The 61543-nt window shown below is 43.7% G+C and overlaps 3 protein-coding genes across 3 annotated transcripts; 1 reads left to right on the top strand and 2 right to left on the bottom strand.

Moving 5' to 3' along the window:
- Window positions 1-6258: 6258 nt before the first annotated feature.
- On the bottom strand, window positions 6259-7635 carry LOC139463676 (uncharacterized). The gene has a single exon (XM_071244933.1). It carries the CDS (start codon window positions 7633-7635, stop codon window positions 6259-6261), a length of 1377 nt encoding a protein of 458 aa, XP_071101034.1.
- An 11881-nt stretch (window positions 7636-19516) lies between these two features.
- On the bottom strand, window positions 19517-46200 carry LOC139463549 (putative ankyrin repeat protein RF_0381). The gene is made up of 22 exons (XM_071244822.1): window positions 45901-46200; window positions 44493-44582; window positions 43496-43594; window positions 42560-42658; window positions 40924-40992; window positions 40452-40538; window positions 39784-39867; window positions 39310-39399; window positions 38417-38539; window positions 37641-37736; window positions 37302-37412; window positions 36075-36143; window positions 32580-32669; window positions 31931-32011; window positions 31688-31801; window positions 30653-30754; window positions 30149-30250; window positions 27278-27349; window positions 26549-26590; window positions 22303-22410; window positions 21742-21858; window positions 19517-21050 (listed from the first exon to the last, which is right to left on the bottom strand). Exons 1-22 carry the CDS (start codon window positions 45928-45930, stop codon window positions 20793-20795), a joined length of 2133 nt encoding a protein of 710 aa, XP_071100923.1. The 5' UTR covers window positions 45931-46200; the 3' UTR covers window positions 19517-20792.
- A 3618-nt stretch (window positions 46201-49818) lies between these two features.
- LOC139463723 (uncharacterized) lies at window positions 49819-52504 on the top strand. The gene is made up of 3 exons (XM_071244974.1): window positions 49819-49836; window positions 50223-50384; window positions 52337-52504. The coding sequence occupies exons 1-3, from the start codon at window positions 49819-49821 to the stop codon at window positions 52502-52504; spliced, it is 348 nt and encodes a 115-aa protein (XP_071101075.1).
- The last annotated feature ends 9039 nt before the right edge of the window (window positions 52505-61543 follow it).

Here is a 61543-nt window from a genome sequence, read left to right on the forward strand (position 1 = left end):
TGGTAAGCCCCATACATAAATGAATGCAAAGCCACACACACACACACACACACACACACACACACACACACACACACACACACACACACACACACACACACACACACACACACACACACACACACACTCACTCACTCACTCACTCACTCACTCACACTCACACAAACACACATGTTTATGTAGCGATGCTTCGTAAACCCGGGGCTTTGTTAATCCCCGCGATATATGATAATGGAAATTTGAACATACACTTAGCAAACTCAATACACATATACCTACAGCACTTGAAAACCTTCCTCATATATTGCAGTAGCGGATTTAAGCAAACCGTTTTGTAAAGAGTGTTCGAGGAAAGTCGATGAGTAGGCTCTAAAAACAATAATGATTTGATCCGGCGCTAGTATCATGATTACATACTTTTAACATGTCCATTAAAGATCGATATCAGTTTGTATTTTTTGTTGAACAGTGTCTGTTTTAATAAGAGCAGAGTGAATTGTATTGTGATCCTTTCCGTGCATCGTGTGTTTATGAGCAAGCCGCCCCAGAATCAGAATGGGGAATAATACGCTGATCGGTGTACACATGCTTTGATGCACAATACTCATTGGTTTTAACACGGCTGGGAAATATTTACTGAACGAAGATCAAAGAAGCGCAGGAGATTAACTGGGTGTTCCATAGATGTTCTTTAAGCATGAACATATTTGATGTATCATTTGGAAATGTCACAGTAGCTGAATAAACAAGCTGTCAACACCCAACGCCTAATATTGTGTTGCTGTAATGTCGGATGTCGACTAAATCCGACTCTCGTCTTTGGACGGAAGACAGAGTCTGTTCTCTGGAGTAGGCTGGAGTAGGCTGGCCGACTTACAGTCATAGTCCCCACAGCTTCCTTTGAAGTGTAAATTAGAAAGAGATAACATTGATTTTTCAGAGCTGGCAGTGAAACAGAGGGTGTAAGAGTCTATGAGTTGGCGTAGCTACTTTTATTACTGACGCTGGATGAGATAACGATATGCAGGTGCATGGCAGAACAGGGCTGGCTTTTTCTTTCCGTCTATTTCCGTGTTTTCTCGTCTCTTTCCGACTTCAAGCGCTCACTTTGTCTTCCCCCTTCTGTCGTCACAGCAGGTAGGGTGGGTCAGTGGGCCTCGGTGCCGCTGTGTAGAGTGCCTTGAAAGGTGGTGTTGGCTTCGAATCCCGACTATGATGTCTGGTAATTTGGGTTTCCCTCCCCCATTAAGCTCATACGACGTGGTGGAATCTTCTCACTCACGAATCGCTAACAGAACGAAATGTAAAGAGAGACAGACTAACTTAGAGAGTTTCTTTGTCTCTTTAGTCTACGTGGTATGTCGGAGTGAATGCCAACAGGCGTACAAATGATTGTCGGAATGTCCACGTGAATGAGAGGTTATTGTAAGAGACAATAACTTCTGCTTGTATGTCAAACAGCGCCGCCTACAATCTTAAAAAACAGTCAAACATTCCATCTGATCATTATCCTTTCCCTACGTCTGCCAGCGTCCCCTAAAAAAACTCTTCACCCTCCTCTACCTCTACCTCCCCTTCCGACAAAGGCATCCACTTCTCGCCATCCCCTGCGGTCCCAATCCTCACCCTTGCTGCACCCCACCTACATCCCCTCCTCAAGCCCACATCACTGCAGCCCCTCCCCTACCCAGGTCACTACTCCTACCCACCCACATCACTACTCCTACCCACCTACATCACTACTCTTACCCACCTACATCACTGCCCCTACCCACCCACATCACTGCCCCTACCCACCCACATCACTGCTCTTACCCACACACATCACTACTCCTACCCACCCACATCACTACTCTTACCCACCTACATCACTGCCCCTACCCACCCACATCACTACTCTTACCCACCTACATCACTGCCCCTACCCACACACATCATTACTCTTACCCACCTACATCACTGCTCCTACCCACCCACATCACTGCTCTTACCCACCCACATCACTTCCCCTACCCACCCACATCACTGCTCTTACCCACACACATCACTACTCCTACCCACCTACATCACTGCTCCTACCCACCCACATCACTACTCCTACCCACCCACATCACTGCTCTTACCCACCCACATCACTGCTCCTATCCATCCACATCACTGCTCCTACCCACCCACATCACTACTCCTACCCACCCACATCACTGCTCTTACCCACATACATCACTGCTCTTACCCACCTACATCTCTGCTCTTACCCACACACATCACTGCTCCTACCCACCCACATCACTGCTCTTACCCACACACATCACTGCTCTTACACACCTACATCACTGCTCTTACCCACACACATCACTGCTCTTACCCACACACATCACTGCTCTTACCCACACACATCACTGCTCCTACCCACCCACATCACTGCTCCTACCCACCCACATCACTGCTCTTACCCACCCACATCACTGCTCTTACCCACCTACATCTCTGCTCCTACCCACACACATCACTGCTCTACCCACCTACATCACTGCTCCTACCCACCTACATCACTGCTCCTACTCACCTACATCATTACTCCTACCCACCTACATCACTGCTCTTACCCACCTACATCTCTGCTCCTACCCACACACATCACTGCTCCTACCCACATACATCACTGCTCCTACCCACCCACATCACTGCTCCTACCCACATACATCACTGCTCCTACCCACATACATCACTGCTCCTACCCACCCACATCACTGCTCCTACCCACATACATCACTGCTCCTACCCACACACATCACTGCTCCTACCCACATACATCACTGCTCCTACCCACACACATCACTGCTCCTACCCACCCACATCACTGCTCCTACCCACCTACGTCACTGCTCCTACCCACACACGTCACTGCTCCTACCCACTTACGTCACTGCTCCTACCCACCTACATCACTGCACTTACCCACCTACATCACTGCTCCTATCCATCCACATCACTGCTCCTACCCACCCACATCACTGCTCCTACCCACCTACATCACTGCTCCTACCCACCTACATCACTGCTCCTACCCACCCACATCACTGCTCCTACCCACCTACATCACTGCTCCTACCCACCCACATCACTGCTCTTACCCACACACATCACTGCTCTTACACACCTACATCACTGCTCTTACCCACACACATCACTGCTCTTACCCACACACATCACTGCTCTTACCCACACACATCACTGCTCCTACCCACCCACATCACTGCACTTACCCACCAACATCACTGCACCTATCCATCCACATCACTGCTCCTACCCACCCACATCACTGCTCCTACCCACCTACATCACTGCTCCTACCCACCTACATCACTGCTCCTACCCACCCACATCACTGCTCCTACCTACCCACATCACTGCACTTACCCACCAACATCACTGCACCTACCTACCCACATCACTGAACTTACCCACATACATCACTGAGCTTACCCACACACATCACTGCTCCTATCCATCCACATCACTGCTCCTATCCATCCACATCACTGCTCCTACCCACATACATCACTGAGCTTACCCACCCACATCACTGCTCCTATCCATCCACATCACTGCTCCTACCCACCCACATCACTGCTCCTACCCACATACATCACTGAGCTTACCCATCCACATCACTGCTCCTATCCATCCACATCACTGCTCCTACCCACCCACATCACTGCTCCTACCCACATACATCACTGAGCTTACCCACCCACATCACTGCTCCTATCCATCCACATCACTGCTCCTACCCACACACATCACTGCTCCTACCCACATACATCACTGAGCTTACCCACCCACATCACTGCTCCTATCCATCCACATCACTGCTCCTACCCACACGCATCACTGAGCTTACCCACATACATCACTGAGCTTACCCACCCACATCACTGCTCCTACCCATCCACATCATTGCACCTACCCACCCACATCACTGCTCTTACCCACCAACATCACTGCTCCGACCCACACACATCACTGCTCCTACCCACCCACATCACTGCACTTACCCACACACATCACTGCTCCTACACACCTACATCACTGCTCCTACCCACCTACATCACTGCTCCTACCCACCCACATCACTGCTCTTACCCACACACATCACTGCTCCTACCCACCCACATCACTGCTCCTACCCACCCACATCACTGCTCCTACCCACACACATCACTGCTCCTACCCACACACGTCACTGCTCCTACCCACCTACATCACTGCTCCTACCCACCCACATCACTGCTCCTACCCACACACATCACTGCTCCTACCCACACACATCACTGCTCCTACCCACCCACATCACTGCTCCTACCCACCAACATCACTGCTCCTACCCACCCACATCACTGCTCTTACCCACGCACATCACTGCTCCTACCCACCCACATCACTGCTCCTACCCACATACATCACTGCTCCTACCCACACACATCACTGCTCCTATCCATCCACATCACTGCTCCTACCCACCTATATCACTGCTCTTACCCACACACATCACTGCTCTTACCCGCATACATCACTGCTCCTACCCACCCACATCACTGCTCCTACCCACCCACATCACTGCTCCTACCCACCCACATCACTGCTCCTACCCACACACATCACTGCTCCTATCCATCCACATCACTGCTCCTACCCACCCACATCACTGCTCCTACCCACACACATCACTGCTCCTACCCACCCACGTCACTGCTCCTACCCACCCACATCACTGCTCCTACCCACACACATCACTGCTCCTATCCACCCACATCACTGCTCCTACCCACCCACATCACTGCTCTTACCCACGCACATCACTGCTCCTACCCACCCACATCACTGCTCCTACCCACATACATCACTGCTCCTACCCACACACATCACTGCTCCTATCCATCCACATCACTGCTCCTACCCACCCACATCACTGCTCCTATCCACCCACATCACTGCTCCTATCCACCCACATCACTGCTCTTACCCACGCACATCACTGCTCCTACCCACCCACATCACTGCTCCTACCCACATACATCACTGCTCCTACCCACACACATCACTGCTCCTATCCATCCACATCACTGCTCCTACCCACCTATATCACTGCTCTTACCCACACACATCACTGCTCTTACCCGCATACATCACTGCTCCTACCCACCCACATCACTGCTCCTACCCACACACATCACTGCTCCTACCCACCCACGTCACTGCTCCTACCCACCCACATCACTGCTCCTACCCACACACATCACTGCTCCTATCCACCCACATCACTGCTCCTACCCACCCACATCACTGCTCTTACCCACGCACATCACTGCTCCTACCCACCCACATAACTGCTCCTACCCACATACATCACTGCTCCTACCCACACACATCACTGCTCCTATCCATCCACATCACTGCTCCTACCCACCCACATCACTGCTCCTATCCACCCACATCACTGCTCCTATCCACCCACATCACTGCTCTTACCCACGCACATCACTGCTCCTACCCACCCACATCACTGCTCCTACCCACATACATCACTGCTCCTACCCACACACATCACTGCTCCTATCCATCCACATCACTGCTCCTACCCACCTATATCACTGCTCTTACCCACACACATCACTGCTCTTACCCGCATACATCACTGCTCCTACCCACCCACATCACTGCTCCTACCCACACACATCACTGCTCCTACCCACCCACGTCACTGCTCCTACCCACCCACATCACTGCTCCTACCCACACACATCACTGCTCCTATCCACCCACATCACTGCTCCTACCCACCCACATCACTGCTCTTACCCACCCACATCACTGCTCTTACCCACCTACATCACTGCACTTACCCACCCACATCACTACTCCTACCCACCCACATCACTGCTCCTACCACACCCACATCACTGCTCCTACCCACACACATCACTACTCCTACCCACACACATCATTGCTCTATCCACACAGATCACTGCTCTTACCCACCCACATACCCTCTTGCTTGCATCCCCTCCCCTCTTGTTTCCCCTCCCTTTTTGCATCCCCTTCTCTCATCTTTTCCCCTTCTCGCATACCCCCCCTCTCGTATCCCTTCCCCCTCTTGCATCCCTTCCCCCTCTTGCATCCCCTCCGCCTCTTGCATCCCCCTTTTGCCCCCTTCTTACATCCCCTCCCCCTCTCGCATGCCCTCCCCTTCACGCATCACCTCCCCTCTTGTATCCCCTCCCCTCTTGTATCCCCTCCCCTCTTGTATCCCCTCCCTTCTTGCATCCCTCCCTTCTTGCATCCCTCCCTTCTTGTATCCCCTCCCCTCTTGTATCCCCTCCCCTCTTGTATCCCCTCCCCTCTTGTATCCCCTCCCTTCTTGTATCCCCTCCCCTCTTGTATCCCCTCCCCTCTTGTATCCCCTCCCCTCTTGTATCCCCTCCCCTCTTGCATCCCCTCCCTTCTTGCATCCCTCCCCTCTTGTATCCCCTCTCTTTTTGTATCCCCTCCCCTCTTGCATCCCCTCCCTTCTTGCATCCCTCCCTTCTTGCATCCCTCCCCTCTTGTATCCCCTCCCCTCTTGCATCCCTCCCTTCTTGTATCCCCTCCCCTCTTGTATCCCCTCCCCTCTTGTATCCCCTCCCCTCTTGTATCCCCTCCCTTCTTGCATCCCCTCCCTTCTTGCATCCCTCCCTTCTTGTATCCCCTCCCCTCTTGTATCCCCTCCCCTCTTGCATCCCTCCCTTCTTGTATCCCCTCCCCTTTTGTATCCCCTCCCTTCTTGCATCCCCTCCCTTCTTGTATCCCCTCCCCTCTTGTATCCCCTCCCTTCTTGCATCCCCTCCCTTCTTGTATCCCCTCCCCTCTTGTATCCCCTCCCCTCTTGTATCCCCTCCCCTCTTGTATCCCCTCCCCTCTTGTATCCCCTCCCTTCTTGCATCCCCTCCCTTCTTGCATCCCTCCCCTCTTGTATCCCCTCCCCTCTTGCATCCCTCCCTTCTTGTATCCCCTCCCCTCTTGCATCCCTCCCTTCTTGCATCCCCTCCCTTCTTGTATCCCCTCCCTTCTTGTATCCCCTCCCTTCTTGCATCCCCTCCCTTCTTGCATCCCTCCCCTCTTGTATCCCCTCCCCTCTTGCATCCCTCCCTTCTTGTATCCCCTCCCCTCTTGCATCCCTCCCTTCTTGCATCCCCTCCCTTCTTGCATCCCCTCCCCGTCTTGTATCCCCTCCCTTCTTGTATCCCCTCCCTTCTTGCATCCCCTCCCCGTCTTGTATCCCCTCTTCTTGTACCCCCTCCCCGTCTTGTATCCCCTCCCTTCTTGCATCCCCTCCCTTCTTGCATCCCCTCCCCTCTTGTATCCCCTCCCCGTTTTGTATCCCCTCCCCGTCTTGCATCCCCTCCTTTCTTGCATCCCCTCCCTTCTTGCATCCCCTCCCCGTCTTGTATCCCCTCCCTTCTTGCATCCCCTCCCCGTCTTGTATCCCCTCCCGTCTTGTATCCCCTCCCGTCTTGTATCCCCTCCCTTCTTGTATCCCCTCCCCTTTTCGCATCCCCTCCCCTCTTGCATACTCTTGGGCCCTCTTGCACCCATCCCCTCTTCCACCCCCTCCCCTCTTACATCTCCTCCCCTCTTACACCCCCTCCCCACATGCATCCCCTACCCTCTTGGGCCCTCTTACGCCCCATTTCCTCTTCCACCACCACCACCCTACTTCCACCCCCTCTCCTCTTGTCTCCCCTCCCTCTGCATCCTCTCTCGTATCCCATTTCATTCCCTTTCCTAACGGTTATCGCAAGATGCCGTGGAAGCCAGTCGGAAAGGAAATGGCTTCCCTCAGATGACCAAGAAGATAAGTGAGACCTGCAGATCGCGTGTATTAACTTGATAACAGGAGACGGGGTCATTAATCTCCGCTATCGGTCACACTACATAGCAGATTAGCGTACTTGTCAGTCAGGTGCAGCATCAATGCAGGCGTTATTGGTCCCAGTGGCATGGCGTTGTGGACACTGGGAACGGTGCTGCAACCCCAGGGGAAGCGCCGCTGAAAGAGGGGGGCACGGGGAAATAAACAGTTACAAGGTATTGCCGTGTATATCCAGTTATGGGTCTGGCATTAGTTCACTAGCAGCCTTGTGTGTGATCTTAAAGATAGAACGTTGCGGCAAATAGTCTTCATTCATTCATGTGTTCGTTAATTAATTCGTTCACGTCTTTGAAATAGTCATAGGAAGGTTTGGGATTTGAAGAAATTGTCATGAGACATGATGGTTAACGATGATGATGATGATGTAATTCTCATCTTTCTGAGGAGTTGTTACTGATAGAAATCAGCGATTAGACATGACAGCGGGAATGGGGTTTTCAATTTTTTTTTTTTTGTAATCCATTTATCTCTTACTGTTCACTGTTCAGGTTTCCTTTGAAGCGTCAGATACATTGATAAGACACATGCACAATATAATGAAAGATACCCATTACACCGTAGCGTTTCCGTACTTAATCGTTTGTTTTTCTAAGACATGGCTTCATCTCAACAAAGAATAAGATGCATGAAACCTTAAATATTTTTTATATACGAATTTGGAAAATGTTTCAAATCGCAACATCAACCGAGAACAGACATCTGTGTTCACAAAAGCGTTTTTTTTGTTTAAGTTTCTGCACATTTTGACTTCACAGGGTCGCTATTGGGTTGCAAACCAAGTTCTGGTGCGTTCATGTTGAAGACGAATGTTGAAATGGCTTTGAGTACGGCAACAATTCCCATGAGAGCATATTGATCAGATTTAACAAATATACCCAGAAACCACCGCGTTGTTGCTAAACTCACCAGATGAACCGAAAGGTCACGTGATGTATTTACGCAATCGCTCCATCAGTGACATTTAGCACGTGCAGCGGGGTTACGCACCCGGATGAAGAGGGCGCTGTGGTTTAAACTGTTTGTGAGGCGGAAGTGGTGTGATAAAAACATGGAATTCCGCCGTGTGTTCCCCTCCTGCAGTGGCCATGTATTAACGTGTATATGTTAACCCTGTTTGTGTAACCCCTGCACACTCCAATACACCCCGACTCCCAAACCAACAATGCTATCAATGCAGCCCTCCCCTTCTCTCCATCCCCTTTCTACCCACCCCCTTGCTACCAATACACCCCTCCCCTTCTCCCTTCTCTCCATCCCCATTTCCCCCACCCCTTGCTACTAATACACCCCTCCCCTTCTCCCTTCTCTCCATCCCCATTTCTACCCACCCCCTTGCTACCAATACACCCATCCCTTTCTCCCTTCTCTCCATCCCCTTTCTACCCACCCCTTTGCTACCAATACACCCCTCCCTTTCTCCCTTCTCTCCATCCCCATTTCCCCCACACCTTGCTACCAATACACCCCCCCCCCTTCTCCCTTCTCTCCAACCCCATTTCTACCCACCCCCTTGCTACCAATACACACCTCCCTTTCTCCCTTCTCTCTATCCCCATTTCTACCCACCCCCTTGCTACCAATACACCCCTCCCTTTCTCCCTTCTCTCTATCCCCATTTCTACCAACCCCCTTGCTGCCAATACACCCCCCCCCCTTCTCCCTTCTCTCCAACCCCATTTCTACCCACCCCATGCTACCAATACATCCCTCCCTTTCTCCCTTCTCTCCATCCCCATTTCTACCCACCCCCTTGCTACCAATACACCCCTCCCTTTCTCCCTTCTCTCCATCCCCATTTCTACCCACCCCCTTGCTACCAATACACCCCTCCCTTTCTCCCTTCTGTGCATCCCCAATTCTACCCACCCCCTTGTTACCAATACACCCCTCCCTTTCTCCCTTCTCTCTATCCCCATTTCTACCAACCCCCTTGCTACCAATACACCCCTCCCTTTCTCCCTTCTCTCTATCCCCATTTCTACCAACCCCCTTGCTACCAATACACCCCTCCCTTTCTCCCTTCTCTGTATCCCCATTTCTATCCACCCCCTTGCTACCAATACACCCCTCCCTTTCTCCCTTCTCTCCAACCCCATTTCTACCCACCCCCTTGCTACCAATACACCCCTCCCTTTCTCCCTTCTCTCCATCCCCATTTCTACCCACCCCCTTGCTACCAATACACCCCCCCCCTTCTCCCTTCTCTCCAACCCCATTTCTACCCACCCCCATGCTACCAATACATCCCTCCCTTTCTCCCTTCTCTCCATCCCAAATTTCTACCCACCCCCTTGCTACCAATACACCCCTCCCTTTCTCCCTTCTCTCCATCCCCATTTCTACCCACCCCCTTGCTACCAATACACCCCTCCCTTTCTCCCTTCTCTCCATACACCCCTCCCCTTCTCCCTTCTCTCCATTCCCCTTTCTCCCCATCCCCCTTTCTCTCCATCCCCAGGCTATCAATACGTGCAAATTTATGAGCGTTGTTTCGAATTATAGTTCGCCCTGATTTTGTTTCAAGGTTCGACAAAAGCCTACCCGTGTTCATGTGTTTCAGCAATATGCTAAACGTCTAAGACCCGCATCATTTCGGGCTTTCCACCCTATCAAGCTGACAATCCATGCTATGTAAGTTAAATGCTGTTCAAGGCGATAATATACTAAACTTACTCACACCTATCCGCTATTGTAATAGATAGAATACGGTATATAATGAGACTGTTATCTCATTCATGCTTGACTACATGATGACCCGGTTGTACCGATGACGTGTTTGAGAACGACGGCAGATGTAGTTGGACACCAAACACTGTATCAGGCACCAGACGCTGTACCAGACATCAAACAGACATCAATAACGAGCAAGCATGATAATGAGGCTTCAATCGTAGGATTTTTGTTCGGAGGTGCACAGATGTTTTATGACGCATGGAGAGAATTGTTTGAAGGAAAAGATGAGACCTTTCCAGAATATCACCTTCACACATCCCCGAGTGCACGTTGTGACGTTAGCGCACTGCACAGACGCGCGGCATATCTTCCTTAAACACATGGAGGGGGCCTGGCGCGGTTCCCACTCCCCCGCACGACCACCATCACCCCACCAGCCTCACACCATATGAGACGGACCTCGTGGTCGTAACATGCGCCGTATATGACAATCGTCCTTGTGTGACTTAAAGGTCCCCTGTAGTTTGAAGGAGTGAGAAGGCAAATGAGAACATGGCCCGTCATCCCACAGGTGCGAGGTTATCCGCTTGTATTGCCAAATATTTGGGTTTGATCCCCTATAGAAAGACAACCTGTGAAGCCCTTACATAAAACTACATACCTGCGATCCCTAGCTCTCGGAAATGAGTTTCGCCCGTCAAAACCTTGGTTCGAATCCCGGGTTCGATTCCCGACATGGGTACAATGTGTGAAGCCCATTTCTGGTGTCCCCCGCCGTGATATTGCTGGAATATTGCTAAAAGCGGCGTAAAACCATACTCACTCACTCACTTTTACACCTTTAAATACCCAAGCTTACAAATATTGTTTTCCTATGAAGTTACCGAATGTTGTTTCGCTAATTACGCCTACACCATCTCCCTCATTTTTTCCAAAATGTCATGGCTGTCAAAGAACATGGGGATGTGCACATGTAGCTGTTTATGTTGTGCGCACGAAACAGTTGTCGCTGTGCAACCAAGCAGCTGTTCTGGTACCCCGCCCCTCCCTGTCTTCCTGGAGATGATGTTTCCTGACACGATCTTCAAAAACAGGCTGTGGGAGTTTTTATTGTCTAATTGGTAGTCAGTACTGGCGATGACTTCGTCACACAACAATGTGTATAACAGATTGATGTAGCGTATGACCTTGGGGGGTTCTCGGATCTCACAACCTGCTGTTGTCATGGCACGGGGTGAGTGAGTGAAATGGGTTTGTGCGGCACATATATATACTGCAAGCTAAAATCGATCTGCGACAGACCAGCCAATGGCGGACGATGTCAGCGCCATCCAGGCTATCGGATACGATGCCACCATGACGGTCACTATGTCGAGGAGACATTTCCAAGGCTACACCAAGACGGTCACTATATAAGGGAGATATTCCCAAGGCTACACCATGACGGTCACTATATAAGGGAGATATTCCCAAGGCTACACCATAACTGTCACTATGTCGCGAAGATATTTCAATGGCTACACCATAACTGTCACTATGTCGCGGAGATATGTCCAAGGCTACACCATGACGGTCACTATATAAGGGAGATATTTCCAAGGCTACACCATAACTGCCACTATGTTGCGGAGATATTTCTAAGGCTACACCATAACTGTCACTATGTCGCGGAGATATTTCGGGATACATCATAACAGTCGCTATAAAGATATTTCCAAGCCTACACTACAGAGTTCACTATGTAGCTGAGATATTGCTGCATCTTCCCGAGGCAAAGGAGTTAACTGACTGTAAAAGTCCAGTTTCCACCCTTGCCGAACGAAGCTGAAATTTCTGGTTTCGATCGTTGCGCCACCAGTGGCTATTACGAGTTATGTCCCGTCCATGTCACTCCTATTGACCAATCAGATTCCACCTCTCATATCAATTTCGTTTGCCTCAAATAAATTGGCGCTGCCCAGTGAAGACAATAAACCTCAGCTGAGATGTTGCCGATGTTACCACAGTGGTCACTATATAGCTGAGATATTGCCGATGCTACCACAGTGGTCACTATAGAGCTGAGATATTGCCGATGTTACCACAGTGGTCACTATAGAGCTGAGATATTGCCGATGCTATCACAGTGGTCACTACATAGCTGAGATATTGCCGATGATACCACAGTGGTCACTATATACCTGAAATATTGCCGATGCTATCACAGTGGTCACTATATAGCTGAGATATTGCCGATGCTATCACAGTGGTCACTATAGAGCTGAGATATTGCCGATGTTACCACAGTGGTCACTATAGAGCTGAGATATTGCCGATGCTATCACAGTGGTCACTATAGAGCTGAGATATTGCCGATGTTACCACAGTGGTCACTATAGAGCTGAGATATTGCCGATGCTATCACAGTGGTCACTATAGAGCTGAGATATTGCCGATGCTATCACAGTGGTCACTATATAGCTGAGATATTGCCGATGTTACCACAGTGGTCACTATAGAGCTGAGATATTGCCGATGCTATCACAGTGGTCACTACATAGCTGAGATATTGCCGATGATACCACAGTGGTCACTATATACCTGAAATATTGCCGATGCTATCACAGTGGTCACTACATAGCTGAGATATTGCCGATGCTATCACAGTGGTCACTATAGAGCTGAGATATTGCCGATGTTACCACAGTGGTCACTATAGAGCTGAGATATTGCCGATGCTATCACAGTGGTCACTACATAGCTGAGATATTGCCGATGTTACCACAGTGGTCACTATAGAGCTGAGATATTGCCGATGTTACCACTGTGGTCACTATAGAGCTGAGATATTGCTGATGCTACCACAGTGGTCACTATAGAGCTGAGATATTGCCGATGTTACCACAGTGGTCACTATATAGTTGAGATATTGCCGATGTTACCACAGTGGTCACTATAGAGCTGAGATATTGCCGATGTTACCACAGTGGTCACTATAGAGCTGAGATATTGCCGATGTTACCACAGTGGTCACTATAGAGCTGAGATATTGCTGATGCTACCACAGTGGTCACTATAGAGCTGATATATTGCCGATGTTACCACAGTGGTCACTATATAGTTGAGATATTGCCGATGTTACCACAGTGGTCACTATATACCTGAGATATTGCCGATGCTATCACAGTGGTCACTATATACCTGAGATATTGCCGATGCTACCACAGTGGTCACTATATAGCTGAGATATTGCTGATGCTACCACTGTAGTCACTATATAGTTGAGATATTCTGACGCTACACCAAAGCGGTGACGCAGTTGGGATATGATGACATACATTAACCTAGTCATCAAGTCTGGACACCCGATCCCGTTAACTAGATTGGGTTTCGGAGGACCAATTCTAACCCGGATCTTTAGTACATCACGTGCCCGGCAATCTCGCGTGATATTATTCCTTGGTGTCAGCACTTGTGACTGATCGTGTTCTTCCGGAACATGTCGGCCTTTCTCTCGGGTTACGAAACAGGGCGAGTCGTTCGGAATGATTAGCCAGGTGAATAATCGGTAAACAACGTGAGAGGAAATACTTGTGTAAGCATGTGCAGTGCACGTCTTCTACGTCACCCGCATGGCAGTTTACCGTATGCACCTGTTTGTAACCCGCCGAGGTGAAGTGACTAATTTGACAGTTCTAAACCTGGAAAATGTAAAACTAAAATGTCTAGCGGGTGATAAATGTTTACAAACGCCGTTAATTCCATTATGCCACAGAAGGGATCGGATGACACGTGGAACAGAAGACAAATGAAACAGAATGCGAGAGGTCCGGTTTATCCGCCCACCACGTGTCTGCTCGTCGGGCTTACGTGGAAGAGTGAGTGAGTGAGTTTGGTTTAACGGCGCTTTGAACAGCGTGGCGGTTTAATGTGGTAGGAACCTCCGAAGTGATGCAGGTCTTAGATGTTTAGCACTTCGGTGAAACCTGCGAGCATGAGTGGGTGCTAACAAACCAAAGATCACAATCAAGATGAATCTGGGAGTCGAACCAACGATCATAGGATGGGATGCAACTCGTCACGGTGAACCGCCGCGCCTCAGACGACTGGGCCACCCACGCCCACGGGATACAGCATAGATGGTCCGAGAGCTGTGCCTGCTGTGACACGGGGGGCGACGTTGCGGTGTTGATGGAGTAGCTTCTATGCAACATCAACGGCAACAAAGGCGGGTGTTCGGCACGGTGTGAGGGATAGTCTCATCACTGTCAAGTGAGATAAACAGTTTGTCGCATCCAGAGCAAATTGGCCAGGGGGACATAAACTAGACATCCCAGTCAACAGCAGGCGTGAACGTCTTCCATCTTGACGAGCAGGGTCTTTTTAAATTCTTGGTTTACGAAACAACGGATCCACCATTTTACAAATGTAGAATGAAATTAAAGTTAAAGAAGTTTCGTTTCTTCCCTTGTTAGCACATTTGTCATCTAAAAAACCAAGAGGATCGATATCGTCAGTCCTCAACACTTTGATTTGTCAGTCAAAGAAACTCGCCAAGCGACTCGCTTCTTTCATTTTTCAAAGTTTGAACTCTACCGACAATACATTTAAGAGATTTCGGAGCTCAAGTTTTTATTATTTCGACCATTGATCTCCTGTTTTGGAGAAAAAAATATAATGAAAGAAGTCATGAAGAGCCGATAGTTCATGTCTTCCGAGAACGTTACTGTCTTTGCTACTACAAAAAAGGGATGAGAGACGGTGCCGTTGTGGGTCCCCTCCCATTATGCCTACGTCATATTGTGTCTACATTTTGTTGTGTCTACATTTTCTTGTGTCTACATTTCAATGTGCCAACAACAGTTACTCTGTGTTTCTACATATCATTTAGTCTGTCACTCAGACCCTGAAACAATATATCCAATACAGGCCATTCAAGTCTACAATGTTTGGCAAGTCTAGATTACTGAGATATCATGAAGAAAGTCTCTGGGCTCCTTTTGATTATATTATGTAACTATTATTTAGCAACTTTTTTCTGTAAACTATGTTCATTTCAGAAACTGGATGTTAGTCTAACATATCATTGTGCCCGAACCTTAACGCGGGCCCTGTGGTACTATGAGCACAGCAACGTGTATTACCTTGTGTAACAGAGGACGTTTCCTAACTATCGTTATTGCCGATATACATGCAATGACAGTGGCGTGACGCGTTTAGAGACAGTACAGCAAACGTCCATGTTTATTATTGATATATCATTCAGTTTAGCATGTGGCAGTGCGGACCTCACAGTAGACGGAAACGTTTTGAAAGCAGTTGAGTCATTCAAGTTTTTATCAGTTTATATTGTACAGCCTCCATGTCAAATTGGAATCGTTTATTCAAGAATTGGTAAGAACAGGTCTTCCCTCGTGTCTGTAGCTTGGTGTGTCCACCACGAGTAGACCGCCACGTGTTGTTAAAGGGCTGTGTAGGCGCAAAGTGAGGACGCCGGTTGTACACGACTCTGTCTATACGGAGACGGATTATTCGGGGGTTGAGATATGTGAATCTTCTGTAAATTAATTAAAAGGTATTTGCGTGTGCGCGCGCGCGTGTGTGTGGCTTTCTCTAGACGAGAGAGAGAGAGAGAGAGAGAGAGAGAGAGAGAGAGAGAGTGCGTGTGTGTGTGTGTGTGTGTGTGAGAGAGAGAGAGAGAGAGAGAGAGAGAGAGAGAGAGAGAGAGAGAGAGAGAGAGAGAGAGAGAGAGAGAGAGAGAGAGAGCGTGTGTGTGTGTTTGGAGGGGATAGGGTCAGTTCAAGGTTACTGATGTCGCAGTTGATCATGATGGACACGTAGACCCCAACATTCCACGTTCATGTCACCGAGCTTAGCAGCACTCGTCTGGTAATGGCAAATTAACACCCAAATGAGCTCGTTTTTCACAACCCTTTCACACTTATCTCATCCTGGGGTCATTCGGTTGGTCAGAAACGATAATCTTGGATTATCTCTCCAAGACACAGGTGTTAATGAGGCTGGGCACGCTTGTCAAATTCCCGCGCATTCCCCTCTGCCAGGAGACGCCACTATTTGATGATTTGAAGACGAATTGAAGTATTTCAGTTGCCGTGCACTCCATGACTCGACTATACAAGAGGGTTTACGCGTAGGATTAACTTCTGATATAAATCTTATATCGCAAAATTATCAGGCAATAAATAGTGGAAAAAATACCGAGTGTGAAATTAGCAAATCTTGAATCAACAAGACAGCGCCAGTCCCTTGAAGCGACGTGTGACAGTGCTATATCCTCGTGTAAGAAAGGCTGAACATTTGAATTACAATGTTTGAACAAATTATTTGTATTTATAAACCTAGCACTTAGATAACGTACCGTGTCAACATCAGATTATTTTTTGGGGGTCATGTCCTGTATATTAAGGATTTATCCTTCCAACTGGAGCGTAATTCGGTCCGTGAGTGTTGAACGTTGAATATTTTGTTTGTTGATTAACGCTGAGCTCAGCAATATTTCAGCTATATTACGGCGGTCTGTGAATAATCTCGACTAGACAGACCAGTCATTGATATTATGAGCGACGACCCATGCAAGTCGTTGGGATACGATGACACGAGGTATCAACCAAGTCACCGAACTTGACCACCCGATAGATTAAGTCGCATTTACGACCCCCAGACTGGGAACCTTCATGTACCGGCAATCCCCACTGGGCCAGGGAGTCTGTCATCCGATGATATCCACCCCAGATCCATTCGTGACCAACTCGTGTTATTCCGGGACAAGCTTTCTGCAGGTTACGGAAAGGGGCGAGTGGTGATGAATGCCCCGGATAGGCCCAAACAGCCTTTCAGAATAAACGTTCATTCGCCACCACTCGCCCCTTTCCTTAACCTGCAAGAAGACTCGTCCCCCTATCGATGAATGCTATGTGCGAAAACACGACAAACCAAACAGAATGAGCGTATGCCTTGAAGTACTTCGGACAAAGAATCCATCAGGAATAATTTTCGATTTTACTTCTGTCTTCCATTTAAAAATATACCCTAGATACACTTAAAGGTGTTCAGTCATACTGTATAAATAGTCCCGAATGTTTTATATAGCATCTGGACGATATATGACATGGGGGGAAAATACGTGAATCATTAAGAAAACAGTTGACAATTCTTTTAACTATGCCCGTTTGCGCTTAGATGGAAACTAGTCGCAAAAATGGCCAGGAGAGGGACACGTTTCGCTAGTCGGTTTGTTCCAGAATAACACGAGTTGGTCACGAATGAGTAAACGTTATTCCAACATTTGACCTCATGATTCTTCAGTATCCATGGCAGCGACGCTTCCATGTACATACTTTGTACTTTAATACGGAGTTAACAAATACATGCTATAAAAGTAAGTCTCTGGTTATATCTTAACAAGTTTTTGTTTTGCCTTATCTGGAACAATCATTTCCAAAAGGGCATGAGATTAGGTAGTTCCCGTCAGTCCATGCTTGTTAAGAGTCGACTGAATGTGAACGGGTTGTCATTGGGATTACGTTATCGTACCCCAGGGGTTCGTGTCTCGTGCTATCAGCCACGCCCTGGTTAATACCCCAGACCATTTATATACAGGTCGCCATGATACAGGGAAATATTGCTAACGTCAGCAGCGTAAAACAAAATCCACTCAAAAAATAGCACCCTTGCTGAAATCTTCATTACATAAACTCATCTCAAATCATTTTAAGAATTTTACTCTTCTGCTTGTATCACGGCCACTCCTGCCAAGGCATTGAAGCAAACATAGAGGACCTTATCGGGTTCACGGGGGTTGGAAAGCAAATCAAGGTCGACTTTGCATACGAGAAAAAGTTACCTCCTGATAAGCAGCTTTAGGTCGGCGGTGACACGCCTTGACGTTGTGAAACCCCGTTATTCCGGAAACCCCTCTATAAGGACGACTACTGTTAATTTACGTCAATAGTGATGATCCGTTAAACCGGGTATTTGTTAAGCATGTTAAGTGGAAATTCGTTAGGAACGGTACGGTTGAACTGACCAGGTTTCACTTCGTATTCCATGACATGAGAGAGAATCTTCAATCAAGCACACATATGGACACATGCCCTGCACAAGAAACAACACGTCCACTTGCATCAACACATGCACTCATCACAAACGCATAAACTGGAAACACATTGAGGTTTAGTTTAGGAGCGTGTAGATTCGCCGTGGGTGCCTTAAGCCGTTAAGTCTCCGTCAAACGGCACTCAAGCAGTAAGATAACGATGAATTTACAGGGGCATAACTCATCAGCGCGTCTCCTAAATATCCCTTTTTCCTGCCGACGGAAATACACACCAGCGTTCTCGGCTTGAAGAAAGTCGATGGAAATGAGTGTTTGAACTGCCAGTTGTACCAAGCAGCTGAGCTGGACAAACTTTAACAAGCTAATACAGGTTTTGGGAATGGACTTTTAATTTATTACGCAAAACTTCTTGTTTTTAACTTCCACCGGACCAAATATACATTAACGGTGAGACTTTTCTTGAATGAAATTAATTTTGTCCTGAATTTTAAGAGTATTTGTTTTCTTTTCTGAACCTTTGGGAACGTTTGCCAAGTCATATTTTATAGGAAAGAAATTCAAGGAACTTAATCATTATGTTATCTTGATGTGGGTCAATTAATAATGTGATTTCATAATAAAAATCGTTCAGATTACTGATAAAGTGACTGTAATGCTGAATGCCCGGTCCGTGATTAGTGGATGGGAGGTAACTCTGTCGAACACATCGAGTTGAGCATCTTTGTGTGAGGAATAGGTAAAACAGCAGTTCGAAACTAAGAATCAAAACAGGCACTTTATTATTTTCTCATTGCATTTTTAATTCTTATCACTGAGTAAGGGTCGATGCTGTGATGAAGGTCAGAACACTACTCTCTTGACAACAAAATGCAGTAATTGATTTCTGAACAAGACAATCAATGATTGAACTGAAAGTAGAAAATGACAGACTTGGAGAAACTTATTCAAACCATCAAACAGTTATCACGTGATAATGGAAATGAATGAATATATATATATATAAAATCATGTTTTGTCATGTTTCATTTGCAAATCTCTTTCTGAAAAGGAATCTATATGAAATTGAAAATTACAATTATCAAAACACACAGTAGTCCAACATTAGATGTAAGATAACACACTATGCCAGCACAGACATGACATACACACCCACCCAACACTGGGCAGCTGCATGGGCACAGCACTGTCATACACAATGTCATACAATGTCATACAATGTCATACAATGTCATACAATGTCATATAATATGGAGAAACCCTTACATGCTGCCTATGGTAAGCACATGTTCTCCGTGTCTTTTTGTAGTAATTCTTGAACTAGAGATCATGTATTGTCACAAGATATTGTTTAAAATAACCATTCAAAATTATCACAGTGGTTGACATGTACAACCTTTAAAGCCTGTGTTCATCCTCGACTATCCAGTGTTATATCTCCAGTCTATATTGATAAACAACTTTTATGATAAATATAAAATCAATAAACCCAAAGATGGTGGATGTTTCAACTAGACAGGGGATGTGCAGTAGCTCATGGACCTTGAATCATCCTGGATGATAGCCATACCACGGAATATCACAGAAACAGAGTTGAAGTTTGATATATGATTCTTCACTTTCATATACATAATATCACAGACATCACAAGTTGTTTCAATATACAACAAACTTAAGGTTATCACATTCATAACTGTTGCTTGAAGTTGGAAGATGACAACGCCTAGTTGCCTGAAGTTGGAAGATGACAACACCTAGTTGCCTGAAGTTGGAAGATGACGTCTAGCTGCCTGAAGTTGGAAGATTACAACGCCTTGTTGCCTGAAGTTGGAAGATGACAACGCCTAGTTGCCTGAAGTTGGAAGATGACAACGCCTAGTTGCCTGAAGTTGGAAGATGACAACGCCTAGTTGCCTGAAGTTGGAAGATGACAACGCCTAGTTGCCTGAAGTTGGAAGATGACAACACCTAGTTGCCTGAAGTTGGAAGATGACAACGCCTAGTTGCCTGAAGTTGGAAGATGACAACGCCTAGTTGCCTGAAGTTGGTCAATGTTAAGATCACATGTCAAGAGTTACAAAGATGGAGAGAAGATCAGAAGATCTGAGTAACAAAGATGGATGGAAACTGATGGTTGAGCTGCTCCATGACTGTCGGGTGGCTGTCTTCCTTCTCCCGGAGTTGCCACGCCCTCTTTCTGTCCATGCAGTCAGCTAAACTGGGCAGTCCCAAATATCGGGCTCTGTCAGCAGGAGACATCTCGATCTCGGCACTGACTGGCGGTCGTCCATTCGAACCCACATCAGATTCATCATCCTCAGTCTCTGTCTCAGGCTCAAAGTCAATCACATACTGAAAGTAGAACATTTAACTGTCATGAGAAACTGTTTTCGCATTTCTCAGAATTGAACATATGTTAGAGGCAAGGGGGTTACCTGAAAATTCCAGTTTCCACCCTTGCCAAACTAAGCAGGAATTATGGAGTTAAAATTTGGCTGGACTAATGAGTCTATGCATAGTCCAATCAAAATCCTGTAACCAAATCCACATCATTAACGTGGCAACTGCCATGCTGAATTAATTCGTTCGATTGCAGAGCATGTGTACAGTCAATTGGGCGTTGACAGATATGTTCCAAATCTTTTCATGTTTTTAATCAAGGTTCAAGGTTCAAAGTGATGTGATGCACTTCACGAGGGAAAATCTGTGTAATTTACATTAAAGATCTTTATTATCGATGAGATCCTTTTTGCAAGTGATATGAGAGGTGGAATCTGATTCTTCAGTAGGGGGAACATAGAAGGGACATATCTTGTAATAGCCACTGGTTCCAGCCTAGTTCGGCAAGGGTGGAAACGGTACTTTTCAAATAAGCTTACTCCCTTGCCTTAGGAAAATGGAGGCCTACAAGAAGATGACATTTCCATGCTGTCTGGGACTGTCTGACAAATGCAGTTTTACAACAGGTGACCTACTGAGGCCCTCATGGTACATGTGTATCTAAGCTGGAATATGGTGAGATATTGCAACAGTATCAACATACCACTTCTGTCTGTGTGAGGTCAGCCCCGAGGTCGGCCAGTCTCTCTGCGATGTCTGGTTTGTTGTAGTCCAGTGCCAGGAAGATGAGATCCCGGTAGTCCGGCATGAGGGGAACCAGCTGCCATAACACAAACACACGTGTGTCAGTAACACAAACACACGTGTGTCAGTGACACCAAGACACAGCTGCCATAACACAAACACACGTGTGTCAATCCCACCAAGACACAGATGCTAACACAAACATATATGGATATAATCACTAACCTCAGGTGCTGACACAGGTAACTATGACTAACCATAGGTGCTGACACAGGTAACAATGAAAACCCCAGGTGCTGACACAGGTAACAATGAAAACCCCAGGTGCTGACACAGGTAACTATGAAAAACCCAGGTGCTGACACAGGTAACAATGAAAACCCCAGGTGCTGACACAGGTAACTATGACTAACCCCAGGTGCTGACATAGGTACCAATGATAACCCCAGGTGCTGACACAGGTTACAATGACTAACCCCAGGTGCTGACACAGGTAATAATCACCGACAGGTTGACTTACCAGTTTGGGGAAGTCGACCACAGGGTGTGCCTTGAAGTACTTGATGGCATCCAGGAACTCACTCAGACCTTTCCTCTTGTTCTTCACGATCCGCCGCAGCTCCTCATACTAAACAACAGACAGTAGAGAAATACAGGACAAAACTCTCGGCCAATCCCAAACCAGTTCTTCATGTTATCCAAGCAGTGACCAGAAGTAGTACAGTTGTGAAACACTGTTTTCACTCTGAAGCAGCTAAATACCAGAGAGAGAGTGTAAGGGCAGAATAAACATAATCCCGTATAGAAAAGGATCTTTTGTGTAACCGACTGTATCTTTCAGTGAAACAGACTGTATGTTATCATGTCATGAACTGTATGTTGCTGTGTCACGGAATGTATGTTGTTGTGGGACAGACTGTATGTTCCTGTATGCCGGACTGTATGTTGCTGTGTAAATGTCTGTATGTTGATGTGAAACAGACTGTATGTTGCTGTGTAAACGTCTGTATGTTGATGTGAAACAGTCTCCTGTGACTCCGGCTCTTTGCTGACTAATTCCCCAAGAAAACCAGCACGTCATTTGGAAGGTATTGTTCACCCAGAACAGTTCCATGATAATATCATGAGCATCGATCCACGCAATTGGGATCGATGACATGCATCAAACAAGTCAGCGAGCCTGACCACCCGATCCCGTTAGTTGCCTTTTATGTTGATGTGTAACAGACTGTATGTTGATGTGTAACAGTCTGTATATTGCTGTGTCACGGAATGTATGTTGCTGTGAAACAGACTGTATGTTGATGTGTCACGGAATGTATGTTGCTGTGAAACAGACTGTATATTGCTGTGTCACGGAATGTATGTTGATGTGAAACAGACTGTATGTTGCTGTGTAACAGTCTCTATGTTGCTGTGTACCAGACTGTATGTTGCTGTGTAACAGTCTGTATGTTGCTGTGTCGAGGAATGTATGTTGCTGTGTAACAGTCTGGATGTTGCTGTGTCACGGAATGTATGTTGCTATGTAACAGTCTGTATGTTGCTGTGTAACAGTCTGTATGTTGCTGTGAAACAGACTGTATGTTGCTGTGTCACGGAATGTATGTTGATGTGAAACAGACTGTATGTTGGTGTGTAATTGTCTGTATGTTGCTGTGTAACAGACTGTATGTTGCTGTGTAACAGTCTGTATGTTGCTGTGTCACGGAATGTATGTTGCTGTGTAACAGTCTGTATTTTGCTGTGTAACAGTCTGTATGTTGCTGTGTAACAGTCTGTATGTTGCTGTGTCACGGAATGTATGTTGCTGTGTAACAGTCTGTATGTTGCTGTGTAACAGTCTGTATGTTGCTGTGTAACAGGCTGTATGTTGCTGTGTAACAGTCTGTATGTTGCTGTGTAACAGTCTGTATGTTGCTGTGTAACAGTCTGTCTATTGCTGTGTAACAGTCTGTATGTTGCTGTGTAACAGTCTGTCTATTGCTGTGTAACAGTCTGTATGTTGCTGTGTAACAGGCTGTATGTTGCTGTGTAACAGTCTGTATGTTGCTGTGTAACAGGCTGTATGTTGCTGTGTAACAGTCTGTCTATTGCTGTGTAACAGTCTGTATGTTGCTTCGTACCAGACTGTATGTTGCCGTGTAACAGTCTGTATGTTGCTGTGTAACAGTCTGTATGTTGCTGTGTCACGGAATGTATGTTGCTGTGTAACAGTCTGTATGTTGCTGTGTCACGGAATGTATGTTGCTGTGTAACAGTCTGTATGTTGCTGTGTACCAGTCTGAGTGTTGCTGTGTAACAGGCTGTATGTTGCTGTGTAACAGTCTGTCTATTGCTGTGTAACAGTCTGTATGTTGCTTCGTACCAGACTGTATGTTGCAGTGTAACAGTCTGTATGTTGCTGTGTAACAGTCTGTATGTTGCTGTGTCACGGAATGTATGTTGCTGTGTAACAGTCTGTATGTTGCTGTGTAACAGGCTGTATGTTGCTGTGTAACAGTCTGTATGTTGCTGTGTCACGGAATGTATGTTGCTGTGTAACAGTCTGTATGATCCTGTGTAACAGTCTGTATGTTGCTGTGTAACAGTCTGTATGTTGCTGTGTAACAGTCTGTATGTTGCTGTGTAACAGTCTGTATGTTGCTGTGTAACAGTCTGTATGTTGCTGTGTAACAGTCTGTATGTTGCTGTGTAACAGTCTGTATGTTGCAGTGTAACAGTCTGTATGTTGCTGTGTAACAGTCTGTATGTTGCTGTGTAACAGTCTGTATGTTGCTGTGTAACAGTCTGTATGTTGCTGTGCAACAGTCTGTATGTTGCTGTGTAACAGTCTGTATGTTGCAGTGTAACAGTCTGTATGTTGCTGTGTAACAGTCTGTATGTTGCTGTGTAACAGTCTGTATGTTGCTGTGTAACAGTCTGTATGTTGCTGTGTAACAGGCTGTATGTTGCTGTGTAACAGTCTGTATGTTGCTGTGTAACAGTCTGTATGTTGCTGTGTAACAGTCTGTATGTTGCTGTGTAACAGTCTGTATGTTGCTGTGTAACAGTCTGTATGTTGCTGTGTAACAGTCTGTATGTTGCAGTGTAACAGTCTGTATGTTGCTGTGTAACAGGCTGTATGGTGCTGTGTAACAGACTGTATGTTGCTGTGTAACAGACTGTATGTTGCAGTGTAACAGTCTGTATGTTGCTGTGTAACAGACTGTATGTTGCTGTGTCAGGGAATGTATGTTGCTGTGTAACAGTCTGTATGTTGCTGTGTAACAGACTGTATGATCCTGTGTAACAGGCTGTATGTTGCTGTGTAACAGTCTGTATGTTGCTGTGTAACAGTCTGTATGTTGCTGTGTCACGGAATGTATGTTGCTGTGTAACAGTCTGTATGTTGCTGTGTAACAGTCTGTATGTTGGTGTGTAACAGGCTGTATGTTGCTGTGTAACAGTCTGTATGTTGCTGTGTAACAGTCTGTATGTTGCTGTGTAACAGTCTGTCTATTGCTGTGTAACAGTCTGTATGTTGCTTCGTACCAGACTGTATGTTGCCGTGTAACAGTCTGTATGTTGCTGTGTAACAGTCTGTATGTTGCTGTGTCACGGAATGTATGTTGCTGTGTAACAGTCTGTATGTTGCTGTGTAACAGGCTGTATGTTGCTGTGTAACAGGCTGTATGTTGCTGTGTCACGGAATGTATGTTGCTGTGTACCAGACTGTATGATCCTGTGTAACAGACTGTATGTTGCTGTGTAACAGACTGTATGTTGCTGTGTAACAGTCTGTATGTTGCTGTGTAACAGGCTGTATGTTGCTGTGTAACAGTCTGTATGTTGCTGTGTAACAGTCTGTATGTTGCTGTGTCACGGAATGTATGTTGCTGTGTAACAGTCTGTATGTTGCTGTGTACCAGTCTGTATGTTGCTGTGTAACAGTCTGTATTTTGCTGTGTAACAGTCTGTATGTTGCTGTGTAACAGTCTGTATGTTGCTGTGTCACGGAATGTATGTTGCTGTGTAACAGTCTGTATGTTGCTGTGTAACAGTCTGTATGTTGCTGTGTAACAGACTGTATGTTGCTGTGTAACAGTCTGTATGTTGCTGTGTAACAGGCTGTATGTTGCTGTGTAACAGACTGTATGTTGCTGTGTAACAGGCTGTATGTTGCTGTGTAACAGACTATATGTTGCTGAGTGATAGCCTGTATGTTGCAGTGTAACAGTCTGTATGTTGCTGTGTAACAGTCTGTATGTTGCTGTGTAACAGACTGTATGTTGCTGTGTAACAGACTGTATGATCCTGTGTAACAGGCTGTATGTTGCTGTGTAACAGACTGTATGATCCTGTGTAACAGACTGTATGATCCTGTATAACAGACTGTATGTTGCTGTGTAACAGTCTGTATGTTGCTGTGTAACAGTCTGTATGTTGCTGTGTAACAGTCTGTATGTTGCTGTGTAACAGACTATATGTTGCTGAGTGATAGCCTGTATGTTGCTGTGTCATGGAATGTATGTTGCTGTGTAACAGACTGTATGTTGCTGTGTAACAGTCTGTATGTTGCTGTGTAACAGTCTGTATGTTGCTGTGTAACAGTCTGTATGTTGCTGTGTAACAGACTGTATGTTGCTGTGTAACAGTCTGTATGTTGCTGTGTAACAGTCTGTATGTTGCTGTGTAACAGTCTGTATGTTGCTGTGTAACAGACTGTATGTTGCTGTGTACCAGACTGTATGTTGCTGAGTGATAGCCTGTATGTAGGCACCGACCTTGTCCACACACTTTAGCTCCAGCGCCATGCTGAACTTGGCCTGGAAGAAGACAGATAGCAGTAACTATAGCAACACATTATAGTCATTATGCATTCATATCTTCAAGTTTCAGGCTAGTGACAATGTTACCCTTCAACGGTGAGACCGGTGAGACAGGTGAGACTGGTGAGACAGGTGAGACAGGTGAGACTGGTGAGACAGGTGAGACAGGTGAGACAGGTGAGACCGGTGAGGCAGTTTTGTGTTTATACGTCCAACCAAGTCACAGAGGCTTTCAACGTAAGGAAGACTTACACCACTGTCATAATCTCATGTCACTTGGTCCACAATGTGAACTTCTCTCTGATCATTATTCCAGTAATTTTAGTCATATTATATGTAAGATTATTTGATGCGGCAATTGTAAAGAAATAATTTGTATTGTTTGTTGTTTAACACCGCATTCATCAATATCCCAGCTATATGATGGCGTTCTGTAAATAATCAAGTCTGAAGCAGACAATCCAATGATTGACATAATGAGCATCGATCTACGCTATTGGGATATGATGACATGCATCAACCAAGCCAGCGAGCCTGACCACCCGATCCCGTCAGTCGCCTTTTACAACAAACACAGTCCCCTTTTACGACAAGAATGGGTTGCTGAAGACCTATTCTACCCCGGATCTCATACCCCAGTAAAGAATTTAATTAGACTGCAGAGAAGTGGCTTGAATTCCTTACCGTCTTGCATGTTGCCACCCATGCCGGGACCTGCCCCGTCACACCTCGGTAGTCCTCCCCCGTCTTCCAGCTCTATGAGGGTACCCGGCAGAACAAACACACTCTATCATACATGTGTCAAACAAGACTGAAATGTCTGACCATATGATCACAAACTCAGTTTCACAGTCTATATCATGCCTTGTATCATGTCTGTATCATGTCTTGTATCCTGTCTTGTATCATGTCTTGTATCATGTCTTGTATCATGTCTTGTATCCTGTCTTGTATCATGTCTTGGATCATGTCTTGTATCATGTCTGTATCATGTCTTGTATCATGTCTTGAATCATGTCTGTATCATGTCTTGTATCATGTCTTGTATTATGTCTGTATCATGTCTTGTATCATGTCTTGTATCATGTCTGTATCATGTCTTGTATCATGTCTTGTATCATGTCTGTATCATGTCTTGTATCACGTCTTGAATCATGTCTGTATCATGTCTTGTATCATGTCTTGTATTATGTCTGTATCATGTCTTGTATCATGTCTTGTATCATGTCTTGTATCATGTCTGTATCATGTCTTGTATCATGCCTTGTATCATGTCTGTATCATGTCTTGTATCATGTCTTGTATCATGTCTGTATCATATCTGTATCATGTCTTGTATCATGCCTTGTATCATGTATTGTATCATGTCTTGTATCATGTCTTGTATCATGTCTGTATCATGTCTTGTATCATGTCTTGTATCATGTCTTGTATCATGTCTGTATCATGTCTTGTATCATGTCTGTATCATGTCTTGTATCATGTCTTATATCATGTCTGTATCATATCTGTATCATGTCTTGTATCATATCTTGTATCATGCCTTGTATCATGCCTTGTATCATGTCTTGTATCCTGTCTTGTATCATGTCTGTATCATGTCTTGTATCATGTCTTGAATCATGTCTTGTATCATGTCTTGTATCATGTCTGTATCATGTCTTGTATCATGTCTTGTATCATGTCTGTATCATGTCTTGTATCATGTCTGTATCATGTCTTGTATCATGTCTTGTATCATGTCTTGAATCATGTCTTGAATCATGTCTGTATCATGTCTTGTATCATGTCTTGTATCATGTCTTGTATCATGTCTGTATCATGTCTTGTATCATGTCTGTATCATGTCTTGTATCATGTCTTGTATCAGGTCTGTATCATATCTGTATCATGTCTTGTATCATGTCTTGTATCATGCCTTGTATCATGTCTTGTATCATGTCTTGTATCATGTCTTGTATCATGTCTGTATCATGTCTTGTATCATGTCTTGAATCATGTCTGTATCATGTCTTGTATCATGTCTGTATCATGTCTTGTATCATGTCTTGTATCATGTCTGTATCATATCTGTATCATGTCTTGTATCATATCTTGTATCATGCCTTGTATCATGTATTGTATCATGTCTTGTATCCTGTCTTGTATCATGTCTGTATCATGTCTTGTATCATGTCTTGAATCATGTCTTGTATCATGTCTTGTATCATGTCTTGTATCATGTCTGTATCATGTCTTGTATCATGTCTAGTATCATGTCTGTATCATGTCTTGTATCATGTCTGTATCATGTCTTGTATCATGTCTTGAATCATGTCTGTATCATGTCTTGTATCATGTCTTGTATTATGTCTGTATCATGCCTTGTATCATGTCTTGTATCATGTCTGTATCATGTCTTGTATCATGTCTGTATCATGTCTTGTATCATGTCTTGTATCATGTCTGTATCATATCTGTATCATGTCTTGTATCATGTCTTGTATCATGCCTTGTATCATGTATTGTATCATTTCTTGTATCCTGTCTTGTATCATGTCTGTATCATGTCTTGTATCATGTCTTGAATCATGTCTGTATCATGTCTTGTATCATGTCTTGTATTATGTCTGTATCATGTCTTGTATCATGTCTTGTATCATGTCTGTATCATGTCTTGTATCATGTCTGTATCATGTCTTGTATCATGTCTTGTATCATGTCTGTATCATGTCTTGTATCATGTCTTGTATCATGCCTTGTATCATGTCTTGTATCATGTCTGTATCATGTCTGTATCATGTCTTGTATCATGTCTTGTATCATGTCTGTATCATGTCTTGTATCATGTCTGTATCATGTCTTGTATCATGTCTTGTATCATGTCTTGAATCATGTCTGTATCATGTCTTGTATCATGTCTTGTATTATGTCTGTATCATGTCTTGTATCATGTCTTGTATCATGTCTTGTATCATGTCTGTATCATGTCTTGTATCATGTCTGTATCATGTCTTGTATCATGTCTTGTATCATGTCTGTATCATGTCTTGTATCATGTCTTGTATCATGCCTTGTATCATGTATTGTATCATGTCTTGTATCCTGTCTTGTATCCTGTCTGTATCATGTCTTGTATCATGTCTGTATCATGTCTTGTATCATGTCTTGCATCATGTCTGTATCATGTCTGTATCATGTCTGAATCATGTCTTGTATCATGTCTTGTTTTATGTCTTGTATCATGTTTTGTATCATGTCTGTATCATGTCTTGTATCATGTCTTGTATCATGTCTGTATCATGTCTTGTATCATGCCTTGTATCATGTCTGTATCATGTCTTGTATCATGTCTGTAACATGTCTATGTTAACTATGTGTTACTATGGACAAGTCTTTGTTTGGCACTTACATATACATTGATTTTGTTGAAGTCATGAAAGCAAATATTGATAATTTCGTTATTGTTGTTTGTCAACATGTTTCTTGGTGCTAGTTCTGAAGAAGTTCTTATCCATCTTTAAAATAACAATGCCCAAGGAAGTGTATATAGTTTCATTCTCAGAAAGTACTCACCGTATCGAGAGCCTGTGTGTCTACGCCCCTCTGTATGAGAGCCAGGCGGATCCCCTCGGCTCCAGGAACGGAACATGCGTAGTGATACACGCTGCGTAGATGCTGCAACACAACACACCCTACTTGTACACAACACACCCTACTTGTACACAACACACCCTACTTGTACACAACACGCCCTACTTGTACACAACACATCCTACTTGTACACAACACACCCTACTTGTACACAACACATCCTACTTGTACACAACACACCCTACTTCTACACAACACACCCTACTTGTACACAACACACCCATACCCCACCTTATTAAGCTGAAGTGACGTTTTTGTCGCAGCAACTCATACAACTAATACATCCTCATGAAGTGAGACATTCTGTGTTGTATATGAAACATGTCAAGTACCATCACAGAAGTAAAGACAATTTCACTTTAAATGTCCATATCAATCAAACATAAAAAGACAGGTGCAGAGCAAACAATTATATTTTCAACTTACGCAATCTTTTACATTTATGTCCACTGCCGGTATTGACATTAAATATTTGGCAATATCGAAGTTCTCAAACAACACAGCCAGGTGCAGAGATGACCGACCTCCCTGAAACATATATACCTCCGATCACCTTCAACATCATATAGCCTCAGGACTTGCAAATACTTCACCAAGTCAAGTAGAAGTCTGTTCTGGAAAGTTCAGATGGCATTAGCTGGTAACGTTGTTTGTTTGTTTGTTTGTTTGTTGTTTAACACTGCACTCAGCAATATTCCAGCTATAAGATGGTGGACCAGACAATCCAGTGATTGACATCATGAGCATCTGTCCATGCAATTGGGATATGATGACATGCATCTACCAAGTCAGTGAGTCACGTTAGCTGCCTCTTACGACCAGCATAGTCGCCTCTTAATGCAAGCATTGGTTGCTGAAGACCAATTCTCTACCCGGATGTTCACGGGTCTCAGGTGATAATGGCTGACAAGCAGTTTCAGGTGAGAAGATTCAAAAGTTAGTCACCTCCCCAACCAATCACCTCAGCCTCAACCCTCTCAACGCCTCACGTGGTGAACAAGATGCAGATGGAGCTGTCATGACACATGGACTGGTAGAGACCCTATCAGTTGTATCATGATCTATTACTATCATCCTCATTGCTGGTGTTTGGCAATAATCACTACTTGACAATATGGCTGCCACTATGTATTGGTCTGTGTCTTTGTTGTTGAATGCCGCACTCAGCAATATTCCAGCTATATGAGGTGGCTTGTACATCATGGAGTCTGGACCAGACAATCCAGTGACTGATGTTATGAGCACGGTTACAGACCATCAACCACGTCAGTGAGCCTGACTACCCAATCCAGTCGCCAGCATAGGTTGCTGGGGACTTATTCTAACAGAGTCTCTTCTCACAACCAAAACAGGTTTTGGGGGACTAACCACAGCGTCTCCTCTTGCAACCAGTAAAGGTTGTGGGGGACCTTTTCTAACATGGAATCTGTTTTAAAAAAAAGTAATTCTGTGTTGTTGTACCTTATCCCTGGCGTTGACCAACATGTCCGGGCACTTCTCCGGGTCTGACAACAACTTCTCAACAACACTCTTGTTGGAATTTCGGATTTGTTTATGAATTAAGATGACATTTTTCTGAAATGAAAACATAACTTTAAACTTTACATCTGCCATAAACTCCATAAGTCAAAACTGTTTCCAAACAAGGGATTTCAGACGACATGTTTAAAATGTTTTTCAAACATCACGCTATCTATTGATTACCTGGAATTCTGGAAGCCAGTTTATAAACTTGAGTACATCATCCGTTTCATTCCCACAAGCATAGATGTAGGTGTCACGATACTGAAAACAACATCAATAGCAACACCTTTAAAAAAATCAAACTAAAACTATAACGAGCATTATAGAAAATGCATGCAATTTTATAAGGATAAAAAAACTGTTTTGTTTTCGGTCCTGACTTTGACGTATACGGTTGCTACAGTGGAATCAGAGTCTGAACCACAAACTGTTTCTAATCAAGAAAGAGACCACCTCTGTGGTCTAGTGGATAGAGCGTCTGCCCGGAGAGGGGAATGTCGTGGGTATGATCCCCAGATACATCATACCAAAAAACATTAGTACTTGTTACACTGCCTGGTGCTCATCAGTATACCGTGTCTGAGTGGGGTAGTCATGTTAAACTGTGGCATGGTATCTCAGTAGACTAGCACATTAAACTCGGCATTAGTCTGGACCAGTACAAGCAACCATAAAGACACACAAGGGCATGCACGTCGCCATATAAGTGCAATAATCTTGAATGCAACGTTGAACCCCATTTCACCTCACTTCACACCTCGAGAAAGACATGTGCGTCACTGACAATGCATCCACTGAGAGAGAGAAACAACATGCCCTCCACACTCACATTGTGCTGAATCAGCAGACTGTCATATCCGTCCACAGAGAGTTTCCTCAATGTCTCCAGGTCTGACCCTCTCAGGATCTTCACATAGAACTGAAACACAAGTCAGACAAGGATCAAACACAACAACAGTCAGCCACACACACAACAGTCAGCCACACACAACAGTCAGCCACACACAACAGTCAGCCACACACAACAGTCAGTCACACACAACAGTCAGTCACACACAACAGTCAGCAACACACAATTAACGGTCAGCCACCCACAACAGTCAGCCACACACAACAGTCAGCAACCAACAACAGTTAGCAACACACAACAGTTAGCCACCCACAACAGTCAGTCACACACAACAGTCAGCCACACACAACAGTCAGACACACACAACAGTCAGCCACACACAACAGTCAGCCACACACAACAGTCAACCACACACAACAGTCAGCCACACACAACAGTCAGCCACACACAACAGTCAGCCACACACAACAGTCAGCCACACACAACAGTCAACCACACACAACAGTCAGCCACACACAACAACCAGCCACCCACAACAGTCAGCCACCCACAACAGTCAGCCACACACAACAGTCAGCAACCAACAACAGTTGGCCACACACAACAGTTAGCCACCCACAACAGTCAGTCACACACAACAGTCAGCCACACACAACAGTCAGACACACACAACAGTCAGCCACACAAAACAGTCAACCACACACAACATTCAGCCACACACAACAGTCAGCCACACACAACAGTCAGCCACACACAACAGTCAGCCACACACAACAGTCAACCACACACAACAGTCAGCCACACACAACAACCAGCCACCCACAACAGTCAACCACACACAACAGTCAGCCACACACAACAGTCAGTCACACACAACAGTCAGCAACACACAACAGTCAGCCACACAAAACAGTCAGCAACACACAACAGTCAGCAACACAGAACAGTCAGCTACACACAACAGTCAGCAACACAGAACAGTCAGCCACACACAACAGTCAGCCACACACAACAGTCAGCATCACACAACAGTCAGCAACACAGAACAGTCAGCCACACACAACAGTCAGCAACACACAACAGTCAGCAACACAGAACAGTCAGCAACACAGAACAGTCAGCAACACACAACAGTCAGCAACACAGAACAGTCAGCAACACACAACAGTCAGCCACACACAACAGTCAGCCACACACAACAGTCAATCACACAGAACAGTCAGCCACACACAATTAACAGTCAGCCACACACAACAGTCAGTCACACACAACAGTCAGCCACACACAACAGTCATCGACACACAACATCAACCACACACAACAGTCAGCCACCCACAACAGTCAACCACACACAACAGTCAACCACATACAACAGTCAGCCACACACAACAGTCAGCCACACACAACAGTCAGCCACACACAACAGTCAGCCACACACAACAGTCAGTCACACACAACAGTCAGCAACACACAACAGTCAGCCACCCACAACAGTCAACCACACACAACAGTCAGCAACACACAACAGTCAGCCACCCACAACAGTCAGCCACCCACAACAGTCAGCCACCAACAACAGTCAACCACACACAACAGTCAGCAACACACAACAGTCAGCCACACACAACAGTCAACCACACACAACAGTCAGCCACACACAACAGTCAGCAACACACAACAGTCAGCAACACACAACAGTCAGCAACACACAACAGTCAGCCACACACAACAGTCAGCAATACACAACAGTCAGTCACACACAACAGTCAGCAACACACAACAGTCAGTCACACACAACAGTCAGCCACACACAACAGTCAGCAATACACAACAGTCAGCCACCCACAACAGTCAGCCACACACAACAGTCAACCACACACAACAGTCAGCCACACACAACAGTCAGCCACACACAATTAACAGTCAGCCACACACAATTAACAGTCAGCCACACACAATTAACAGTCAGCCACACACAACAGACAGCCACACACAATTAACAGTCAGCCACACACAATTAACAGTCAGCCACACACAACAGTCAGCCACACACAACAGTCAGCCACACACAACAGTCAGCCACCCACAACAGTCAGCCACCCACAACAGTCAGCATCACACAACAGTCAGCCACACACAACAGTCAGCATCACACAACAGTCAGCCACCCACAACAGTCAGCCACCAACAACAGTTAGCAACACACAACAGTCAGCAACACAGAACAGTTAGCCACACACAACAGTCAGTCACACACAACAGTCAGCCACACACAACAGTCAGCCACACACAACAGTCAGTCACACACAACAGTCAGCCACACAAAACAGTTAGCCACACAAAACAGTCAGCCACACACAACAGTCAGTCACACACAACAGTCAGCCACACACAACAGTTAGCAACACACAACAGTCAGCCACACACAACAGTCAGTCACACACAACAGTCAGTCACACACAACAGTCAGCCACACACAACAGTTAGCCAAACACAACAGTCAGTCACACACAACAGTCAGCCACACACAACAGTCAGCCACACAAAACAGTCAGCCACACACAACAGTCAACCACACACAACAGTCAACCACACACAACAGTCAGCCAAACACAACAGTCAACCACACACAACATCAACCACACACAACAGTCAGCCACACACAATTAACAGTCAGCCACCCACAACAGTCTGCCACACACAATTACCAGTCAGCCACACACAACAGTCAGCCACCCACAACAGTCAGCCACACACAACAGTCAGCCACCCACAACAGTCAGCCACACACAACAGTCAGTCACACACAACAGACAGCCACACACAACAGTCAGTCACACACAACAGACAGCCAAACACAACAGTCAACCACACACAACATCAACCACACACAACAGTCAGCCACACACAATTAACAGTCAGCCACACACAACAGTCTGCCACACACAATTACCAGTCAGCCAAACACAACAGTCAGCCACCCACAACAGTCAGCCACACACAACAGTCAGCCACCCACAACAGTCAGCCACACACAACAGTCAGTCACACAGAACAGACAGCCACACACAACAGTCAGTCACACACAACAGTCAGCCACACACAACAGTCAGCCACCCACAACAGTCAGCCACACACAACAGTCAGCCACACACAACAGTCAGCCACACACAACAGTCAGCCACACACAATTAACAGTCAGCCACACACAATTAACAGTCAGCCACACACAATTACCAGTCAGCCAAACACAACAGTCAGCCACCCACAACAGTCAGCCACACACAACAGTCAGCCACCCACAACAGTCAGCCACACACAACAGTCAGTCACACACAACAGTCAGCCACACACAACAGTCAGCCACACACAACAGTCAGTACCACTACTCGGTGAAAGGACTGTAGAAGATATATCCCAGAGTAATTCACTCCTGCTATAGTTTAGTCGGTGCGTCACTCTACATATAATCACCTTGTCTATCAGGTTGACCACATCGCGGCGACGAGCAAACCGAGCCACATCTCGAATATTTGACCCTGTCTGTAAAAAAATTCAAAGAATGGACATAAATCATCCACATATTATCCAACATGGAAGGACAAAATTAATTACAAAATCATTCACACTAAACTGCTCCACCTTTACCATTTATACAAGTATATGACACACTGTGCCAACGTACGAGAGCCCCCCCACACACACACATCCCCTATACTATGTATAACAGTATATGACACACTGTGCCAACGTATGCGATCTCCCCCACACACACACACATCCCCTATACTATGTATACCAGTATATGACACACTGTGCCAACGTACGCAAGCTCCACACACACACACATCCCCTATACTATGTATAACAGTATATGACACACTGTGCCAACGTACGCAAGCTCCACACACACACACATCCCCTATACTATGTATACCAGTATATGACACACTGTGCCAACGTACGCAAGCTCCACACACACACACATCCCCTATACTATGTATACCAGTACATGCCACACTGTGCCAACGTACGCAAGCTCCACACACACACACATCCCCTATAGTATGCACTCCCTCACATGGAATGTGCGCATTAATATATATTACGTCAGAAGGTAAGTGCTTTTGTCAGGCGGAGAGAGTCAACAGTCAATTGCCTACACAAATTGTTTCTGCTTGCCTTCCGCGGCAATCCATCGGTCTGTCCGCTGGAGAAAAGGCCCTTTATCAAAGGGAAGCTCCTCTAACCCTAGTTATGTTAGTATAAAGTCGGCCTGTCCTGTCCTAATGTTACTAAGTGCAGTCAGATGTACACACAGCGACAATATGAGACACGGTAACAATTCCGACATATTCCGGCCAAATCCAACTGTTTTAATTGAGTTCCAAGCTGCAGAGGTCTACAAGCACAGATATGGAAACTGATCCCACTGGTCTAGTGTCCTCGTTAAATTGTTTCGCAATTCATATCTCCAAAGTTGCCAAAACTTGTGAATACCTTACCTATGTCCCAGTTAGACACTGATTTTCAGTTAGACACAGTTTGTTTGTAAACACTGAAAGTAGTCCCTACTTGACCTTTGATATTTGCTTCTCTATCCGTATATCACCCTAACGGATAAAGTGTTTATGCCAGGCTGTGCCCAGTATGCGAACTCCCTCCCCACCTCCCCAGTCATCACCCAGACTGCCGGCTCACCTCATCCCTCTCCGCTATGTAGGCTCCCTGCTTCAGCATGTACGTGATGACATCCAGTGGCATGGCTCCATTGGTCTTGTCCAGACTGAACATCATACAGTTCCGTCCTCGCTGTGAGTGCAGAACAGCTCATGGTCATGTTCCAGAGATCACACCAACTACCTGGCACCACTTACACATGTTGTCTTTCTGACATTAGGAAAAATAATGAATAGACTGACGCCTTGAAATGATTTGTGTTCACATTACCAAAACCCAAGAGCATTATTACTACTTTGATTATAAAGTGATTTGCCAAGAAACCATTATTGCTGCTATATTTATATCTGCTTCAGGTACCTCATCTTTCAGGCTGAAGTCGGGCTTGCTCTTCAACACCTTCCAAATAATCTCTGCAGGCAGCTTGCTGTTGATGCCCTCAAAGTACAGGGGACCCTGGAGTGAACATTAGGAGAGCATACATCATCATCATCATCATCATCATCATCATCATCATCATCATCACTCAGCAGTGGGGTAAGTGTTGTCAACATACCCAGTAGTACACAGTGTTAACATATGCAATGGTCGACAGTCCTGTTAACATACGTACCAGACAGTGTTCTTAACATACCCACTCGTAGACAGCATTGTTAACATACCCAGCCAGGAGTAGACAGTATTCTTAACATACCCACTTGTAGACAGCATTGTAAACATACCCACAGTAGACAGTATTGTTAACATACCTAATAGTAGACAGTATTGTAAACATACCCACAGTAGACAGTATTGTTAACATACCCACTTTCAGACAGTATTGTAAACATACCCACAGTAGACAGTATTGTTAACATACTCACTTGTAGACAGTATTGTTAACATACTCACTTGTAGACAGTATTGTTAACATACTCACTTGTAGACAGTATTGTTAACATACCTACTAGTAGACAGTCTTGTTAATGTACCCACTAGTAGACAGCATTGTTGACATACCCACTAGTGGACAGCATTGTTAACATACCCAGGAATAGACAGTATTGTTAACATACCCACTAGTAGACAGTATTGTTAACATACCCACTTGTAGACAGTATTGTTAACATACCCAGTAGTAGACACTGTCAACATACCCAGTAATAGCTGTTGACAAGAACAGGTAAGTTGACATCAGCGCCCGCATTACAGATGAGGGTCACAAGGTCGACGTCATGGAGACGGATGGCGTACTGCAGGATATGTCGCCTAGTAGAAGCCTGGAAGCAGAATGACGTGCTTACTGAAAGTCTTGCCAGAAAGGACATAATGTGCTTAGTATGCAGTTCTGCAAATACATCCTGAGGCAAGGGTGTTATCTAACTGCAAAAGTCGTTTTCACCCTTGCCAAAATCGGCTGGAATTTCTGGGCTCGATCGTAGCGCCACCAGTGGCTATTATGAGTTATGTCCCTTCTATTGCCCAATCAGATTACACCTCTCACATCACTTGCATTTGCTTCAAACAAAATGGCATCGCCCAGCCAAGATTGATAATCAAGATTTTGATTGGACTATGCATTGACTTGTTAGTCCAGCCAAACTGTAACTACGGAATTCCAGCCTAGTTCAGCAAGTGTTTAAACTGGACTTTTACACTGAGTTAACTCTCTTGCCTCAGGAAGACGGCAATATACATCAAGAGTGAATACTGCACTCAGACATATTCTAGCTATACCATGCACGTTGGAGATAATCATCTCTGGACTGACAAATCAGTGGGTAATAATTACATTATGAACAGCATCCGAATCCACCAGGACACCATGACACGCATTCAGGCTGTTCTACCCCCCTGGGGACCATGAATACATGATGCAGGATATTAGAACCTCCAACACCTCCCAACCAGTCCAAGCCCACATTTCCATAGTAACAGTATTATTTTTATTGTCATCATCAAATGTACCACATCAGGTATGCTAGATGATGACAATGCCGATCATGTTCCCGAAGAGACCTGAGGACAGACTGGTTAACTTGTCACTCACATGATTGAGGAAATTGATATTGCATTTCGATTTCTTCAGTGCGGCCTTCACCTTGACCTTGTTGACCTCCAGCACTCCATAAACTGCATCCTACAAAGGTCAATGGATGAAATGAGTTAGGGCTGTTTTCTGTCATTAAAATATCATCAAAATATAAGGAATGGGACGACTTATTTTAAAGAATATATTTCAACTCATGTAAATCAAGATATTATTGCAAGCACGAATTAATGCAAGAAGTGTGAGTGTCCCTTGCTCCCATTAATAAAGTGACTCGGTTTTATCTCGACTTATTGGAGTTCATTGTGATGTCAGGTCACTCTGATCGGTGGAAACAATGGCAGATATAACAAAGCTACTTGCATTTACCTTATGACACGTCTCAGGCCATGGGTCCACACCTGTATTAACTTGATGGTGCACTCATTTCATGATTTACAGCAGCAGGGAGGGAGGACAGGGGAGGTAACTCACCAAGGTTGGTTTGTGGTCATCCAGCAGGAAGACAATGTCATGGAACTTGAGGGCCGCAGCAAACTGGCGCAGTGTCTGGCCATTCTGGGGGAGTTCAACATGACATACAGGTACAACTGATCTGTTTAACGGAAACAAGTAATCTTCTAGCTATGGTTGGTCTTCATCCAACTGAAGACTAATTGTTACTGACGGTGATATAAATGCAGCTAATATACATAAAGGTGGCATATGAATCCTGACTGTATTATATAGAGATCATTATATCACATGTGTGTCATACTAATTTTATTAAATGAGTGTCAGATTTCTTGTAATTCCTGAGCGATGAATTCTTTCATGAGTTTGGTAAAATCAGTATGACACACATGCAAGCGTAATAATGTATTTGTAAACCACAACTGACGAATGACGTCAACAATCTTTAGGATACATGGAGGTGATATTTAGAATTGACTTCAAAATTGTTGTGTTTTTGGAGGTATGAAACCTGGTGTGCACACTGTGTGTATCTGCTGAGCAATAATGCAACACAGACCCAGACAATTCTACCATCAGCCAATCAGGAAACAGAATCCGTTAGTGGGTGTGGCCTAATATCACAAATAACTTGCAATTTATTGATACGGTAAAATGGATGAGTTGACAGCAAGAGGTGACATACGCACCCTGACAGAGTCCACCATGCTCCAACAGTGCAGCAGCTCCACCACCCGCTCCACATCGTGTTCAGACACCGCCTGGAAGATCCCCGGCTGGAGCCACAACAGCAGAAATATTAGAGTCACAGTATCCATGACAACAGAAGGGATATTATTTTCACATTATCGGTGGCATTAGTAGAGCTAATACTATCACAGTTTCCATGACAACAGCAATGATAGATATTACTATCAGAGTATCCATCACTACAGTAGAGATATTACTATCACAGTATCCATGACAACAGAAGTGATATTACTATCACAGTATCCATGACAACAGTAGAGACATTACTTCACAGTATCCATGACAACAGTCGAGACATTACTATCACAGTATCCATGACAACAGAAGTAATATTAGTGTCACAGTATCAGTGACAACAGTAGTGCTTTACAATTATAATGATTGTTCAGTAAAATAAGAAAGTCATATTACCTGGTACTTGTTGTATATTGACTGCCAGAATTTGTTTTTAGTTTTAAGCTCGGAGGCCGTCTTTCCATCCTGTCAAAACATATCATCAATTATTGTACAGTCGAACCTTGTTATCTCAAACTCTGTTATCTTGAACATACCAATATCTCGAACCGATCCAGTCCCAACCGCCTCATAATATAAACACACATAAATTATCCCTCTTATCTTGAATTTGAGATAAAAATGTGCAGTGCTATCTCGAACCTTGTACTCAGTCCCAAGTTTTACTTTACTATACAACTTTGTACCTTTATCTCAAAGTTGTCATAGGCACCTTATCAGTTCTGGGAAGTGCAAGTATATCTAGAACCTTTCCCCACACCCCTATTATCGCAGTTAATGTACAGTGCAATTGCTCATTCAGTTATGTACATATCCTTTAATGAAATTGTAATGTAATCTTTATTGACAAATATAATATCGTGAGTAGATATGAGTAGAAACACTTCCTTGTTACTCAGAAAGTGCCAATCAAAGTCAGATTAGAGGACTCAAAGCCAGCTGTGTGACACCAATCAAAGTCAGATTAAAGGACTCAAAGCCAGCCGTGTGACACCAATCAAAGTCAGATTAAAGGACTCAAAGCCAGCCGTGTGACACCAATCAAAGTCAGATTAGAGGACTCAAAGCCAGCTGTGTGACACTAATCAAAGGCAGATTAAAGGACTCAAAGCAAGCCGTGTGACACCAATCAAAGTCAGATTAGAGGACTCAAAGCCAGCTGTGTGACACCAATCAAAGTCAGATTAAAGGACTCAAAGCCAGCCGTGTGACACCAATCAAAGTCAGATTAGAGGACTCAAAGCCAGCTGTGTGACACTAATCAAAGGCAGATTAAAGGACTCAAAGCAAGCCGTGTGACACCAATCAAAGTCAGATTAGAGGACTCAAAGCCAGCTGTGTGACACCAATCAAAGTCAGATTAAAGGACTCAAAGCAAGCCGTGTGACACCAATCACAGTCAGATTAAAGGACTCAAAGACAGTCGTGTGACACTAATCAAAGGCAGATTAAAGGACTCAAAGCAAACTGTGTGACACAAATCAAAGTCGGATTAAAGGACTCAAAGCCAACCGCATGACACCAATCAAAGTCAGATAAAAGGACTCAAAGCCAACCACATGACACCAATCAAAGTCAGATAAAAGGACTCAAAGCAAACCGTGTGACACTAATCAAAGCCAAATTAAAGGACTCAAAGCAATCCGTGTGACACCAATCAAAGTCGGATTAAAGGACTCAAAGCCAACCACGTGACACCAATCAAAGTCAGATTAAAGGACTCAAAGCAAACCGTGTGACCCGAATCAAAGTCGGATTAAAGGACTCAAAGCCAGCCACGTGACACTAATCAAAAACACAATCAAATAACATAATCAGCTGATCATATAAACTGTCTACAGCAAGGGTATGTGGCAGCTGACAAATGAGGTATTTGAGTGTACATCTTCAGTCCCTCATCACAGACCCTGACACAAACACATCTAAAACTCCCAAAATAATTTACAGTACTCTGGCAAGTCTAGTTTTTTTTGTTTCACATCTGCAACACATGTTTGTTACGGAGACTGTTAGGCTAGCGTGTCCTGTTCACCTTGTTCCTGACAGTCGGGTCAGCGCCAGCAGCCATCAGGTCAGCGACATGGCAGCATTCCTCCTGCAGCGCCGTCACGTGTAGGGGTGTGTTGCCGTGCTGGAGCGACACATGGTCAGCAGAATTACAACATGTACTCACAGTGGCTCAGGTAGGGGTGAAATGATACACCAAGGTCACAATACGATACATATCACGATACATGTCACGATACGATACGTATACTGATAGGCATATTTACGTCAAATCGCATGGAAGCTTCTTGACAATAAATATTTCAGAGCAAGTTCAAAAGGAAACCCTAGCTGTAGACACATGTTGTAGTGGCTAGTTTTAGTAGTGAACTTGTTACGCTAATTACAACACATCTTGTGTTCTCTTACTGACAAAAACGTCAGGGATCATTCAACGTGTAGTAAGTAATTTATGTATCATCTTGAATCGATACAGAAAAAACGTATCGTGTATCATATCCCCACCACTGTCGTCTCTAACAAGGAGCTGCTGTTTAGGAATGCGTTTTATGATTGTTCCCGTTAAATATTAGCTCACTCACTCACCAACTTACCCACTCACCAACTTACCCACTCACTCACTCACTCACTCATTTTTTAAAGCTACAAGCAAAAGATTTCTTTTAAGGTCAAAAGTAAAATAAAAAATTTGGTAAGGACTACAGGACTAGTGCCAATTTCTAACGCTGATAACACTCAGAATCACTGTTGTGGTTCACACAGCGGCAGGTTGAAGGTTGCTGGCCACAACCACAGCAACAGGTTGGACAAAACATAATGTAGAAATTATTGGATGCACCACATTGATGTATCTTAACATGTGCCATATAGATCAGATGCATATTGCAAATTTGCATCCATTGAGGGTTTCTTTTCATCACATTATATTTTAAACTGAGGAACACCACAGGACAAAACTCACCCTATTTTGTGCGTTGATGTCGATAGGTGTTGTGAAGAGGATGTGGATGATGTGCGGTCGGTGCATGGTGCACACATAGTGCAGGTACGTGTTGTCTTTCTGAAACATGAGACAACTTTCTGATAACTCCACAGGGTAGACAACTCTGCAACTCTGCAGAATATATAACTCCACAGGGTAGACAACTCTGTAACTCCACAGGGTAGACAACTCTGTAAAACTTCAGAATGTATCACAAGGGTAGACAACATGAGCTATGTGAAGTTTTGGACGTGTGGTTTACATAACATATGACTAGTACTTTTGGCTAAAACTACTGTAGTCTTTTAATAGAAATGTTCATTTGTCTCAGAGAATGAGAGAAGTGCTCTGTCTACCCTTGTGCTACTTGTTAACTCTGGGAAAGGGTTGCAGCAATAGGGTTGCAGCAATAAGGTTTTTGGATGATCTCGTACATTGTGAGATCAAAATACAATACACAACAGCACATGTTTAAAGTTCAGAAGGGTCCAGGGATCATTGAGGTTTGTTCCTGTAGTAATTGAATCAAGGGACCCTAACTTCTTAGATTTGCGTTATGTTTCATCTAAAACACAACACAACTCCATACATGTAACAGAGCTGTATACCATCATCAGATGGAATGACTCGACACTCAACCAACATATATGTAGTAAACCTGGTCACATACAGTAAGAAGACAGTAGTTGATTTCATGCAAAATAACATATGCTCCTCATATATACATACATGCATCTATCGATACAAACGTCTTTGAATATGACTCCTGCATCATGGCATCATGAATCATTGACATTTCAGGGAATCACTGCAGTTCTACACTGATTCTGAATTTGTATAAATCTAGCATCAACATATAGTTATCATAAAGTGATGATGTTAGCTTATTTCTTATTTCACAATTTTAATCAGAAATAGAAATAAAATTACCTAATAATTTCTTCCCTTGAATGTTAAAAGAAAATTGTTAACAAACCCTGTCTTTGAATAGTGGATCTTGGCCTTGCTCCAAACACATCTTCAAGTCCTTGATGTTGCCCTGAGATATTGCTTGTCCAATCTTGGTCTGCATTATTCACATGCATGAAATACTCATACACATACAACACACTGGGACAAAATCGACTTTTCAAAGTAAATTGAGTAAAATTGAAACAAGCCAAGGAAAGCAACATTCTTGATAAATAGTTTACTGGTTAGCGACCAGTTATCGCTGAGGACCAATCATTGCCAACTCCCCATTATAGCAGGCACATGATCGCATCTCAATTTAGTTTTGCTCGTATTCATTAGAGGCAAGAAATATTTATCTGAAAATGATGAACAAAACGGACTCTTGTGTGGAAATATTAAAAACAAAACACCATAATGACCTTGCTCAAATACACCTTCAGAAAAGTCATGTGACTAATTCACGAGAAAATATAAATCAAACAGAAACACTTTCAATTCTGTCATTGCTTTCTATCTGTCAATATACAGTATAAAAAATGAATAATCAGTATATATCGCGAAGTCCATAGTACAAAGTGTTAAGGATAAGCATGTGTAGATCGAATTTTGGGAATATTGTTTTTTTTCAGTTTTCAGATGACAAATTGATAATGGCATTTCTTATTCATTTTGATGAATAAACAAAATTGAGTGCAATACCTGAGATATTAAAAAATGTAATTTGTATAACTGAAGCGGTGCGCATGATTACATGGCGTGCGCTATTAAGACGATGGCGATAACGGTACAGTAACAGGAAAGTTCTATTTCCACTGTTTTTGATTCCCTGTCGAAGCGTTATAACAGAAATCAACTGCTTATAGTACCGGTATCATAATAATTAAAGTTATTGGTACAGTCAATTTCGTACACAGAATATGTCAGAAATAACATGAAAAAGGAGGAAAACAATGCTGAATGTAGTGGGGCTTACAATACTAATGTGCATACATTATAAAGTAGCAGGGTAATCAAGACAAGGGATTAATATATTTGTGACTTTCTTAACAAATCAACCAAAACGGTTAATCACACCACAATATTCTCCACAGTTCTTGGAGGATTTCCCGACCATGATGATATTAATGGGTTGAGTAAAATAAGAGAAAGACTTCCGCCCATATCCCCCACTCAAAAACTGATATATGCATGCTCTGCTGTTCAATCCTGTTAATTACATATATAATTTGGGGGAGATGTGTCTAATATATAATATGGATACATTTATATATCGAAGAATTGCAAGTGCTTCAAGATATAATCGCATTGTCACTCTTATTATGCTTATCGCTATTTTATATTAAAAAATCATAGTAACTTAATTTTACAACAAAGAAAATTTACATTAACATCCACACAAGAAGGAATCGGATACATTTCATGAAACGTACCTTAGCAAGCTGCAACATTTCGCCTGCCATCTTGAACTTGCTCTTAAATAATTATCAACACGACAACGGAAGATAAATGTGACCGAAAATAGGACAATTCGAGTATCCGCCGCCGTGCGTCGTTACGCACGAACTCTCCGCTAAAAACAGAAGCAACTTTTCGTTACATTGTTATAAAAATATGTCAAATTAGATGTTAAAGTTAACAAAATTGTCTACGGAATTATTGTCATTCGCCATATCGTTGATCAAATCGAACTTGAATTGCTTTGTTACAAATTTCAATAAATCTTTTCCGCCATTTTGTTTCCACAGTAAACAAATGTCGCTTCTAACACAATGACTCTATGGTGATATGTTTCTGCCCTAATTAGGAATCATCTGTTAATATGTCATTTAGAATAAAAAATGTACATCTTTCATAATATCAAATTGCTGTTTGAAGATCCCTGACATTAAAATATTGCTTGGTTTTTTTAGATATATTTGCTGTAAGCGGTAGACATGAAGAAGCGCTTATTCGAGCACGGTTTCATCAGGCTTGGGTTCGAAACTCGAACGCGGACAGTATGAATTACCTGTATTTTTTCTCGCTCAAAGGCATGCCCATTGGAAATTTCATAAAAGATTTTGAAAACAAATGAAAAAACAAAGCAAAACTGAAATCCATTAAGATAAGGTCAAACAATCCTCGATATCATAATCGGCTCTTCAATAGAAAAACTAAGATAAAGGATTGGGGTTTATTTATGAGAAAAACTTGAAATCATATTTGTCTGCTTATATTTACCTACCGGACCTTGACTAAATGAATGGAACACAATGGGGGTCACACAAACTCTACTACCATTTACAAAGTGACAACATAATGCTGGTAAAAAAACAATCAATGTTGTCATGTAACACAAAAAATAAATCATCTGTCCTTTGGTGAAAAAACAATATAAGAAACAAATGATTAACCTGTTTGGCCCTTATCGCATTATCATTCAGTCATAAAAAATATCCGAACTAGTAAATCCTATATGTCTCCGTATCTTATGAGTATCGACTTGAAAGAGAGACATACTCATACAATATATTTATCATCATATTGTATATACACATTGTATTAGGTAAATACCACCTGATTCAGAATCATATTTCGAAAAGTAATGACAAACAAAGGAACCCTAATTTGTCAGCATAAGTTATATAAATGTACTGCCGCCATGTGAGAGCTGGAGACCCTCTATTTTAAAACCTGGGTGAATTGGCCAATTTTTTAAAAGGTAGCAGATTTCCGAAAAAGTGGGCGGTGCTTAATTAATGCCCTTGTGTACATATCCAAAAAAATGTGACTTTAAAAATCGCGCGACCTGTTCCAAATGTACACTCTCAGTATAACGCTATGACACACGCACAAAACATTGCCTTTTGCTCTCGGCTGCATACATGTCAAACACACGCAGGTGAGGTCAGGTGAAAGTGGGGTTTAACGTCCCGTCCAAGATTATTGCACTTAAATAGAGTGTGTGTGTCGCTGATTGTCTGGTCCAGACTCAATTATTTACAGACCGCCGTCATATAGCGGGAATATTGCTGTGTGAGGCGTGAAACAAACAAAAAAACATAGAAACAATCACAACCGCTCTGGATCGTTTGTCAAAACTGATCAGTTAGGACTACTATTATTCATAAATTAACTGCTAAAATAATTAGTAAACATTCATGCCATTTACTGAACTTAAAAACTACACGGAGACACACGATGCGTGACATAAACTCCGCTGATACATTTGAGCGGCAATTAGCTGTCTGTTTGATCAAATTCAAAGCAAATAAGTGAGTGAGTTAGGGCTGGGACGGGTAACTCGGGTACTCGGGTCGGGTGGGTCCTGAGTAGGACCCGGGTACCCACATGACTCTCCGGACCCGTGGTTAGTCACGTGATATATTGTTTAATGACAAATATTATCTAAAACTCTATGGTTACACTACAAGTCACTAATGGTCCCATTTCTTTCTAACTATGCACCCATTCCTTCTGACATTTATATGTTTGAATAAAGATAAAACTTCATGCAGTTAACTTCAGTGTATGCATGACCGGATCCTTTTACACGTGTATCTATATACATTTTGCCAGGGCTACGGTCAAACTTTTCCAAATCGGACAGTTTGTACCTGTCTCTAAATATCTACAACGGGTACCCGGGTAGGGTCGGGTAATAGGGCGGAGGGTACCCAGGAAGTAAATTTGGACTCGTCCCAGCCCTAGAGTGAGTTATATTTTAACGTCAAGTTGGCATTATTACAGGCAAATAGCGCCACAAAGCATACGGAGATATTCTAAATGCAGACTTGCAGTTGTCGTAATGCATATTAAATATGATGGTGCCAACCCGCTCCTCCCCTAAATCCCGAATACCATCTAATTCTTCACTCCGAGTCTCATTGCTCACCCCTGAAACCCGAATACCACTTTACACAAATCTCAAATGCATTGAGTTGGTTGGTTGGTCTGTTGTTTAACGCCGCACTCAGCAATATTCCAGCTATATGACGGCGGTCTGTTAATAATCGAGTCTGGACCAGACAATCCAGTGTTTAATATCATGAGCATCGATCCACGCAATTTGGATCGATGACATGTATCAACCAAGTCAGCGAGCCTGACCACCCGATCCCGTTAGTCGCCTTTTACGACAAGCATATATATAGTCACCTTTTACGGCAAGCATGGGTTGCTGAAGACCTATTCCTCCCCGGAACCTTCACGGGTCTCAACTGCGATTTGAAGTTATTTTACTGAAAAAAATATAGATATATAAAGATACTTTATTAGTACCAAATACGATTGTATAATTATGTATATATATATATATATATATATATATATATATATATATATATATATATGCGTCCGGCGTAACCCACTGCTGAACCCCAATACCCTATAAACGTGGCCCCGAACCCCGCGTACCAAATGGAGGGCCTCGTGTATCTATCTGTCAGGCACCGTCAAAATATTCGATGCTAACAGTGTTGTGTTTGTTTGCCGTGTCTACATATTAGAACTACCTTTATGTTGACTTTTTACATTGCAAGGTAGTAGTAACTATATTCTGATATTAACAATAAACACCATCGTCCTTGTTCGATACAACTGCAGCTCTTTCACTTCATCGCGTGTCTCATGTTTGTGTTTCTGTAACGGGTCATTGATGGAAGAAGGCGGCAATCTTTCCATTGCCAGGATATCGCCTGGCCTCTGGGATAAGCCGGGTCACAGGAGCCCAGCTGATCCGGGCTCCGTGACGTGATCCCGCGGTAACAACGTAGCCACAATGCTGATGACGTCATCACAATCGGACGCCTTGATGACCACGCGTGGACTATGTTGGAGCATGTAGGGACTGGAATGGTACGTACTACGGAGGTATACATCTAGATTAACATTCATCATGGTACAAATACATCGTGACATGGGACCCAAGCGATGTAATCAGAAGTTTACCACAGTTTATGTCCATATCATTATAGTGCGTTTCCAAATAGTCTTGTATCCATGCACTTGGTGGCATAATTTCATGTTGAAACGGACTGGAAACTAAGTTCCTTCACAGATTAATACGGTGCCAGTCCAAAACGGACCAGAGCCAAGCCTGTCCAGTTTTCTTGTTAAAACGGTCAAGAGAACCATATCAATTAAATTGACTTGCTTGACAACAGTATGAGGATCTAAACCGATACGTCGCCTTTACAACACATAAAGAAGTGTTTATCCGTAAGCTATTATCCTTACGTTGAAATATCAAATAGATGAGTGCATTATATATTTTATATCTTCCAGAGTCTGTTATTTTGTTCTCCAGACAGTGGCCAGAAGGAGGAAGAGACATACATAACAATAGCATCTACAGGGGAGAACCAGCCATGGACCAGCTGTCTGAAGTGAGTGCAGACCTTGTTTCTCAAATCAAACCACTATATACACCTGGGAGTGAATAATAAAAATAAAACAAAGCTATTTTGTCTGAAGATGCTGCATCCTGGTTACAGTTAAATTTATCAGTTATAAACCCAAGACATTATAGACTTACAACTAGAAGGGATACAGGCTAAAGTTCTTTATTCTTTGAAAGAAAAAAAAATACCTATAAACGATAAAGAAAGTATCATTGATATAAATTTATTTATGGTGGTGGAAATGAGATGAAAATATAGGCAACCAGTGAACTAACTGTGCAAAATACTTCTGAAAACATGTGCATGCACTCGACAAGCTGAATAATAAATTGTTGTGATTGTACAGATTCAAATACTGATCTCATCTTCAGCTAAAGAGTACTAATCAGAGCACAGAAAGCACACCACTGAACGACCTTGACCAGCGATGGGACAAGTTGAAAGAATGGTCAGAGGTCAAGGACAACCTGCAGCTGGCTCTCCAAGACCCTCAGACATTCGACCACAGCATCACACTGGAACATGGTCCACAGGTAGGTCACAGCATCACACTGGAACATGGTCCACAGGTAGCTCACAGCAACACATTGGTCCACAGGTAGATCACAGCATCACACTGGTCCACAGGTAGGTCACAGCAACACACTGGTCCACATGTAGGTCACAGCAACACATTGGTCCACAGGTAGGTCACAGCAACACATTGGTCCATAGGTAGGTCACAGCAACACACTGGTCCACATGTAGGTCACAGCATCACACTGGTCCACAGGTAGGTCACAGCAACACATTGGTCCACAGGTAGGTCACAGCAACACACTGGTCCACATGTAGGTCACAGCAACACATTGGTCCACAGGTAGGTCACAGCAACACATTGGTCCACAGGTAGGTCACAGCAACATACTGGTCCACAGGTAGGTCACAGCAACACACTAGTCCACAGGTAGGTCACAGCAACACATTGGTCCACAGGTAGGTCACAGCAACATACTGGTCCACAGGTAGGTCACAGCAACACACTAGTCCACAGGTAGGTCACAGCAACACATTGGTCCACAGGTAGATCACAGCATCACACTGGTCCACAGGTAGGTCACAGCAACACACTGGTCCACATGTAGGTCACAGCAACACATTGGTCCACAGGTAGCTCACAGCAACACATTGGTCCACAGGTAGATCATAGCATCACACTGGTCCACAGGTAGGTCACAGCAACACACTGGTCCACATGTAGGTCACAGCAACACATTGGTCCACAGGTAGGTCACAGCAACATATTGGTCCACATGTAGGTCACAGCAACACACTGGTCCACATGTAGGTCACAGCATCACACTGGTCCACAGGTAGGTCACAGCAACACATTGGTCCACAGGTAGGTCACAGCAACACACTGGTCCACATGTAGGTCACAGCAACACATTGGTCCACAGGTAGGTCACAGCAACACATTGGTCCACAGGTAGGTCACAGCAACATACTGGTCCACAGGTAGGTCACAGCAACACACTAGTCCACAGGTAGGTCACAGCAACACATTGGTCCACAGGTAGGTCACAGCAACACACTGGTCCACAGGTAGGTCACAGCAACACATTGGTCCACAGGTAGGTCACAGCAACACACTGGTCTACAGGTAGGTCACAACAACACATTGGAATGTGGTCCACAGGTAGGTCACAGCAACACATTGGTCCACAGGTAGGTCACAGCAACACATTGGTCCACAGGTAGGTCACAGCAACACATTGGAATGTGGTCCACAGGTAGGTCACAGCAACACATTGGTCCACAGGTAGGACACAGCAACTCATTGGTCCACAGGTAGGTCACAGCAACACACTGGTCCACAGGTAGGACACAGCAACTCATTGGTCCACAGGTAGGTCACAGCAACACATTGGTCCACAGGTAGGTCACAGCAACACATTGGTCCACAGGTAGGTCACAGCAACACACTGGTCCACAGGTAGGTCACAGCAACACATTGGTCCACAGGTAGGTCACAGCAACATACTGGTCCACAGGTAGGTCACAGCAACACATTGGTCCACAGGTAGGTCACAGCAACACATTGGTCTACAGGTAGGTCACAGCAACACATTGGTCCACAGGTAGGTCACAGCAACACATTGGTCCACAGGTAGGTCACAGCAACACACTGGTCCACAGGTAGGTCACAGCATCACATTGGTCCACATATAAGTCACAGTAACACAGGTATTTCAGCCCTTATAACATAAAACAATGCCATTTGACTTTTCTCTTAAAATGTTGTTTTAAAGAAAGGCGATATTTGTCCAATCTCCAAGTATGATATTGTCTTTTGGAAAAATGTTGATCTTCTTATTCAACTTGTTACCATCCTTCAAATATCCATCCGTGGTAGGATCTTAGAATGTTTCATGGGTAAATGTGAATTTGTCAACTGCAAATTTGTAAACAGTGCCTGGTACTAATGACTGTGGTGTCCTGGCAGCTGTTCCAGACGATGCGTCATTGCTGCAACATCCGCTGCTCCACCCATCTGAAGACACAGACAGGAGATACGTTTGTTTCCCACTACAGACGCGGCACCAAGAGCTACGTGTGTGTGTGGACGCCCAAGTCCCAAGACTGTCATGATGAGTGTGTACAGGAGAAGTAAGCTTACTATACCTGGTTACTGATTGACTTCAAATTGTTAGGATTGATCTCCCATTTATAAAAGTGATCAATCATTAGTGGGACTAGAAAAGTCATAATACAAAGAATATGTTCTATATGTCTGTCATGTAAATGAATAGAATGAATATAATAGTGAACTCTTTACTTACTCTAGTATTCAACACAAACACATCTACCTTGAAACATAACAGATCTGCCTTGAACCCTTGTACCAATCAACTTGTTAACATCAACAGATGTGCCTTGAACCCTGACTGTTGAGATACTGTCCCCATCAACTTGTTAACGTCAACAGATGTGCCTTGAACCCTGTCTGTTGACATACTGTCCCCATCAACTTGTTTACATCAACAGATGTGCCTTGAAACCTGTCTGTTGAGATACTGTCCCTATTAACTTGTTAACATCAACAGATGTGCCTTGAATCCTGTCTGTTGACATACTGTACCCATCAACTTGTTAACATCAACTGATGTGCCTTGAACCCTGTCTGTTGACATACTGTCCCCATCAACCTGTTAACATCAACAGATGTGCCTTGAACCCTGACTGTTGAGATACTGTCCCCATCAACTTGTTAACGTCAACAGATGTGCCTTGAACCCTGACTGTTGAGATACTGTCCCCATCAACTTGTTAACGTCAACAGATGTGCCTTGAACCCTGTCTGTTGAGATACTGTCCCCATCAACTTGTTAACATCAACAGATGTGCCTTGAACCCTGTCGGTTGAGATACTGTCCCCATCAACTTGTTAACATCAACAGATGTGCCTTGAACCCTGTCTGTTGACATACTGTCCCCATCAACTTGTTAACATCAACAGATGTGCCTTGAACCCTGTCTGTTGAGATACTGTCCCCATTAACTTGTTAACATCAACAGATGTGCCTTGAACCCTGTCTGTTGAGATAATGTCCCCATCAACTTGTTAACATCAACAGATGTGCCTTGAACCCTGACTGTTGAGATACTGTCCCCATCAATTTGTTAACATCAACAGATGTGCCTTGAACCCTGACTGTTGAGATACTGTCCCCATCAACTTGTTAACATCAACAGATGTGCCTTGAACCCTGACTGTTGAGATACTGTCCCTATCAACTTGTTAACGTCAACAGATGTGCCTTGAACCCTGTCGATTGACATACTGTACCAATCAACTTGTTAACATCAACAGATGTGCCTTGAACCCTGTCTGTTGAGATACTGTCCCCATTAACTTGTTAACATCAACAGATGTGCCTTGAACCCTGTCGATTGACATACTGTCCCCATTAACTTGTTAACATCAACAGATGTGCCTTGAACCCTGTCTGTTGAGATACTGTCCCCATTAACTTGTTAACATCAACAGATGTGCCTTGAACCCTGTCTGTTGAGATACTGTCCCCATTAACTTGTTAACATCAACAGATGTGCCTTGAACCCTGTCTGTTGAGATACTGTCCCCATCAACTTGTTAACATCAACAGATGAGCCTTGAATCCTGTCTGTTGCGATACTGTCCCCATCAACTTGTTAACATCAACAGATGTGCCTTGAACCCTGTCTGTTGAGATACTGTCCCCATTAACTTGTTAACATCAACAGATGTGCCTTGAACCCTGTCTGTTGAGATACTGTCCCCATCAACTTGTTAACATCAACAGATGAGCCTTGAATCCTGTCGGTTGCGATACAGTCCCCATTAACTTGTTAACATCAACAGATGTGCCTTGAACTCTGTCTGTTGCGATACAGTCCCCATTAACTTGTTAACATCAACAGATGTGCCTTGAACTCTGTCTGTTGAGATACTGTCCCCATCAACTTGTTAACATCAACAGATGTGCCTTGAACCCTGTCTGTTGAGATACTGTCCCCATCAACTTGTTAACATCAACAGATGTGCCTTGAACCCTGTCTGTTGAGATACTGTCCCCATCAACTTGTTAACATCAACAGATGTGCCTTAAACCCTGTCTGTTGACATACTGTCCCCATCAACTTGTTAACATCAACAGATGAGCCTTGAACCCTGTCTGTTGAGATACTGTCCCCATCAACTTGTTAACATCAACAGATGTGCCTTGAACCTTGTCGTTTGAGATACTGTCCCCATCAACTTGTTAACGTCAACAGATGAGCCTTGAATCCTGTCTGTTGAGATACTGTACCCATGAACTTGTTAACATCAACAGATGTGCCTTAAACCCTGTCTGTTGAGATACTGTCCCCATCAACTTGTTAACATCAACAGATAAGCCTTGAACCCTGTCTGTTGAGATACTGTCCCCATCAACTTGTTAACATCAACAGATGTGCCTTGAACCCTGTCGACTGACATACTGTACCCATCAACTTGTTAACATCAACAGATGTGCCTTGAATCCTGTCTGTTGACATACTGTCCCCATTAACTTGTTAACATCAACAGATGTGCCTTAAACCCTGTCAGTTGAGATACTGTCCCCATCAACTTGTTAACATCAACAGATGTGCCTTGAACCCTGTCTGTTGAGATACTGTCCCCATCAACTTGTTAACATCAACAGATGTGCCTTAAACCCTGTCTGTTGACATACTGTCCCCATCAACTTGTTAACATCAACAGATGAGCCTTGAACCCTGTCTGTTGAGATACTGTCCCCATCAACTTGTTAACATCAACAGATGTGCCTTGAACCTTGTCGTTTGAGATACTGTCCCCATCAACTTGTTAACATCAACAGATGAGCCTTGAATCCTGTCTGTTGAGATACTGTACCCATGAACTTGTTAACATCAACAGATGTGCCTTAAACCCTGTCTGTTGAGATACTGTCCCCATCAACTTGTTAACATCAACAGATAAGCCTTGAACCCTGTCTGTTGAGATACTGTCCCCATCAACTTGTTAACATCAACAGATGTGCCTTGAACCCTGTCGATTGACATACTGTACCCATCAACTTGTTAACATCAACAGATGTGCCTTGAATCCTGTCTGTTGACATACTGTCCCCATTAACTTGTTAACATCAACAGATGTGCCTTAAACCCTGTCAGTTGAGATACTGTCCCCATCAACTTGTTAACATCAACAGATAAGCCTTGAACCCTGTCTGTTGAGATACTGTCCCCATCAACTTGTTAACATCAACTGATGTGCCTTGAACTCTGTCTGTTGAGATACTGATCATCAAGTATAACTCAAGCCAGTGTTCCCCAGACAACCATAAGCACTGGGCTCTCCACAATTATAAGCAAGGTTCTTGGAATCAGTAACTTTCATTCCCCAAGGATTGAGGGTGTGTCAGTACACATTTCGTTGCCCCAAGGTTTGAGGTGTATTTCTGTATACACATCTTTGCCTCCAGCTTCAAGGTGTGTGTCTCTAGACCTATCTATGTTCCCAGGTTCCAGGTGAGTTACACAATGTCCCGTCTGATGTTCGTCCCGAAGTACCGCGTGTTTGTAGGGTTCTGCCCTGACATGACCCTGCACGTGTTCACCGAGGCCAAGGCCAGCTGCCAGGACGTGTCATTCCCCACCGGCGCCACCACCGTTCTCTGGTAGGCGGCTACACCAGTTTGGTTGACATCTTGGTTGTGTAGCATCAGCAAAATCAAATATGATAAATGAAAAATGTCTTTAGACAATATCTTATAATTTTACAAATTAAGAGCTGAAAAGAAGGAGTACATATCTGAAAGGTTTGCATGAAGAATTGTGGCAGTAGGCTGCAGATAGTTGACGTTAAGCCCAACCAGTATTGCCAACAGGTTAGCCAACCAGTATTGCCACAGGATAGCCAACCAGTATTGCCAACAGGTGAGCCAACCAGTATTGCCAACAGGTTAGCCAACCAGTACATTGCCAGCAAGTTAGCCAACCAGTATTGCCAACAGGTTAGCCAACCAGTATTGCCAACAGGTTAGCCAACCAGTATTGCCAACAGGTTAGCCAACCAGTATTGCCAACAGGCTAGCCAACCAGTATTGACAATGCTACACAATGGACAGGTACTTTATATAGTGCCTGTGATATGATAGATGTGATGTGTTGCTGAGGTGGAACTTTGGAAATTGTCCAGATGCAAACTTTGTGTTTTGCAAAAGGAAAAATGGATGAAAGCCTGAACTCACAAAATGATTAATGTCAAGGCAGAGCATATTAAGTATTTTTTCTTTCTAAATTTTCTTGCAATGGTCTTGATAAAAATAATTGCCTCTGATTTTCATTTGGTAAGGGCAAATATATTCCAAAATATGAGGTTGTAAACAACATGGTTACCATGGTAACTGATTGCATGTTAAAGTAGATCAGAGTGCATCAGAATAAATCACTAAAAATCTGTCTCTATAGGTGAATTGAGGCAGGTGTGTTAGATTCTGTATCAAACATAAAATCGTAAACTATCAGAATATATTTTAGTGTATAGACGAAATAATTATTTTCAAATTATATCCCAAAACAGCGTAGAGCACAATCCTACCTATGCACGTAGGGTGACCACTGTGTATGTTCAGTAATGACTGAAATACGATATCCATTGTTGCTGTTTCAGTCTGGCGTTCAACTGTGACACGAATGAAGTCATCACAGGCTGTATCGGGGCAGTGGAAGCATGGGCAATCAAGGGGTCAGAGGTCAGTTGGGGTGTGGTTATGCATAAATAATACTAATAAGATCTTTAGACAATGACGAGGGGTCTACTATGCCCTTGTGTCAGTGCTTATCTACGACTATCGTATTGTTCTAATTTGCTTCTATTTGATATGGGAAAATATATTACATACCGGGGTATTATTAAATTATTACCCTAGCCGCCCAGAGTTATTCCCTCAAGGGATACTTTTGACCATTAGATCGGCTTTCCAAGTTTTTAATGTTTTTTTTATAAAGTCCAATTTGTTCATTTGTCTGAAACATGTCATGTTAAAACCCTGCCCAGTGGGAAGATATCAGGGTCAGACAAAGGTAGGAAGCATTATGAATGTTCACTGAAAGCAGGAAGCCAACTCCAGCAAGCACCTGTCTGGGTCCGGAGGCTGAGTTCAGTCTGAGGGAAAGAGATGTACCTGAAGGACTTGTATGTTTGTTAGTTTCCTCAGATTCTGCCCTGTATTCCTGGGGGAAGTATTATCATGACATGACAAACACAGACACAGCTACCACAGTTCCCCCGTCAAGTCTACTGAGTAATGTTGGATGAACAGTTTCTGTTCTTAGAAGCAATATTGTGAATGTTACACTGAATATGTCCTTTGATGTTGTCCTGCCCCCTTTATTTGCATCCATTGGAATGACATATTTGGTCTGATTTAAATTTAATGTAATTATTTATTTTAAATATTTCACGTAATAATTCCGGTGAAGATGTCCTCTGCTACATAGTGTATTGTGTTTCAGCATGCGGTGGTACTGACGAAGGACAGGAGGTTTGCCTTGTCTCTAACTAAGGATGAGGTGAGTACCATGTGTGGGATATGCCACACCCTGCTTCAATGTTTGACACTGTGTATACAATATGGGTCAATGTTTGACACTGTGTATACAATATGGGTCAGTGTGACACTATGTATACAATATGGGTCAATGTTTGACACTGTGTGTATACAATATGGGTCAGTTTTTGACACTGTGTGAAACAATATGGGTCAATGTTTGACAGTGTTTGTATACAATATGGGTCAGTGTTTAACACTGTGTGTATACAATATGGGTCAGTGTGTGACACTGTGTATACAATATGGGTCAATGTTTGACACTGTGTATACAATATGGGTCAGTGTTTGACACTGTGTGTATACAATATGGGTCAATGTTTGACAGTGTTTTTATACAATATGGGTTAATGTTTGACACTGTATGTATACAATATGGCTCAGTGTTTGACACTGTGTGTATACAATATGGGTGAGTGTTTGACACAGTGTGTATACATACAATATGGGTCAATGTTTGACACTGTGTGTATACATACAATATGGGTCAGTGTTTGACACTGTGTATACAATATGGGTCAATGTTTGACACTGTGTATACAATATGGGTCAGTGTTTGACACTGTGTGTATACAATATGGGTCAATGTTTGACAGTGTTTGTATACAATATGGGTCAGTGTTTGACACTGTGTGTATACAATATGGGTCAATGTTTGACACTGTGTATACAGTATGAGTCAGTGTTTGAAACTGTGTGTATACATACAGTATGGGTCAATGTTTGACACTGTGTGTATACATACAATATGGGTCAGTGTTTGACACTGTGTGTATACATACAATATGGGTCAATGTTTGACACTGTGTATACAATATGGGTCAATTTTTGACACTGTGTATACATACAGTATGGGTCAGTGTTTGACACTGTGTATACAATGTGGGTCAGTGTTTGACTCTGTGTGGATACAATATGGGTCAGTGTGTGACACTGTATACAAAATGGGTCAGTGTTTGACACTGTGTGTATACATACAATATGGGTTAATGTTTGATACTGTGTGTATACAGTGTGGGTCAATGTTTGACTCTGTTTGTATACAATATGGGTCAGTGTTTGACACTGTGTGTATACAATATGGGTCAATGTTTGACAGTGTTTGTATACAATATGGGTCAGTGTTTGACACTCTGTGTATACAATATGGGTCAGTGTTTGACACTGTGTATACAGTATGAGTCAGTGTTTGAAACTATGTGTATACATACAATATGGGTCAGTGTTTGTCACTGTGTATACAATGTGGGTCAATGTTTGACTCTGTGTGCATACAATATGGTTCAGTGTGTGACACTGTATACAAAATGGGTCAGTGTTTGACACTGTGTGTATACATACAATATGGGTCAGTGTTTGACACTGTGTATACAATGTGGGTCAATGTTTGACTGTGTGCATACAATATGGGTCAGTGTGTGACACTGTAGACAATATGGGTCAGTGTTTGACACTGTGTGTATACATACAGTATGGGTCAGTGTTTGACACTGTGTATACATACAATATGGGTCAATGTTTGACACTGTGTGTATACAATGTGGGTCAGTGTGTAACACTGTATGCAAAATGGGTCAGTGTTTGACACTGTGTGTATACATACAGTATGGGTCAGTGTTTGACACTGTGTATACATACAATATGGGTCAATGTTTGACACTGTGTGTATACTATGTGGGTCAGTGTGTGACACTGTGTATGCAATATGGGTCAGTGTTTGACACTGTGTGTATACATACAATATGGGTCAGTGTTTGACACTGTGTATACAATGTGGGTCAATGTTTGACTGTGTGCATACAATATGGGTCAGTGTTTGACACTGTGTATACATACAATATGGGTCAATGTTTGACACTGTGTATACAATGTGGGTCAATGTTTGACTGTGTGCATACAATATGGGTCAGTGTGTGACACTGTGTATACAATATGGGTCAGTGTTTGACACTGTGTGTATACATACAATATGGGTCAGTGTTTGACACTGTGTATACATACAATATGGGTCAATGTTTGACACTGTGTGTATACAATGTGGGTCAATGTTTGACTCTGTGTGCATACAATATGGGTCAGTGTTTGACACTATGTGTATACATACAATATGGGTCAGTGTTTGACACGGTGTGTATACAATGTGGGTAAGTGTTTGACACTGTGTGTATACAATATGGGTCAGTGTTTGACTCTGTGTGTATACAATATGGATCAATGTTTGACACTGTGTGTATACAATATGGGTCAGTGTGTGACACTGTGTATACAATATGGGTCAGTGTTTGACTCTGTGTGTATACAATATGGGTCAGTGTTTGACTGTGTGTGTATACAATATGGGTCAATGTTTGACAGTGGGTGCTGGACGTCCAGGTGGACACAAAGAACAAACAGCTCTTGGTGGTGTGCAGGACGGCCCTCAGGGTGCTCAACTATGAGGTGAGAGAAGCACTCATAAAATACCACCATTACACCATGAATCCAAGTTTAGAAAAACATAATATTATTTAATTTCCCTGGAGAAATATATAAAAGAATACTTGTTTCAAGTTAGATGGAATAAGTGTCTCCCTGCTCAATAATGACAATGAAGTGTAAGCTGGTGAAATAGTGTGTTGTATGATTATATGACTCCATTACCTCAGAGTTCTTGCTCAGCTTTTAATATCAAAGTAGAATGTCTGCATAATTGATGTGTCAATAATTTCGAAATCTATTTTTAGAGAAATCAACAGACTCACTACATGCCCAACAAACACACTGGATCCATGAAATGGTAAGCCTGTGTATACAAATACCAATGATTTTTTATTTGCCCATTGTCATAATTTATATCTACCTGAGCTATTTATTTTACAATACCCTTACAAAAAAAAAAGGCCAGAAAAGATGCATCCGAGACCGCCTTAATCATTCCCCGCAAGGCACATTTTTACCTTCTCCACAGGGTCTTAAGGAAGTCTCTAGATATTCCCGGCAAATGTCTCCACACCATCTCGGCAAACTACTCCAACATGCAGCTTGCTGAGAAGTATCCAAGACTTCCTCACAGTACCTACTGAAGTAGTCTCCGATACTTCCTCAGAATTAACCTTATATGGCTAATTAAATATGCTTTGAACCATCTCGGCAAACCCACTTAGGAAGTCCCTGATTATTCTCCACAAACGTGTGTGACATAATCAAAGATGTTTCTAATGCATCCCCACAACACTTGCAAGGAAGTCTCTAAAGCGTCTTCTCAAACCTATCAGGGGTAATTAAATATGCTTTGAACCATCCCGGGAAACCTTCTAAGAAAGTCCCCGAATAGTCTCCACAAACTATTATTAGGTAATCAAAGATGTTTCTGAAGCATCCCAGCAAAACTTGCAAGGAAGTCTCCGAAGCATCTTCGCAAACCTATCAGGGGTAATTAAATATGCTTTGAACCATCCCGGGAAACCTTCTTAGGAAGTCCCCGAATAGTCTCCACAAACTATTATTAGGTAATCAAAGATGTTTCTGAAGCATCCCAGCAAAACTTGCAAGGAAGTCTCCGAAGCATC

Source organism: Haliotis cracherodii, unplaced genomic scaffold (assembly GCF_022045235.1).
Source record: "Haliotis cracherodii isolate W230 unplaced genomic scaffold, xgHalCrac1.p SCAF_16, whole genome shotgun sequence".
NCBI classification, from domain to species: Eukaryota; Metazoa; Mollusca; class Gastropoda; order Lepetellida; family Haliotidae; genus Haliotis; species Haliotis cracherodii.

Coding starts and splice junctions, on each gene's coding strand:
- LOC139463676 (XM_071244933.1), bottom strand. CDS start 7,635: ATGGGTGCAAGAGGGCCCAAGAGTATGCAAGAGGGGAGGGGATGCGAA.
- LOC139463723 (XM_071244974.1), top strand. Junction 50,385..52,336: donor CACTGGAACATGGTCCACAG/GTAGGTCACAGC, acceptor GTGTCCTGGCAG/CTGTTCCAGACGATGCGTCA.
- LOC139463549 (XM_071244822.1), bottom strand. CDS start 45,930: ATGGCAGGCGAAATGTTGCAGCTTGCTAAG. Junction 31,802..31,930: donor ACTGGCTTCCAGAATTCCAG/GTAATCAATAGA, acceptor TTTTCATTTCAG/AAAAATGTCATCTTAATTCA. Junction 30,755..31,687: donor TGGTCAACGCCAGGGATAAG/GTACAACAACAC, acceptor TATATGTTTCAG/GGAGGTCGGTCATCTCTGCA.